The following is a 62963-nucleotide window of genomic DNA, read 5'->3' as shown; positions in this document are numbered from 1 at the left end:
GAAGTGAATCAACCTGGCTGGATGAAGTTCAGTGTAATGGAACTGAGTGTATTAGATCAGTGCTCACACAGAGGATTTGGAGTAGAGAACGATGGACATGGTGAAGATGCTGGTGTTGTGTGCTCAAATAAGGTTTTTTTATTTGGCAATACTTGCAGACTTGAAGACTCCCACATTGACTTGGATCTCCCCAAACTCTGTGGTCTCACCTGGAGAAGTCCTTCAGTTCAGATGTACCACACCCAGCCCAAAATGCATCTCTGTAGACTTCAGTTTGTATAAAACTGGGACATCAGTAAAGAATCAAACTGCAGAATCTACAACAACATTTAAACTGACTGTAGATGCCTCACATCAGGGCCAGTACACCTGTGACTACTCCTACAGGGAAAGTGACTCCACATCATCCTGGAGCAACCCCATCAGCATCACCGTGGGTAAGCGACATGTTCTGGATATTTTTTTGCTAGTATCAGACAAAATTTGCAGCTCTGACTTCAGCTATAAACCAATTAATTCTCTTCATTTCATATTTTTCAATAAGAGAGACCATGTTTTTTCTTTTCTAGTGAACCTGCAGCAGCCCAATATCTTCTTCAGTGCTGCTGGTGGACCAGAAGTAACAAGAGGCTACGGCATCTCCATCATCTGCTCCATTGAACCTCAGTATCCAGGAGGTTCCTACCACTTGAAGTTCAGTGGATCCAACATCACCAGAACTCAGTCGGCTGTTAACCACTCAGCCGTCTTCCTGTTTTCTGAGGCAGATTTTGTCCATCAGGGAAACTACAGCTGTGCTTATGAAGTTAACGTGTCTTCACGCACCTTTACCTCCACTACCACTGAGCTGCAGGAAATCACTGTGAAAGGTATAGTAATAAAAACTAGTTCTGTTTTTTGTGTGTTCTGCAGTTTAATGTTTGAAAAGCCTGATGATGATGATTTCTCTCTCAGCATCTCTGGCTCTATACATTGGTGTTGGAGTGACAGCAGGACTGCTTCTCATCTTAGTTCCAGTCATCATTTGCTTTGTGAAGACACAGAAAAGACAGAAATCTCAGATGGATAAGACAAAGGATTCACAGTATGAGTTGCAAAAGTCATAAACATTTCACTATATTAGTAAAAGCATCCCTTTGAAGATGGAACTAAATATAATTTTGTTTTATACTACAGCGCTGTTGCAGTCTTACATCTGATTCATTTTTTTAAACTGCAGTTCTGACATTATTGCAGCTACAAATCACAGGTTTATATTTACAAGCTCATTTTTATATGGCATTGTTTCTATAGTAACAGTTTAAACGCTTAAAAAAAAGTGTATTGGTGACATGGTGAAAGTTCTTGCAAGGACATGTTTCTTTAGTATTTCCGTAAGTGCTGACACTTTTTTAAAGTGTCAGCACTTTTTAAAAGTCAGAAGTAAAGTTTCAGTGGTTAACGCCTCAACGATTAAGGCGCTGGTCACAAGGTGGGGTTTAAGCCCCAGCACCACCAAGCTGCCACTGTTGGGCCCCTGAGCAAGGCCCTTAACCCTCCCTGCTCCAGTACCATGGCTGACCCTGCACTGTGACCACAGCTTCCTAACAAGAAAAGGATTTCACAGTGCTGTAATGTATATGTGACAAAGGCTTCTTCTAAAGCTATAACTTTTTGAAAAGGGAAAGTCTTCAGGGCAGAGGAATTTGCAGAGAAACACTTTGTGGTTTCTCATGTACACGACAAGAATACCTATGAGAACATTTGGACTGATGTGTTAGACATCATTCTCCACCAAGATCTTCAAAACACCATTTTTGGAATGATGGGGTTCATACCTCCAGTCCAGTTCCAGAGAAGCTGCTCCAGGCAGCTCATCATGGCCTGACACCTTAGTAACAGCCTTTATGTAGCCCCCTCCCCACCTCCCCACCTCCCCACCCCCCTTTGTCACCTCTCTATATGATAGCTACATACTAGATGAATGAAAGTAACAAGAGGAAGTAGATATTTTGACACTGTATACACCCTGTGAATAAGTTTCTCTAATCTATGGACTTATCTGATTAATGTTTTATGCTGAACAGAGAGTGTAAAAGGTCTTTTCAGTGTCCAGCATTAAATTGGGTGTGAAAATGATGGAATGAAGGACACAGTTCAGTTTCCTGTTTATAATTTATAATTTTATACTCACAGGTGTTGCTTTAGCTCACTTTAACTTTATCTCACTTTAACTTACTTTAATAAATGTAGACTAGACAAGTGTTTGTTATAGAGTAGAAGTGATATTTACTGCACATTTTATCTAGTCACTGAAACAGGAAGTGGCCAAAAAATCAACCTCAGATGAATAGAAAAACACCATCCGTCTCGTGAGCTCATGAGTTTCACAGTGAGAAGACAGCAGCAGTGGACCCTCTTACTAACACCAAACTGAACGACACCTCAAGGACCAAGAATTTACTGCTTGGTAATTTCAACAATTGTACCAATTTTAATATACAGTGCCTCCCACTAATATTGGCACCCTTGGTAAATATGAGCAAAGATGACTGTGAAAAATTGTCTTTATTGTTTGACCTTTTGATTTTTTTTCCCCAAAAAATTACTCTGCTCTCATGGATCTCAAATAATTGCAAACACAACACAGGTTTATCCCAAAAAATATCTTTGTTAAATATAGGTGTGCAACAATTATTGGCATCTTTATGAATTCATATGAGAAAATATATTTGAAGTATATTCCCATTGACATGTTTTCTGCAAAGAACAGAAAAGAAATTGAAAGTCTGTTGTCTGGGTTGGAAATTTAGGCACTGAATTGTTCTTATATTCAGTATTTTTATTACTATGTTCAATAACTTTTATTTTTTAATAACTGCTTTTTGAATAAGCACTTTTAACCGTTCTATGAGGGTAGGTTGAGAACATTCTCTAGGCTACTCATCAAAAATAGGGCCTTTGTACATTTGTTTGTTGCAAATTTACAAGCAATGCAGTTGCGATGGTTGCATTTGCTTATCAATTAACAATGAAGTTGCCCATTTGAATTAGCATAATAAGTTTTATAGTTTATAAATTCTTTAAAAAGGGCGCACAGTGGCTTAGTGGTTAGCACATTCGCCTCACACGTCCGGGGTTCGAGTCCCGCCGGGGCCATGTGTGTGCGGAGTTTGCATGTTCTCCCCGTGCTGCGGGGGTTTCCTCCGGATATTCCGGTTTCCTCCCCTAGTCCAAAGACATGCATGGTAGGCTGATTGGCGTGTCTAAAGTGTCTGTGGTGTGTGAGAGTGTATGTGATTGTGCCCTGCGATGGATTGGCACCCTGTCCAGGGTGTACCCCGCCTTGTGCCTGATGCTCCCTGGGATAGGCTCCAGGTTCCCTGTGACCCTGAAAAGGAGTAAGCGGTAGAAGATGGATGGATGGATGGATGAAATTCTTTAAAAACACATTGAATTGATTGTACATTGAGTTCCCTCAATAAAGAGGAAATTGAATAAAATAATGTCTTAGTGTGGATTAGTAATCTGGCCCCTTGGTATAAAAGAGAAAAAGTTCTGGCCCTCGTCATTATCAAAGTTGCCCATCTCTGAATTAGACCAATATAAAAATGCACTTTGAATAAATGACACGGTTGTTTCACTTTTTTCAGTGCAGCTTGGATGTGGCAAAGCCATCAGTGCTGCTCGTAATGCCCGCTTTGGTCAGGGAAGTGAATCAACCTGGCTGGATGAAGTTCAGTGTAATGGAACTGAGTGTATTAGATCAGTGCTCACACAGAGGATTTGGAGTAGAGAATGATGGACATGGTGAAGATGCTGGTGTTGTGTGCTCAAATAAGGTTTTTTTTTATTTGGCAATACTTGCAGACTTGAAGACTCCCACATTGACTTGGATCTCCCCAAACTCTATGGTCTCACCTGGAGAAGTCCTTCAGTTCAGATGTACCGCACCCAGCCCAAAATGCATCTCTGTAGACTTCAGTTTGTATAAAACTGGGACATCAGTAAAGAATCAAACTGCAGAATCTACAACAACATTTAAACTGACTGTAGATGCCACACATCAGGGCCAGTACACCTGTGACTACTCCTACAGGGAAAGTGCCTCCACATCATCCTGGAGCAACTCCATCAGCATCACCGTGGGTAAGCGACATGTTCTGGATATTTTTTTGCTAGTACCAGACAAAATTTGCAGCTCTGACTTCAGCTATAAACCAATTAATTCTCTTCATTTCATCTTTTTCAATAAGAGAGACCATGTTTGTTGTTTTCTAGTGAACCTGCAGCAGCCCAATATCTTCTTCACTGCTGCTGGTGGACCAGAAGTAACAAGAGGCTACGGCTTCTCCATCATCTGCTCCACTGAACCTCAGTATCCAGGAGGTTCCTTCCACTTGAAGTTCAGTGGATCCAACATCACCAGAACTCAGTCGGCTGTTAACCACTCAGCCGTCTTCCTGTTTTCTGAGGCAGATTTTGTCCATCAGGGAAACTACAGCTGTGCTTATGAAGTTAACGTGTCTTCACGCACCTTTACCTCCACTACCACTGAGCTGCTGGAAATCACTGTGAAAGGTATAGTAATAAAAACTAGTTCTGTTTTTTGTGTGTTCTGCAGTTTAATGTTTGAAAAGCCTGATGATGATGATTTCTCTCTCAGTATCTCTGGCTCTATACATTGGTGTTGGAGTGACAGCAGGACTGCTTCTCATCTTAGTTCCAGTCATCATTTGCTTTGTGAAGACACAGAAAAGACAAATGTCAGATGGATAAGAAGAAGGATTCACAGCGTGAGTTGAAAAAGTCATAAACATTTCACTATATTAGTAAAAGCATCCCTTTGAAGATGGAACTAAATATAATTTTGTTTTATACTACAGCGCTGTTGCAGTCTTACACCTGATACATTTTTTTAAACTGCAGTTCTGACATTAGTGCAGCTACAAATCACAGGTTTATATTTAAAAGCTCATTTTTATATGGCATTGTTTCTATAGTAACAATTTAAACGTTTAAAAAAAAAGTGTATTGGTGACATGGTGAAAGTTTTTGCAAGGACATGTTTCTTTAGTATTTCTGTAAGTGCTGACACTTTTAAAGTGTCAGCACTTTTTAAAAGTCAGAAGTAAAGTGGCAGTGGTTAACGCCTCAACGGTTAAGGCGCCGGTCAGAAGGTCAGGGTTTAAGCCCCAGGACCGCCAAGCACCACTGCTGGGCCCCTGAGCAAGGCCATTAACCCTCCCTGCTCCAGGGGCGCCGTACCATGGCTGACCCTGCACTGTGACCACAGCTTCCTAACAAGCTGGGATATGCGAAGGAAAGGATTTCACAGTGCTGTAATGTAAATGTGACAAAGGCTTCTAAAGCTGTCCCTTTTTGAAAAGGGAAAGTCTTCAGGGCAGAGGAGTTTGCAGAGAAACACTTTGTGGCTTCTCACGTACACGACAAGCTGAAATAGTTTTTTGTCTTAACTTCAAGAGAAAGAAAAAAGAGGCTGATGAGGGAACAACTCTTTATAGCTGTTAAGACAAGTGAGAACAGGAACTAACCTCTGTTGCAGACCTTGCACATCAACTAACTATAAATGGATAAAAGGTCAATTTCAAAATGTGTTATGGTCTGATGACACAAAGCTAGAAGTTTTCAGGCATAATTCTAAAAGATATGTTTGGTGCAAAAACAAGACCACTTATTACCCAAAGAACATCAAACCCACGGTGAAGCATGGTTGTGACAGCATCAAGCTATCCAGCTGCATCTCTACAGCTGGGACTGGGGCGCTAGTCAAGACAGAGGGAATCATGGGTATCTCCAAATGCATAGCTATTTTGGCACAAAACACTTCAGGCTTCTGTTAGTCAGCTGAAGATGAAGAAAAGTTTCACCTTCCAGCACGACAAATGACGTTATCATACGTGCACGCTTTGTAGGCGGAGACGGAAGCAAGTGCAGGTAGGCAGATATAATAATAATCCAAAGGGGTAAGGCAAAATCCGTGGTCAATAAACAGGTAGGGTCTTGGGCAATCCGGCAAACAGACAAAACTAGGCAAGGCAGAGAATCGAGGTCGAGAACAAAAACAATGGTCAAAGTCACTTTGGCAAAACACGAAATCTAAGGCTTGGATAACGGCAGAGAACTAGTCAACTGAACGTTTACTTCACAATGTCTGCTTGTATGACAAAGTCCTTAAATACTGCCCATGTGCTGTGTGTGAGATTGCTTGCAGGTTAGTACTCCAGTCAAGGCGAGCATGTGCGTGTGTGGGAAGTGTAGTCCTCAGCGGCCATGTTTGTAGTTAGCGGTGCCTCCTGGAAAACGGAGTTGATGGTTGGCTGTGATATGACAGTATGTATGGTTTGAAGAGGTTGAAAGTTATCAAAGGCTTTGTCCTTCACACTAAATCTTAACTCAGTTAAATACCTATGAGAACATTTGGACTGCTGTGTTAGACACCATTCTCCACCACCTTCTTCAAAACACCACTTTTGGAATGATGGGGTTCATACCTCTACTACAGTTCCAGAGAAGCTGCTCCATGCATCGAATCATGGCCTGACCCCTTAATAGAAGTCTTCATGTTGTCCCCCCCCCCCCCCCCCCTTTGTCACCTCTCTATATGATAGCTACATACTAGATGAACAAAAGTAACAAGAGGAAGTAGATATTTTGACACTGTGTACACCCTGTGAATAAGTTTCTCTAATCTATGGACTTATCTGATTAATGTTTTATGCTGAACAGAGAGTGTAAAAGGTCTTTTCAGTGTCCAGCATTAAATTGGATGTGAAAATGATGGAATGAAGGACACAGATCAGTTTCCTGTTTATAATTTATAATTTTATACTCGTGTTGATTTAGCTCACTTTAACTTTATCTCACTGTAACTTACTTTAATAAATGTAGATTAGACAAGTGTGTGTTATAGAGTAGAAGTGATATTTACTGTACATTTTAACCAGTCACTAAAATGGGAAGTGGCCAAAAAATAAACTCCTCCTCTTCAGATGCATAGAAAAAGACCATCAGTCCCGTGAGCTCATGAGTTTCACTGTGAGAAGACATCAGAAGTGGACACTCTCACTAACACCAAACTGAACGACACCTCAAGGACCAGGATGCTGAGACTTTCTCTCTATTTACTGCTTGGTAAATTCAACAATTTTATCAATACATTTGGCTTGTTCTTAGTATTATTGTATGATTTCCACATTTTATATGTGCGGAGTGTGTGCTTAGTTAAGGTGAGATAATACATATCACAGTTACTATTTGCTTGTTTATGGCTATTTTAAATTTACATTTATTTATGCAAATGAGTTGTATTTATTAAAACAAAAATATGCATATATTAACATACTAAATAAGGTCTAGTCTTTGTATGATGTTAAAATTTAAATATTTATTTTACTGTGAAGACACGCACAAGAAATGCACAAGAAAAAGTGTGTCATTATCATGGTTAAATAGTGATATTCGTAATCTTATGGAAAAAAGAGACCAGGCTTTAAAAACTGCATTAAATTAAATACAGATAACTTCATTTACAAAGGTCTCAGAAACAAAACAGTACAAGAATTAGGGACGTCCAAAGTATCATATTGTACACAATCAATAAAGAATACTAAAGGACAAAGTACAGTCCTATGGAAACAATTAAACAATTTAACAAATAAGACTCAAAAGCAGCAAGCAATCAAAGAGTTACAAATAGATGGAAAAGTAATTGATGATAAAGGTATTCTGGCACATGAGTTTAATTCAACAGTAAAGGGTGTTTACAATTGAGATATTAATTTTATTTAAAAAAAAATAAATAAATACAGCTTCTTGATGATAGCGCCATTAACTCATTTGACAAATTTATCAATCAGAACGTGTTTTCCCAAAACACTGGAAAAAGGCTGTAGTTATACCACTTTTGAAATCAGTGGATCCCAGCCTGATTTCACATTATCGTCCAATATCAATCTTATCATTTATGTCTACGTTTTTAGAGAAGGTTATAGCTGAACAATTAATAAACTATCTAGAGAGTAATAACCTCCTTCATCAACATCAATGTGGTTTTAGACCATAGCATTCCACAGAAATTTGAAGAAATTGTCTATTTCTTGGAAAAGGCCAGGCCTTCTTTGGACCAGCTACATGTGATGGGAGCCGTGTTCGTTAACCCAAAAGGAATTTGATACAGTTAACCACAATTTTCTTTTATCTAAATTAAGTGCAATTAATTTTAGTAAACGTTCAACTGAGTGGTTTACCTCGTATTTAAATTTAAGAGATCAGTGTGTAAAAATGGAGGATACAAAATCATTGTTTATGAGAAACAAAATGGGCTTACCTCAGGGTTCAATCTTAGGCCCGTTGCTTTTTTTTATTTAAATGATTTGCCATGATGTTGTCCAGATGTTGAATGTCAGTGTTATGCTGATGATACAATAATTTATACAGCTGCTAAGTCACCCGCCAAGGTTGTTGCAATTTTAAATGAACAAATGGAAAGGATATTACATCTTACTTTAAATGCTAAGAAAAGTTTCATGTGCTTTTCCAATAGAAAGCAAAAAAATAAATAAAAATAAGGGTTCATAATGAAGAAATAGAGGAGGTAGATGAGTTGAATTTTGAAATTATATATATATATATATATATATATATATATATATATATATATATATATATATATATATATATATATATTTTTTTTTTTTTTTTCAAAAATGGTAAGGGATTAACCTAAATTGTTTTAAACTTAATAGACAGTATATCACAATTGAGACAGCTCATCTTTTTATGCATGCGATGATCTTGTCCTACATTTCGTACTGTATTACAGTTTGGACTCAAGTCATTTCTTAACTAAAAAAACTTTATTGTATAAATTGGGCTCTAAAATTAATGGATGAAAAGCCAAATCGATGGGAACATCGTCATATATATATATATATCTATATCTATATATATATATAATATATATATATATATATATATATATATATATATATATATATATATATATATATATATATATATACCTGGAATATGTTAGTTTTCATATATTAAAAATTGATTAAATTCTTTCACAATAAGACACCATATGTTCTATGTAAACTGATAAAGAGACAGGATGATACAGGTAGAATCTTGATTACCATAGAACTACACAAGGGCAAAGAGCCATATCCTTAATATAGGTACAGGTTAATTAGGGATGTATTTGTATGTATGTATAAAAGATATGCCACATTAGCTAAAAGCTTTATTCTATAATAAGCAGCTTAAAAAAAATTATTTCTTTATGTAAAAAAAAAAAAAAGCGTTTCTAGGGACTCGAAATGCAAATTTGCTTATGCTATACTCTCTATTTGCAATACATATTTTTCCAGCTTTCAACTGGAATCATGTTTTTTGTACTGTCCCTAGTCAAATAAACTAATAAATAAATAAATAAATAAATAAATAAATAAATAAAAACATTCTCCAGAAAAAGACATTTACGGTGCATGATTGCTTAACCTTACATGAATCATGTTTACATAAACATTTACATAAAATGTAACAAAATTACAGTACAATAATGATCAACATTTTGGGAAATGTTGAAGTAATATCTTTCTAAAGAGGAATAGGAATTAACATTTCATGAACTTAAAAACTGAGAGTTCTCAATTCTGAAACTGAGATCCTGAATCTAGAAAAAATGATTTAGCAAAAAATGGTTTCATAAATATGATGGAGTTTCCACTCTAGCTGGTGTGGGATAGAGGGAATATACTGTATATGGTCGTTATTATTATGATCATAATTGAATTTTTTATAGTATTAGATGCTCTTGAATAAAAAATGTGACACAATTTGTCATTTACACCTGTAGTGTCTTGCCTTCAGTATATACAGTACATGTCTGTATACAGTAAATATGTCTGTATTTTTAATTGTTCACAAATTTCTATATATAAATGAAACTTTGATTTTTATTTCAATATTTTTCACAATATGTTTTGTCACATAGTTTTGACAATGACTTTCAGTGAACTGTTTTACTTCTTGTTTGAGGAATTGCTGACCAATAAAATGCAGTCAGAATTTAAGTGAAACTTACAAAAGTTGACTATTTTCCAGTAACAGCACTGCCCAAGTTCATTTCCTCTTATGCCTCAGTAATTATCCCTCAATGACAATATTTTAAATGTATTGAAGTGTAAGCCTTCATCTTTAAAAAAAAAAAAAAAAAAAGTCAATTTACAGTTACAATTGATGTTGTAGAACATCTGTGAAACTTTGTTTTATTAGCCTTACTTTCTGTCAAGTGTTTGCCATATACATCGCCCTCCACTAATATTGGCACCCTTGGTAAATATGAGCAAAGATGGCTGTGTAAAATTGTCTTTATTGTTTAACCCTTTGATATATTGTTAAAAATTGGTTAAATATAGGTGTGCAAAAATTATTGGCACACCTATGAGTTCATATGAGAGAAATGACTTCGATGACTTCCTGTTTCACAAGGGTATAAATATGAGGTAACACATAGTCCAAAGTCATAGGCCTTAGTCATTCATAACAATGGGTAAGACCAAGGAATGTATCTCTGATGTGCGGCAAAACGTTGTTGAGCTTCACAAAATGGGAAGTGTCTATAAGAAAATAGCACAAGCACTGAAAATGCCCATTTCCACCATCAGGGCAATAATTAAGAAGTTCCAGTCAACTGGAAATGTTATGAATCAACCGGGAATTGCACGTGTGTCTATATCGTCTCAACGCACTGTGAAGAGGACGGTTCGAGTGGACAAAAAATCTCCAAGGATCACAGCTGGAGAACTGCAGAAGTTAGTTGTGTCTTGGGGTCAGAAAGTCTCCAAAACTACATCTGAAGTCACCTACATCACCACAAGTTGTTTGGATAGGGTTTCAAGAAAAAAGCCTCTACTCTCATCCAAAAACAAACTCGAGCGTCTTCAGTTTGCCAGACACTACTGGAACTTCAAATGGGATCGGGTTCTATGGTCAGATGAAACCAAAATAGAGCTTTTTTGGTAATAAACACCAGAGGTGGTTTTGGCGCACACAGAGAGGTAGCCATATGGAAAAGTACCCCATGCCCACGGTTAAATATGGAGGTGGATCTTTAATGTTTTGGGGCTGTTTTTCTGCCAGAGGACCTGGACATTTTGTTAGGATACATGGCATCATGGACTCTATCAAATATCAACAGATATTAAATGAAAACCTGACTGCCTCTGACAGAAAGCTTCAAATGGGCCGTGGTTGGATCTTACACCAGGACAATGATCCAAAACAAACATCAAAATCAACAAAAAAATGGTTTACTGACCACAAAATCAAAAACCTGCCATGACCATCCCAGTCCCCTGACCTGAACCCCATAGAAAACCTGTGGGGTGAACTGAAAAGGAGAGTCCACCAGCCTGGACCTCAAAGTGTGAAGGATCTGGAGAGATTCTGTATGGAGGACCGGTCTCAGCTCCCTCACCATGTGTTCTCCAACCTCATCAGGCATTATAGGAGAAGACTCAGAGCTGTTATCTTGGCAAAGGGAGATAGCACAAAATATTGGCTAAAAGGGTGCCAATAATTGTTACACACCTATATTTAACAAAATTAAAAAAAAAAATTTTATAAAACTATGTTGTGTTTGCAAGTGTTTGATATCCATGAGAGAAAAGTATTTCTCTGAATTTTTTTAACAAAAGATCAAAAGGTTAAACAATAAAGAAAAGTTTTCACAGCCTTCTTTGCTCATATTTACCAAGGGTGTCAATATTAGTGGAGGACACTGTAAGTCCCTGTGAATGAGCTGTTACTATAGAACATGACAATAAAACTAATGCATTAATATAAACCTGAAATATGCAGCTGCGCGGTTGTCAGAGCTGCTGTAGTAGAAAATTAATCAACAGCTTCTGACAAATCAGAATCCAGAATACACGAATGCTGTGGTATAAATAAAATCATACGATGCTCCTGTATTTTTAAGCCCAAAATATCATTAATTGTATCTGTTACTCCATTGCTTTAATCATTTTATTCATTATGTCAATATACCTGTACCATTTACAGACACAAACACATACAAATATAAAAAATAAATAAATCAGTAAATAGTATACAGACTGCAAATTTCCAAACACATTACAGTTTTAAAAACATTGTGTAGCAGAAGCACAAAACTTTTCCTTGAACAAACTCGATCAGACACGAGTGTTTTATTTCTTTTACTAGAAGTGCAAAGGATGAAGTAACACTGGTGTTTCAGTTGTGACCAAATTGCTGGCAAAATATAATCTATTTAAATATCACTGACTTTTATTTATATTTCAGTTTAGTTTATTTAGTTTATTAAGATTATTGCACAAAAGACAGCTTTGAGTTTTTACATCACTGATTTAATAAAATTCTTCTTTATTGTCTCTCCATAGTCAGCGTTCTTAGAGCTTCTCTGTTGGCTGGTAAGTGTATTTTTTTTATTTTAAATTTTTAGATATAAAATTTAAGAAACCTGTTTGGAAAACTGTGTATGTGTGTATCATGTTCTGCACATTTAATTAACACCAATAACATAGACTCCTAAAACTATAAGGAAAAGAAAAGGATTGCTTACAGAAACTATTACATTTTTCAGCTGCATCCACTATTATTAACATTTATTATACAGATGAAATATTTTTAAATGTATATTACGGGTTGCATAGACTAGTTGTTTAGATTAACACATTCACTCAACTAGATGGGCTATGAAAGAAACAGTTAGGCAGATGATAAATTATTATGATAAAAAAAAAAACATCTAAATGAAATATCTCAGACTAGCATCTGTTAAACTAACTGTTTCTGTTAAGATTTTCACCTCTGTTAAGACTCCCTGAGGTGGTCTGATCGGTCCTGTGAGGACATGCTCTGATAGAGGAGCGTTCCCATTGGCTGCAGCCTGTAGGTATTATGGCCAATCAGGAAAATCAACATTGTGCAACCACATGCAGAATATCCGCTGAGTCTAGCCAAAACGAACGTTAGCTTGAAAGTTACTCCCCACTGTGCTCGCTTGGTCTTAATATGCCACGTGCATCACAGGAACGGAAACTGCCGCTCATGCCATTCAGTGAACATGATCTCTGGATTGTAACTGAGAAAAAAAAAGTCTATAATATTTTGTCTCTTCTTTTTTTATTGAAAAAATAAAGAAAACAGTTATTGGTGTCATCTCGTCATCGTCTAGTCTTTTTTTTCCTCATGGTTTTCATTAACGAAATTAACACTAGACATAATACAAGGTTCAAATATGAAAGTAGTCCTATATTATTAATTTTGAGGAAACAAAAAAGTAGGGGGTCAAAGGCGGGTGCTACTTTTCAAGATTTAGAGTCTGTGAATCACACTAAAGGAGAACATGCAACACGTTTCTGAATCTTTTTAGACTCAGGTCTGACTTGTATCCAACGTAGCAGATAGGTTCGTGATTTGTTTCTGATATTTTTTCTTTTTAATTTTTTTAGAATGTATTGTTTATTACATTTCTTCCTCTTCTTTTATTTTTCTGTCATGTATTGTTCAGTGGTTTCTGTCCAGTTTTTTATTACTTCTTTTACTAGATTTTCTCTTTTCACTTTTATTTTTATTTAATGATTTTAATTAATTTTATTCTTTTCCTTATTTTGTTATTAATACCTTTTTTCTTTTTTAAATTAATGAACACTATACGATTTACCCAATGCAAATTATAGAAAGTTATTCAGTCATTATCTAAAAGACATTTCTGAGAAACAAACAGGACTAACAGAAATGAAACCATATCAGTCTAAGTGTTTGGCAAAATTGTAATAAGATTTATTATCATTAAGATTAATTAACATTAACATGTATTTTGCTGTATGTTTTAGATGGCGCTAACATACGACTCGCTGGTGGCAGTCACTCCTGCGCTGGTAGAGTGGAAGTCTATCATAATTACCAGTGGGGAACAGTGTGTGATGATGACTGGGACATAAATGATGCGCAGGTGGTGTGTAGACAGCTTGGATGTGGTAATGCTGTCAGCGCTCATCAAAGTGCCCACTTTTGTCAGGGAAGTGGTCCAATATGGCTGGATAATGTTCAGTGTTCTGGAAGTGAAAGCACCATCACACAGTGTTCTCATAATGGATATGGAGAACACAACTGCGGCCATGGTGAAGATGCTGGAGTTACTTGCTCAGGTACAGAAACACTCATATATTATGACCTTGTCATGCATGTGATTATATTTATATTGCACTGATTAACTTTTATTAGTTAGTAAAAAAAAAAATACATAGGTGTAGCACAGTTATTTAGCTTGCTGTCATTTTGACAGTTAGCTAGATATTATGATGTTTGCTGGATCATTAAAACTACTTGAGGAGTTTGTGTGCATGGGTGAAGCAGCAGCAGCAGCAGCAGCAACAAGACAACCAGGATGCAGTTAGCTTGGGTGTTTACTGATAATCTTTGTGCAGTACAGTCAAGCTGGAGAAAAAGAGACAGAAGATTTATAACTCTCCTATGTTATTGGAGATTAAAGTTGTCTGTGTGTTGGAGCTCTTGATTGGACACAGAACATCAGTATAGCCTTCATCCATGCATTGAGCTGCAAGCAACCTACAGTTCCTTTACTTTTCAGCTGACTTAACCAATGAGAGTGTGAGTACCATGAATGCATGAATACATTACCAGAGAAAAGAATCAGCTCCAACCCACACTACAATATACTAAAGCTAAAATAACGCCCATACTCTTCCTTATCCTTGCCAGCCACTGTACAATAGTATGTAGATAATAAGTATGAAATAAAACACTAGGGGGTGTACTTTTATAGGATTTTTTTTCTTACAATGTTTTGTTTCACTTATAACATGTCAATTTGCCAACAAGTACGTTTTTATTAATTAAAAAACAACACATTATACTGTACATTTGACCTATTTATAGTTACATTTAATGTTGCAGTCCATCCATGAAGTTACTTCCTGTTATCATCTCTGTCAGAGGTATACATACTATGGGGCGTGCCCCCCTTAATGGGGCAGGAAGGATTTGGAGAAAAAGGCTGAACATTTTGGCTAAAGCAATATTATACAGGAACAACAAAGTAGAAATTCTAGCACTTTACAAACTGTTGATGGTATTTATAACTGAACAGTGATTTAAAACGCTGTTTGTTTGCTTTGTTCTCCTGCACTGCAGTCACTCTATCTGGAATATCTGAGCATTACCTTTACAGTAGCCCGTTTGTGAAGGGGTGTAGAAAATACAGTTTTCTTAAAATACATCCTACTAAAAAATTGGTCTAACTAAAAAAAAAAAAAAAACATTAAGACATATATTTCTGCTCACTGCACAAAATACTTTATTTAAAAAAAAATGTTCACACGTGAAAAGTTAAAACTTTTATGACTGAGTCTATAAAATGCTTATTGCACAGAAAAGTCCATAACATTATGATTAGGGATGCACCGAATGTTCGGCAACCGAAATTATTCAGCCGAAAATAGCAAAAAAAAGCATTTTCGGTGTTCGGCCGAATAAGTGAAAAGGCCGAATAAATTTGACCGAACAATGACGTGTTTGATGACGCGACCAAATAGCCTAGCAGCCAGAGTGAGACGCGCGATTGTCACGACCTCGATGAGGGGGTGCGCGCATGCACGAGCTACGTGCACGAGCTACGCGCTCTTCGGATGTTTACTGTGGACAGTAAACGTGCGTGGACGTTTATTTCTGTTCCAGAGTATTCTGTCACGTCGCGAGATGTAAGGGAGTAGAGTACGGAAGCAGATAAAGACGTATTTATTTAAGGGCAGGCAGACAAATCCAAATCGTAATCCAAAAAAACTTAGTCAAGACAGGCAGTGGGTCGGGCGATCGGCAAACAGGCATAAACGGAGCAAAGCAGGAATCAGAGTCACGTCACAGAAAACAGGGTCAAAACACAAAACAAGAAATGTGAATTCGTACCATGGACTGGGATTGGAAAAACCAGTGGGGACTAAATGAACTAATCTATAGTTTAAACTAACTAAATCTATCAAGGAAGATAACATTAACAACGTATCTAACTATACTGTATCTACTATAATACTCCGCGAGGTGTACAGGGACACGAGCGGTATATATCCCCAATATAATCAGCCGTATAGAACCCAATAGAACCATTTTTTTTGCACTCTTGTCAATGCACTTTTTAATGCACTTTTTAATGCACGTTTTTGTTGTAGGCTACAGAGTGTTCCATTCTTTCAGCAGTCAGTTTCAGGCCTAACATCGGCTATTCAAGGGGGGCTCAAAAATGACCACATCAAAATATTTTTATTTTACTCATTTATTTATTTAAAGTTATATTGTGCCTTGTTGGTAGCCTATGCCTGCTGGAATGAAAAAAAAAAATTGTTCATTGTTAAATAAATATTTTGAAATTGTAGTTTTTGTAATTGATTTTTTACTTTGAAAAGCTAGACAAAATAATAAAAAGCACATTTTGACTATTTATTCAGCCTTCAGCTTTCGGCCAAGTTTTTCATCCCTAATTATGATAAATTAAAATTACTTCATAGTAAATGTTTATTAAATCAGATTAAATCATATACATTGGAGGAAATAAGTATTGAGCGCGTCAACATTTTTGTCAGTAAATATATTTCCAATGAGGTTATTCACATGAAATTTTCACCAGACATCAGTATAAACTCAAGAAATCTGGAAATATAAAGAATTCACAACATTAAACTCCATAACTAAATGTGTAAATGTGTAATAAAGTGGAATGACACGGGAAAAAGTATTGAACACGCTAAGAAAAAGCGGCTCTCCAAGGCAAGGTAAGGCAAGGAACCAGATGAAATCCATAAGTAATTACACCCCCTATCTGTACAGATTAATATGAGATTAATGGGTTAGTAAACTGATGGTCTAGAAAAAGGCTTTTCGTTACCAAGGTGTCACACAAGAAACATCTCATGATGGGTAAAAGCACAGAGCTCTCCCAAGACCTTCAGAACCTTATTGTAGTGAAACATATTGATGGAATCTGATACAGACGTATTTCAAAACTTCTGAATCCTCCAGTAAGCACCATTGGGGCCGTTATCCACAAGTGGAAGCAACATCACTCTGTCATCAACCGGCCACGCACAGGAGCTCCTCACAGGATTTCTGACCAGGGAGTCAGAAGAATAGTCAGAAGAGTAGCCCAAGACCCAAGGACTATTCGGAAAGAGCTCCAGAAACACTTGGAGGCAGCAGGTGCCATCGTCACAGAGAAAACAATAGGCAATGCACTCCATTGCTCACGCTCACCCCGCAAGACTCTATTACTAAAGAAAAGGCATGTCGAAGCTCGTTTAAAGTTTGCTACAACTCATTTGGACAAGCCTATGAAATACTGTGAGAGTGTAGTCTGGTCAGACGAGAGCAAAATGGAACTTTTTAGCTGTCATACTATACACCATGTTTGGAGAAGAAATGGCACTGCACATCACCCTAAAAACACTATACCAACAGTGAAGTTTGGAGGTGAAGCATCATGGTGTGGGGCTGTTTTTCATCACATGGTACTGGCAGACTTCATATAACTGAAGGAACGATGAATGGAGCCTTTTACTGGGAGATTCTTGAGAAGAATCTGCTGCCATCCACCAGGATGATGAAGATGAGACGTGGGTGGAGCTTCCAGCAGGACAACGATCCTAAGCATACAGCAAAGGAAACTCTCAACTGGATTCAGAGAAAAAAAATCAAGGTGTTAGAATGGACCAGTCAATCACCTGACTCAAATCCAATTGAATAAGATTTAAAGACAATATGTTTAGAAGAATGGGCCAAAATCACACCTGAATACTGCGGCCCATTAATTTCTTCATACAGGAAGCGTCTTGAAGCTGTTATTACAAACAACGGCTTCTCCACTAAGTATTAAATACATTTCAGTTAGAGTGTTCAGTAGTTTTTTCTCATGTTATTCCACTTTATTACACATAACTTCATTTATGGACTTTAATGTTGTGAATTCTTTATATTTCTGGATTTCTTGAGTTAATACTGATGTCTGGTGGAAATTTCATATGAATAACCTCATAGGAAATATATTTACTGAAAAAAAACACGCATTCAATACTTATTTCCCCCACTGTAAACTCCAAAAAATAACAAAAAGATTATAGATTATATAATATATATATTAATGTACTGTTATGTTTTTTACTGTTTATTACATTTACCACCCTCCACTGTTCTGCTGTATTATAAGACTGGTTTAATTTTATGTAATTTTATTTTACATTTAAGAATTGACAACAATGTATTAAGGGGTTGGGGTACGGGTGCAGGTGGTATTGAGGGGGGTGTGAGTTCTTGGAACACTGAGAAGTGGGGCTCATGGGGAAAACTCTACATTATAGCAGCAATAAACAATCATTTCATCTCCAGCCTTCCTTTTTCTCTCTCTTGAAGTTAATGATACAAAAAAAAAAACCCAGTTGCTTATGTTTATAAAATGGATGTGTGGAGGGTCCACCATATAAGTGCCTGTGTCCACTGTTCTATAGAAATGATAACATTAGCAAAGGAACATTAATATAAAGCTGTGACAGAAAAGTAATCAACAATTTCTGCCCAGTCAGATTTGAAAATTCAGCAGTGCTGTGGTAAAAACCTTAAATAAATTTTAGTCTGATGAGATCTTTCTTCATCCAATACACTGCAATAGATAATTCCAATTATGAGCTGATTATTTTGTGAATGTGAATGTGTGACTGTGCATGTACATGTTTTAATCTTTTCTATGTTCCCTTCTACGTATAAAGTAATTTTTCATTGAGTCCAGTTGAACAGCCATTCTTTCCAGCAAGCCTTGTGTGCCCTGCAATTTTCATCAGTCTTAACTATTTTCAATTAAATAATTTGGAGGAAAACTTGGCAAAGTTTGAATAGTTTGATATCTGATTGTTCAGCTGAGACTCTGTAGTTTGGATATAAAACATATTTTTAGTTGACTGAACAAATGGACAATTCTCAAGGCTTGTTCAAAATTCTAATTTTTCTGCAACCTCAGCTGGTTTTGTTTCTAATATTATTTCTTTTATCGTATTATTTCAACTGATAAACAGAAAAATCAGTCATTAGTAAAATCATTCTGCCTTTTTATATATATAAAAAAATCAGGCCATAATCAGATGAAGCTGGTGAATGGTCTGAGTAACTGTTGTGGTTGAGTGGAGATCCAGCACAATGCCCAGTGAGGAACAGTGTATGATGATTGGGACTTAAAGGATGCAGAGGTGGTGTGTAGAAAACTTGGATGTGGTAAAAATGTCAGTGCTCCACATAATGCCAGCTTTGGTCAGGGAAGTGAACCAACCTGGGTGGATGAAGTAGATCAATCTGGGTGGATGCTAGATCAGTGCTCACACAGAGAATTTGGAGAAGAGAACTGTGGACATTGTGAAGATGCCAGAGTTGTGTGCTCAAATAAGTTAGTTGTTGTTTTTACCGTGGGTTTTTTTTTTTTTTTTTGCAGTACTTGCAGACATGCAGACTCCTACACTGACCCGGATCTCCCCAAACTCTGTGGTCTCACCTGGAGAAGTCCTTCAGTTCAGATGTACCACAACCAGCCCAACATGCATCTCTGTAGACTTCAGATTGTATAAAAATGGAACATTAATAATGACCCAACCTGCAAAGACTACAACAACATTTAATCTGACTGTAGATGCCTCACATTGGGGCCAGTACACCTGTGACTACTTGTACAGGGAAACTGCCTCCACATCACCCAGGAGCAACTCCATTACCATCACTGTGGGTAAGTGCAGAGAGGATGTTATACTGAACAGCATTTAGTCATTAATTAATTATTTATGCTGTTAAAAGAATCGTCAGTGAATACCCATAATTTTTTATATTTTTGAAATTGCTTATTTAACAAGACTAAAGCATGCATTCTGTTAGTTTGTGGTGGGGGGAAGTAGGGAGCCCACATTCTGTAGACATGTCCTCTGCTTAAATGAGCACACCTACACCTGCTAAAGAATCTTTTTAGACTCAGGTCTGACTTGTATCCAACGTAGCAGATAGGTTTGTGATTTGTTTCTGATATTTTTTCTTTTTAATTTTTTTAGAATGTATTGTTTATTACATTTCTTCCTCTTCTTTTATTTTTCTGTCATGTATTGTTCAGTGGTTTCTGTCCAGTTTTTTATTACTTCTTTTACTAGATTTTCTCTTTTCACTTTTATTTTTATTTAATGATTTTAATTAATTTTATTCTTTTCCTTATTTTGTTATTAATACCTTTTTTCTTTTTTAAATTAATAAACACTATACGATTTACCCAATGCAAATTATAGAAAGTTATTCAGTCATTATCTAAAAGACGTCTCTGAGAAACAAACAGGACTAACAGAAATGAAACCATATCAGTCTAAGTGTTTGGCAAAATTGTAATAAGATTTATTATCATTAAGATTAATTAATATTAACATGTATTTTGCTGTATGTTTTAGATGGCACTAACATACGACTCACTGGTGGCAGTCACTCCTGCTCTGGTAGAATGGAAATCTATTATAATAACCAGTGGGGAACAGTGTGTGATGACATCTGGGATATGACACATGCGCAGGTGGTGTGTAGACAGCTTGGATGTGGTAATGCTGTCAGCGCTCATAAAAGTGCCCACTTTTGTCAGGGAAGTGGTCCAATATGGCTGGATGATGTTCAGTGTTCTGGAAGTGAAAGCACCATCACACAGTGTTCTCATAGAGGATTTGGTACACACAACTGCAACCATGGTAAAGATGCTGGAGTTACTTGCTCAGGTACAGAAACACTCTCATATTTTGACCTTGTCATGCATGTGATTATATTTATATTGCACTGATTAACTTTTATTAGTTAGTAAAAAAAAAAAAAATACATAGGTGTAGCACAATTATTTAGCTTGCTGTCATTTTGACAGTTAGCTAGATATTATGATGTTTGCTGGATCATTAAAACTACTTGAGGAGTTTGTGTGCATGGGTGAAGCAGCAGCAGCAGCAGCAGCAACAAGACAACCAGGATGCAGTTAGCTTGGGTGTTTACTGATAATCTTTGTGCAGTACAGTCAAGCTGGAGAAAAAGAGACAGAAGATTTATAACTCTCCTATGTTATTGGAGATTAAAGTTGTCTGTGTGTTGGAGCTCTTGATTGGACACAGACCATTAGTATAGCCTTCATCCATGCATTGAGCTGCAAGCAACCTACAGTTCCTTTACTTTTCAGCTGACTTAACCAATGAGAGTGTGAGTACCATGAATTCATGAATACATTACCAGAGAAAAGAATCAGCTCCAACCCACACTACAATATACTAAAGCTAAAATAACGCCCATACTCTTCCTTATCCTTGCCAGCCACTGTACAATAGTATGTACATAATAAGTAAGAAATAAAACACTAGGGGGTGTACTTTTATAGGATTTTTTTTCTTACAGTGTTTTGTTTCACTTATAACATGTCAATTTGCCAACAAGTACGTTTTTATTAATTAAAAAACAACACATTATACTGTACATTTGACCTATTTATAGTTACATTTAATGTTGCAGTCCATCCATGAAGTTAGTTCCTGTTATCATCTCTGTCAGAGGTATACATACTATGGGGCGTGCCCCTCTTAATGGGGCAGGAAGGATTTGGAGAAAAAGGCTGAACATTTTGGCTAAAGCAATATTATACAGGAACAACAAAGTAGAAATTCTAGCACTTTACAAACTGTTGATGGTATTTATAACTGAACAGTGATTTAAAACGCTGTTTGTTTGCTTTGCTCTCCTGCACTGCAGTCACTCTATCTGGAATATCTGAGCATTACCTTTACAGTAGCCCGTTTGTGAAGGGGTGTAGAAAATACAGTTTTCTTAAAATACATCCTACTAAAAAATTGGTCTAACTAAAAAAAAAAAAAGCATTAAGACATATATTTCTGCTCACTGCACAAAATGCTTTATTTAAAAAAAAAATGTTCACACGTGAAAAGTTAAAACTTTTATGACTGAGTCTATAAAATGCTTATTGCACAGAAAAGTCCATAACATTATGATTAGGGATGCACCGATTGTTCGGCAACCGAAATTATTCGGCCGAAAATAGCAAAAAAAAGCATTTTCGGTGTTCGGCCGAATAAGTGAAAAGGCCAAATAAATTTGACCGAACAATGACGTGTTTGATGACGCGACCAAATAGCCTAGCAGCCAGAGTGAGACGCGCGATTGTCACGACCTCGATGAGGGGGCGCGCGCATGCACGAGCTACGTGCACGAGCTACGCGCTCTTCGGATGTTTACTGTGGACAGTAAACGTGCGTGGACGTTTGTTTCTGTTCCAGAGTATTGTCACGTCGCGAGATGTAAGGGAGTAGAGTACGGAAGCAGGTAAAGACGTATTTATTTAAGGGCAGGCAGACAAATCCAAATCGTAATCCAAAAAAACTTAGTCAAGACAGGCAGTGGGTCGGGCGATCGGCAAACAGGCATAAACGGAGCAAAGCAGGAATCAGAGTCACGTCACAGAAAACAGGGTCAAAACACAAAACAAGAAATGTGAATTAGTACTATGGACTGGGATTGGAAAAACCAGCGGGGACTAAATGAACTAATCTATAGTTTAAACTAACTAAATCTATCAAGGAACATAACATTAACAACGTATCTAACTATACTGTATCTACTATAATACTCCGCGAGGTGTACAGGGACGCGAGCGGTATATATCCCCAATATAATCAGCCGTATAGAACCCAATAGAACCATTTTTTTTGCACTCTTGTCAATGCACTTTTTAATGCACTTTTGAATGCACGTTTTTGTTGTAGGCTACAGAGTGTTCCATTCTTTCAGCAGTCAGTTTCAGGCCTAACATCGGCTATTCAAGGGGGGCTCAAAAATGACCACATCAAAATATTTTTATTTTACTCATTTATTTATTTAAAGTTATATTGTGCCTTGTTGGTAGCCTATGCCTGCTGGAATGAAAAAAAAAATGTTCATTGTTAAATAAATATTTTGAAATTGTAGTTTTTGTAATGATTTTTTACTTTGAAAAGCTAGACAAAATAATAAAAAGCACATTTTGACTATTTAATTTAGGCAATGGTGAAAAAATATATAGAAAAAACGTGAAAAAAAAAAAAAAACGTGTTCGGTATTCGGCCTTCAGCTTTCGGCCAAGTTTTTCATTGTATTTGGTTTCGGCTTCGGCCAAGAATTTTCATTTTGGTGCATCCTTAATTATGATATTACTTCATAGTAAATGTTTATTAAATCAGATTAAATCATATACATTGGAGGAAATAAGTATTGAGCGCATCAACATTTTTGTCAGTAAATATATTTCCAATGAGGTTATTCACGTGAAATTTTCACCAGACATCAGTAGAAACTCAAGAAATCTGGAAATATAAAGAATTCACAACATTAAATTCCATAACTAAATGTGTAAATGTGTAATAAAGTGGAATGACACGGGAAAAAGTATTGAACACGCTAAGAAAAAGCGGCTCTCCAAGGCAAGGTAAGGCAAGGAACCAGATGAAATCCATAAGTAATTACAACCCCTATCTGTACAGATTAATATGAGATTAATGGGTTAGTAAATTGATGGTCTAGAAAAAGGCTTTTCGTTACCAAGGTGTCGCACAAGAAACATCTCATGATGGGTAAAAGCACAGAGCTCTCCCAAGACCTTCAGAACTTTATTGTAGTGAAACATATCGATGGAATCGGATACAGAAGTATTTCAAAACCTCTGCATGCTCCAGTAAGCACCATCGGGGCCGTTATCCACAAGTGGAAGCAACATCACTCTGTCATCAACCGGCCACGCACAGGAGCTCCTCACAGGATTTCTGACCAGGGAGTCAGAAGAGTAGTCAGAAGAGTAGCCCAAGACCCAAGGATTATTCGGAAAGAGCTCCAGAAACACTTGGAGGCAGCAGGTGCCATCGTCACAGAGAAAACAAAAGGCAATGCACTCCACTGCTCACACTCACACCACAAGACTCCATTACTAAAGAAAAGGCACTGCACATCACCCTAAAAACACTATACCAACAGTGAAGTTTGGAGGTGGAAGCATCATGGTGTGGGGCTGTTTTTCATCACATGGTACTGGCAGACTTCATATAACTGAAGGAACGATGAATGGAGCCTTTTACTGGAAGATTCTTGAGAAGAATCTGCTGCCATCCACCAGGATGATGAAGATGAGACGTGGATGGAGCTTCCAGCAGGACAACGATCCAAAGCATACAGCAAAGGAAACTCTCAACTGGTTTCAGAGAAAAAAAATCAAGGTGTTAGAATGGCCCAGTCAATCACCTGACTCGAATCCAATTGAATAAGATTTAAAGGCAATATGTTTTGAAGAGTGGGCCAAAATCACACCTGAATACTGCGACCATTAATTTCTTCATACAGGAAGCATCTTGAAGCTGTTATTACAAACAAAGGCTTCTCCACTAAGTATTAAATACATTTCAGTTAGAGTGTTCAATAGTTTTTTCTCGTGTTATTCCACTTTATTACACATAACTTCATATATGGACTTTAATGTTGTGAATTCTTTATATTTCTGGATTTCTTGAGTTAATACTGATGTCTGGTGGAAATTTCATATGAATAACCTCATAGGAAATATATTTACTGAAAAAAAACATGCATTCAATACTTATTTCCCCCACTGTAAACTCCAAAAAATAACAAAAAGATTATAGATTATATAATATATATATTAATGTACTGTTATGTTTTTTACTGTTTATTACATTTACCACCCTCCACTGTTCTGCTATATTATAAGACTGGTTTAATTTTATGTAATTTTATTTTACATTTAAGAATTGACAACAATGTATTAAGGGGTTGGGGTAGGGGTGCAGGTGGTATTGAGGGGGGTGTGAGTTCTCGGAACACTGAGAAGTGGGGCTCATGGGGAAAAATCCACATTATAGCATTATATCATTTCATCTCCAGCCTTCCTTTTTCTCTCTCTTGAAGTTAATGATACAAAAAAAAAACCCAGTTGCTTATGTTTATAAAATGGATGTGTGGAGGGTCCACCATATAAGTGCCTGTGTCCACTGTTCTATAGAAATGATAACATTAGCAAAGGAACATTAATATAAAGCTGTGACAGAAAAGTAATCAACAATTTCTGCCCAGTCAGATTTGAAAATTCAGCAGTGCTGTGGTAAAAACCTTAAATAAATTTTAGTCTGATGAGATCTTTCTTCATCTAATACACTGCAATAGATAATTCCAATTATGAGCTGATTATTTTGTGAATGTGAATGTCTGACTGTGCATGTACATGTTTTAATCTTTTCTATGTTCCTTTCTACGTATAAAGTAATTTTTCATTGAGTCCAGTTGAACAGCCATTCTTTCCAGCAAGCCTTGTGTGCCCTGCAATTTTCATCAATCTTAACTATTTTCAATTAAATAATTTGGAGGAAAACTTGGCAAAGTTTGAATAGTTTGATATTTGATTGTTCAGCTGAGACTCTGTAGTTTGGATATAAAACATATTTTTAGTTGACTGAACAAATGGACAATTCTCAAGGCTTGTTCAAAATTCTAATTTTTCTGCAACCTCAGCTGGTTTTGTTTCTAATATTATTTCTTTTATCATATTATTTCAACTGATAAACAGAAAAATCAGTCATTAGTAAAATCATTCTGCCTTTTTATATATAAAAAAATCAGGCCATAATCAGATGAAGCTGGAGAATGGTCTGAGTAACTGTTGTGGTTGAGTGGAGATCCAGAACAATGCCCAGTGAGGAACAGTGTATGATGATTGGGACTTAAAGGATGCAGAGGTGGTGTGTAGAAAACTTGGATGTGGTAAAAATGTCAGTGCTCCACATAATGCCAGCTTTGGTCAGAGAAGTGAACCAACCTGGGTGGATGAAGTAGATCAATCTGGGTGGATGCTAGATCAGTGCTCACACAGAGAATTTGGAGAAGAGAACTGTGGACATTGTGAAGATGCCAGAGTTGTGTGCTCAAATAAGTTAGTTGTTGTTTTTACTGTGGGTTTTTTTTTTTTTTGCAGTACTTGCAGACATGCAGACTCCTACACTGACCCGGATCTCCCCAAACTCTGTGGTCTCACCTGGAGAAGTCCTTCAGTTCAGATGTACCACAACCAGCCCAACATGCATCTCTGTAGACTTCAGATTGTATAAAAATGGAACATTAATAATGACCCAACCTGCAAAGACTACAACAACATTTAATCTGATTGTAGATGCCTCACATCGGGGCCAGTACACCTGTGACTACTTGTACAGGGAAACTGCCTCCACATCACCCAGGAGCAACTCCATTACCATCACCGTGGGTAAGTGCAGAGAGGATGTTATACTGAACAGCATTTAGTCATTAATTAATTATTTATGCTGTTAAAAGAATCGTCAGTGAATACCCATAATTTTTTATATTTTTGAAATTGCTTATTTAACAAGACTAAAGCATGCATTCTGTTAGTTTGTGGTGGGGGGAAGTAGGGAGCCCACATTCTGTAGACATGTCCTCTGCTTAAATGAGCACACCTACACCTGCTAGAGGTGTGTAAGTGCAGTTCCAATCATATTCCAATTATACTGAACAGTGTTGTGTAAATAATTAATGATTATCTTTAATTTGTATATTATTTAAATGTATTTATTAACAGACAAGCACAGAGGTCTGGAACCTTTTCATCTGGCAGAGCCATAAAAGCCAAAAAAAAAGAGTAATTTTCTTTAAACAGCCAGAGGAAAGTCAACATATATATATTTTTAATGTTTTCATATGTTTTCTGCTTATTGTAGTTATAATAAAATAAAGAGAGAAAAATAAAGCTGCAAGCAGCAATGGCGGATTCCTCCTCAATATTGCGGACCATTTCAAAATGTACATGGTAGATAAATGTATCCCACAGATACGACATTTCAACGCATTTGGCTCAGTGACAGATTTTAAGTTAATTTTTTTAGTTTTCCACAAATGATCATTGTAGAGAAGATTCAGGAGTCAGTAAGGGTTTTGGAGAATTACTTTGTGCTGATACAATGCTATTTATACATTATTTAGAATTTATTCCTGCTGCTATAACATTGATTTACTCTGTGCTGCTATAACATTAATCTAAATGAAGTCTATTTTGGGCCAATCCAAGACAAACAGCGCCATCTGACGGACGATAAAGATATTGTTAAATATAATATAAAAGATATTACCAAAGATAATATTCCTTTTAATGTAATTCTTCTTGGAGATATGAGATTGCCATCGCACATGGTAACATACTGTAGTGTCCTCTTTGTGTGTGGCACAGATCAAGTCCATAGGTTAATGTTCCACTGATTTATGGACACAAGAAATATGTGCAACAATTGTCAATGCACCAATATGTAAATAGTTCTGCCAATTTTTATTTGATTCGTTATTGTTTATTGCCCTATAGAAAGACATGTATCCCACACACATGTACCACAGTTCAAGTCAATCGGACCTACAGTTCACGAGGAGAAGATTTTTGTAGTTGTGGACAAATTTTCAATGTACTGGAAAATCTATCATGGCAGACTTTATGGGTCCCGATGGCATTTTTTGTTCGCCATGAAAAATAAGGCATTTATACCAATTTTCAGACAATTTGGGGAAATTATGGGGAAAATCACATAGAATTTGGGTATGGCCTGTAGCACCACCTGTGGACTAATGTGGTGTGGTAGTTATTCGTGGACTGTAGTATCAATGTGCAAATATCAAAACTTTTTACCATTCAGATCTTGAGTTATTGGGCACTTTAGGGAGATAATAACAACAATATTATTATTATTATTATTATTTATAATAATAATAATAATAATAATAATAATAATAATAATAATAATGATAAATATATCTGCAGGCAGCAATTCTGGGGTCAAGACAATTATCGGCAGCATGAGCAGCAAAAGAAGCTTTGTGACATGTTTTTGTTAGAGTCCGATGAACAGTGTATGAGGAGTTAGAAAATGTAAACTTTCAATGATATTAAAAAAACATTTATTTTAAAAATAACTAAAAATAGCCACTTAGAAATTTGTCCAGTATGTGCTGCTGTTCTGAAACTGCTCAGGTAGTATCTGGACATGATGGTTATCATGTGGGAAAGCGTTCAAGACTTTTAAGTGAAAATATCCATTTTTCCTATCTCCTGACCAGTACGGGGCAGTGTACCAAAACTCTGCACATAACCTCAGGACCTAATGCTGATGACACGTTCCATGTTTTGTCACAATCCCTCAAAGCGTTGTGGAGATACAGCCTCAAGTTAAATTTTGTGTGTTCATCAAATTCGTTGAAGGACCATTCGAAAACGGTATGGTTTATCAAAATTCTGTGAATAAAATTTTGTCGTGCATGCATCTAGTTGATGCAGGCCAATTTTCGTGCAAATCGGACAAACAGCCTAGGAGGAGTTTAAAAAAATTAGGTTTTTCTGAAAATTCAAAATAGCGGAAAAATTTTCATGACGGAAAATTATGTCATAGGGTGCAATCGAATCGTCTTGAGCCAAGGGATCAGAGGAAAAAAGAATTTTGTTTAAAAAAGTTAAAACATAAACATGAGTGCAAATTTGGACAATTGGTGGCGCTCGAGGGATTGAGTGAAAGACTCCAAATTTGCTGTAGTAACACATCATGTCCTCTATCTGTGTGCCAAATTAATGCTTTTTGCGAGCATTACTCAAACGACCGACATTCAGTCTCACTGAAGATAATAAGGGTGATGGCACAGTTCACAGGTGACACGACACCATTGCCATGTCATCTGATCACAGCAGGCTTATAAAGCTTCAGATGCCGGTCACACACGAGGGCGCTTCACACAGTGTGGAGCTCACACAACATTGACTTCCCTTTGAAAGGGAACCTCGTTACAAATATACTTCTGACTGCTTCAAAGCAATAACATTGGAAACTCCTGCCATTATGAACATCAACAATTATAAGATACCCTTTGTTAAATGTAATGTTGGAATATGTGCCATACACAGCCCTGCGTAACTTTATCACCTTTGATTTTCCTTAAGTGGATTTGAGGGCTTTTTATTGCTAGTACAAGACAATATTTGCAGCTTTGACTTCAGCTATAAAACAAATTCGTTCTCTTCATTTCACCATTTTCAATAAGAGAGACCCTGCTTGTTGTTTTCTAGTGAACCTGCAGCAGCCCAATATCTCCTTTAGTGCTGCTGGTGGACCAGAAGTGACAAGGGGCTACAGCTTCTCCATCATCTGCTCCACTGAACCTCAGTATCCAGGAGGTTCCTTCCACTTGAATTTCAGTGGATCCAACATCACCAGCACTCAGTCGGCTGTCAACCACTCAGCCGTCTTCCTGTTTCCTGAGGCAGATTTTGTCCATCAGGGAATCTACAGCTGTACTTATGAAGTTAACGTGTCTTCACTTATCTTTACCTCCGCTACCACTGAGCAGCTGGAAATCACTGTGAAAAGTATAGCAAAATGAACTAGTTCTTTTATTTTCTGTTCGGCAATTTAATGGGTAAAATATTGTTGTTGTTGATGATGATGATGATGATGATGATTTCTCTCGCAGCATTTCTGGCTCCTTATATTGGTATTGGAGTGACAGCAGGACTGCTTTTCATCTTAGTTCCAATCATCATTTGCTTTGTGAATACACAAAAAAGACGAAAATATCAAACGGATAAGAAGAAGAATACACCACGTGAGTTGCTGTAGTTATTAATTAACTATAATTATTAAACACCCCTTTAATAACAAATCTGAAAACAAAACTGTTTACATAGTATGGAGTGAAACTATATATACAGTATCTCACAAAAGTGAGTACACCCCTCACATTTTTGTAAATATTTGATTATATCTTTTCATGTGACATCACTGAGGAAATGACACTTTGCTACAATGTAAAGTAGTGAGTGTACAGCTTGTGTAACAGTGTAAATTTGCTGAATAGACGTATGAGTGCTGCCAGCATTGCTGCAGAGGTTGAAGGGGTGGGGGGTGAGCCTGTCAGTGCTCAGACCATACACCGCACACTGCATCAAATTGGTCAGCATGGCTGTCGTCCCAGAAGGAAGCCTCTTCTAAAGATGATGCACAAAAAAGCCCGCAAACAGTTTGCTGAAGACAAGCAGACTAAGGACATGGATTATGAGACCAAGATAATCTTATTTGGTTCAGATGGTGTCAAGCGTGTGTGGCAGCAACTAGGTGAGGAGTACAAAGACAAGTGTGTATTGCCTACAGTCAAGCATGGTGGTGGGAGTGGCATGGTCTGGGGCTGCATGAGTGCTGCCGGCACTGGCGAGCTACAGTTCATTGAGGGAATCATGAATGCCAACATGAACTGTAACATACTGAAGCAGAGCATGATCAGTATGCAGTATTCCAGCATGATAACGACCCCAAACACACTTCCAAGATGACCACTGCCTTGCTAAAGAAGCTGAGGGTGAAGGTGATGGACTGGCCAAGCATGTCTCCAGACCTAAACCCTATTGAGCATCTGTGGGGCAGTTCAGACATTAATGACTGTGTGTTGAGTTATTTTGAGGGGACAGCAAATTTACACTGTTACACAAGCTGCACACTCACTACTTTACATTGTAGCAGAGTGTCATTTCTTCAGTGTTGTCACATGAAAAGATATCATCAAATATTTACCAAAATGTGAGGGGTGTTCTCATTTTTGTGAGATACTGTGTGTGTGTGTGTGTGTGTGTGTGTGTGTGTATATATATATATATATATATATATATATATATATATATATATATATATATATATATATATATATATACACACACACACACACAGACTAGACTACACTAGACTAGACTATACTAGACTCCACAAGACCTCTGAAGGTGTGCTGTGGTATCTGGCACCAACAGAGTAGCAGCCGATCCTTTAAGTCCTGTAAGTTGTGAGGTGGGGCCTCCATGGACCGGACTTGTTTGTCAAGCACTTCCCACAGATGCTTGATTGGATTTAGATTTGGGGAAATTGGAGGCCAAGTCAACACCTTGAACTCTTTGTCATGTTCCTCAAACCATTCCTGAACTATTTCTGCAGCGTTGCAGGATGCGTTATGCTGCTGAAAGAGACCACTGGTTTGTACTTGGTCTGCAACAGCACAAACAGTGCAAAGTAACATCCACTCAAATGTCAGGACCCAAAGTTTCTCAGGAGAACATTGCCCAGAGCTTCACACTGCCTCTGCCGGCTTGCCTTCTTCCCATAGTGCATCCTGGTGCTATCTCATCCCCAGGTAAGTGACACACCTGATCATCCATATGATGTAAAAAAATAAAAAAAAAACGTGATTTATCAAACCAGGCCACCTTCTTCCATTCCATCATTCATGGTCCAGTTCTCATCCTCACGTGCCCATTGTAGGCACTTTTGGTGGTGGACAGGGGTCAGCAGTGTGTCTGACACCTTTCTGTCATAGCCAGCATTAACATTTTCAACAATTTGACCTACAGTAGCTCTTCTGTGGGATCAGACAAGATGGGCTAGTGTCCACTCCCCGTGTGCATCAGTGAGCCTCGGGCACCCATGAGCCTGTCACCAGTTTACTGGTTATCCTTCCTTGGACCACTTTTGGTAGGTACTAATCAGTGAGGAACATGACAAAGAGCTAAAGGTGAAGACCTGGCCTCTGATTGAGCATATGTGGATTTGCTGGACAAATAAGTCCCATCCATGGAGGCCCCACCTTGCAACCTACTTAAAGGACGTAAAGGATCAGCTGCTAACATCTTGGTGCCAGTGCAGTAACTCATTGACAATTATATGAATCTAAGCCAATCAGTCGGATTCAATTACTTAGTCTTCTTATGCGTAAATTTACACACACATACAGGAGCAGGAGTAGGATATGAAAGCTTTTCTGTATTTATGTCTTTCATGAATATAATTTTTTTGTGTAAATTCGGATACATAAAATTTATGCATAAATCCGTTTGTATCCAGCTTGATAAATAACGGCCATTATTTCTATAGTAACAACATCAGTGATTGTATGGCAGATGCGCTATATAAATAGATTTTTTTCAATGTGTCGTGGTTGAAATGATGTTCTGTAAAGAGATGTTTCTTTAGCATTTATGGGAGAAATCTCCAGTGTCAGTGCTTTGCAACAGTCAGAGATAAAACTTGTCAAGTTTTCTGACGAGGGTAAGTCTTCAGGATAGAGGAGTTTGCTGAGAAACATTTGACAGTTTCTTAGTAACTGCTATAAGTTTCTTAGTAATAGCTGCTATAGCATGAGTGATGAGAAAAATTATCTTGTTTTGCAGACCTAACAACTATGACATATTCTTTAATTAATCAAAAATTGTAATTATTGGCAAATTGCTGAGGCATAAGAGGAATAAAAACATTTTAGATGCAACTTCAGTCATTCATTACCTTCCTTTAATGACATGACACAGCATTTTATACATTACTTGTATTATTCTTGTTGAACCTGAATATACCTTGATAGACGAATATGCTGAAAACTTGTATTTTTGACACAATAACTTTACAGGTGCCAAAAACACATATCAGCGCCCCCAAGGAGCGAATGAGTCAGATGATGAAGCTATTTATGAAAACACAGAAACTATTTTCCAGCAGAAGGACGATTCAGACAAGTCTGATAATGACTACGTTTATGGTAATGCTGATGAACAAACAAATGCTGTGGACAATGACTATGAAGATGATGAAGTTTATGCAAACTGTGTAGATTAGTGTTGAGAACTTAATAATTATCAGTATGTACAGTCCCCAAACAATCACATGATTCAATTGGATATATAATATTACTTCTTAGTTGTTTTAAATAACGCCGATTATAGAATCAGTTTGTATTCGTCTGTTTAGTGTGTTCAGATCCGATAATAAAACTTTTTATTTCACTTTCTTAATACAAATAGGTATATTCTTGTTTTCATTTTGAATTATTGTTAATATTAAATATCGAAATGCATCAAGAGTTTAATGATCCATGAGTGTTTTCCATAAACTGATGACTAATGCAGAAATCAGAAAATAATGAATGGGACAACTGAAATATCATTTTTAATTCTAATATCACTCATAAACTTCCAAAACAATCATGTATATTCTATTCATATTTTTTAGATTAGATTAAACTCACTTTGTCTATTTTTTTCTTAACATTGTTATACATTTTTTAAAATTGGATTTAATTTGAGTTTCAGATTATGGGAATTAATTTAGTGTATTTTGAATGTATTTGATTCATTTACTGTATTTACTCTCTTATCTCTTATATATCCAGCCTTATGAGTAGCAGTTTGGGATTTGGTGTATTTTGGACCTAAACTGGACAAATTATTCTGCAAATACTTATTGGTGATAAAAAAAAAATAAATGAAAAAATAAAAAATAAAAAAACTTTTTTTAAAACTATTTGTAAATTGAGTTAATAAAATTAATGTTAAAGTCTTTGATTGATATGTAAAGTTTCTTTTTACCAACCAGGGTGTGTGTGTGTGTGTGTGTTTTTCTTAATCAATCATCTGCACTTTTCTTACCACCTTACACTTGGTCGACTCCCATACAGGTTGTCTCCAATAGTGCCTTATTCTGCATGTAGAAGAAGGGTAGAACCTCCCTCCCTGAGAGTACAGCCAATTTCACTCTTTTAGCTACAGTGGTGCCTAAACCCAGATTGAAGGAGGTCTCAGACACCAACATGGAAGCCTCCCCACTCATGCTCCATCAAACTCTACATTAACTGCTTCTTAACCTGTGCAACAAACAACAAATTTACTTTGAAACTCTTGCTCAGGAGTTGGCCGAGACACAGTGTGCACTCCAGATGCTCACCAAAGCCCAGCTTGTGTCCCAGCATAGAGGAAGGATGGCGTAAGTGTCAAGAGGTGGTCTTGCAATGTATTGATGACTCCAGTTGTTTCACCTCACTTTGGACAGCCACCCCTTTGCCTACCGCATCTGAAGGATTCCTGTTGTCATTTGGTGACAGGTGAAGAATCACTTGGTGGCAGTTCCTAGTCCAGATTTCTCTCTTTCTCACTCTCTCTCCTTTCCCTTCTCCTTCCCTGGTTCCAGCTCCACAGTACTGAGGTGCCAGGGCCCTGAAACTGACACACTGGACCAAGTTTTCACACAGTTTACCTCTCTAACATCTCCCCATGATCTGTCTCTCCTCACAGGGGGAACATTCTGTTACTACCATATCTGGGGCAAAATCCAGGGCAGCTTTGTTGGCACTGTGAGGAAAAGACCATTTCCAGATTCAGTGTTCCTTCATGGAGGTGGGAATGCTGATCCATATCCCTGACATGCCTCAGGCCTCGGTGGACTCAGGATATTGGTAGCTCAGTGGTTAAGACTTTGGACTTCTGCTTGGAAGGTTGTGAGTTCAAAGCCCCACTAAACTGCCACTGCTAGGTCCTTAGTCAAAGGCCCTCAACTGCTCACTTGTTTAAAACGAGATAACTGTAAGACAGCCATGTGACAAATCTAAATGTAATGTAATCAGACCTCAATCCACTGAACATGAGGCATTGGGAAATGCACAATTTGTGAAGGTGGGGTGTGCATGGCCCGAAATGATTAAATTCCTAGGGCAAAACACATAGTATGGGTCCCAGCCTCACCCGTGCACTTATTTTGGAACCAAATTGGCTGGAGTTTAAGAAAATGTTCAAACTTATGATAACATTCAATATGGCAAATGGTGACAAATTGTGGTATTAATCTTCTTGATATCTAATCGATCAGGAGAGGGCTACAAAAGAGTTTCCAAAACATTTGCTGTAACATCTGGGTCACACATGCAACCCTGTTCCCTGAGAAGGGAACGAGATGTTGCGTTTAGCATACCACTATGGGAGTGCCCTTGCACGCGATCGGCATCTGAAGCTTGTGTAAAATCTTGCCTATTTATAGGCCTGCCGTGATCAGGTGACATGGCAATTGAGCGCATCACGTGATATATATGGCACCTGTGAACCGCGCCATCAGCCTCTGTTATCTTCAGCGAAGACACAATTCTCAGACCTACCCTGGTATGACAAAGCTACACAATGTCTTGTTCCATTCTCAAGGAACAGGGTTACATGCCTAACCCAGATGCTCCCTTTCAAAGGGAACTCCATGTTGCGTTTAGCATAACACTATGGGAACAAGAATACCCATTCCGTCATACTGAGTGTATGACCTGTTCAAAAACACCCAAGCCCGAGGGTCACTGCAAGTGATATTCATTCCGCCCGGGGTGGAATGAATATCCAGGTTGTAATATTGAATGAATGTGTGTGGCATAGACCACCCTGCAGCAGCACACACATCCTGTAAGTATACCCCGTTGGACAAAGCCTTCGAGGAGGCAACCCCCCTAGTGGAATGAGCCCTTATGCCCAGAGGCGTAGCGAGCCCGCGCGCCTCATAAGCGATAGAGATTGCTTCCACTATCCAATTAGAGATGCGCTGCTTTGATCCAGAATCACCTCTACTGTCACCGCCAGGCAGACCAGCATTTGCTCCTTCTTACACCACTGGCCGGAGAGGTGGATGTAAGTACAGAGAGCCCTTACTGGACATAGCAGGTGCATTCTCTCTTGTTCCGGTGTGAGGAACAGAGGAGGGCAGAAAGCCTGCAACACCACAGGCTGGACAGCAGATGTAGGCACTTTAGGAATATAATCTGACCTAGGATATAGGAAGGCCTTGGCTAATCCAGGGGTAAAGTCAAGGTAGGAAGGGGCAACAGAGAGAGCTTGTAGATCTCCTACTGACTTGAGAGATGTCAGGGCCAGCAGAAGAGCTACCTTTAGAGTCAGATTCTCCTCAGAGGCTGACGCTAAAGGCACAAATGGGGCACCTGACAGACCTTCCAGGAGCACAGGAAGGTATGCGTGGCCTGCAGATGGGCCTCAGCCACCTGACACCATGCATAAACCTTGAAGTTAGAGGATGTTGCCCCACAGAGGCTCCATCAACAAGGGCGTGGCTGGCTGAAATGGCGGCCATGTAAACCCAGATTGTAGAAGGAGCCCACCTCGCTGAGAAACATCCTTGTAAGAACTCCAGGACTGTAGCAGGTCACTGGGTCTAGCTGGCGTTCCTCACACCACAAGACAAAAAGCCACCACTTGAGTGCATAGAATTTCCTCGTGGATGGTGCTCTAGGGTTCAACATGGTCTCTACAACCTCAGTTGTGAGACCAGAATCTATGAGCTGGTGCCCCTCCATGGTTCATAGGGTGATAAATCAGCCCTCCGGCTTGAGACAGTAGATCCCTGAAGATGGGAATCTCCCAATGAGTGCCGTCTAGCAGGGATATTATCTCTATGAACCATATTTGAGCTGGCCAATAAGGTGCTATTAGCAGCAGATGAAGGCTGTCTTGGCGAACTCTTGCTAGAACTTGTGGGAGCAGAGCGATCGGGGGAAAAGTGTACAAATGTTACCATGGCCACATGTGCACCATGGCGTCCAGCCCTAATTGTGCAGGAGGAGTGAGGGGGAACCACAGCCGGCAGTGTGTTGTCTCCTCGGAGGCGAACACATGCAGTCCCGCTTGGCGAAACCTCCACCATATGGATTCCACCACTTGTGGATGAAGCCACCAATCCCTGGGACTCAGCACCTGCCTCAACAGGATGTCTGCTCCCCACATTCCAGTTGCCAAGAATGTACATTGCACTCACTGCCAAAACTTTCCCTTTGCCCAGAGAAGAATTAGTTGTGCCTGCCTGAACAGGGGGCATGGACATAATCCTCCCTGGTGGTCAATATATGAGACCACCACTGTGTTGTCTGTAAACACATGGTGACTGCTCAATTGATCCTGGCTGCTGCTCCAATAGTCTCCCATAGAGACTGGAGGGGATGCCAAGATCCAGCTTTATCTTGCTCAATGTTGATAGGATTGACCCATTGATAGGATTGACCCTACACATGTTTGGGATAGAAACGCCCTCATCGAAGTAGAATCCTTATAACCCCTAGAAAAGTTGTCCACTGCACTGGAGAAAGCATACTTTTCTGAGGTTCAACCTGAGCCCAAAGCTCTTTATGTGGGCGAGAACAACATCTTGATGTTGAACTGCCAGTTTCCTGGATCGTGCTAGAATTAACCAGTCATCCAGGTAATTTAGAACTTGGATGCCCTGGAGTCACAATGGAGCCAGAATGACATACATGCACTTTGTGAAGATGCGAGGGGATAAAGATAGCCCAAAGGGAAGAACCCGATCTTGGCTATGTGGAAGTACCTGGAGGAAACCCCCGCAGCCCGGGGAGAACATGCAAACTCCGCACACACATGGCCCCGGCGGGACTCAAACCCTGGACCCTGGAGGTGTGAGGCGAACGTGCTGCAACAGGACCATTTATAGCAATATCACTTCTGTGGTCAGGTTCATGCTTTAACTTTAAAGAGTCTTTATCTTCTCTAAAAGTGTCATGAAATTTCCAGAGCCTGAACACGGTTTCCTAAAAGCCATGTTCTTATCACTGAGGCATATTTACATTTTTGCTTTGTATATTTGATTAATTTAACTCTTCAACGTTCATTTCTTACAAAGTGGTAGGAGTGTATTACTTGGGTAGAGATACAGATTGGTGACAAATTAAAGAAAAAAGACAATGACTCTGTTACACAATGGGGGGGGGGGCATTTATTTTTGCTGGCATGTATTGGCTCCACTTTTATTTTTTCTAGAGCGATGCATCATTGCAAATAAGTACTGCAATTTTTATGACTGATCACATTTATCCTTTTATACAGTGAAACATTTCTATCCTGATGGGCATGTTCTCTTCCAGGATGACTCCATCCCCATCCAGGGCTCACTGAATGTTTTGATGAGTTCAATGCAATTCAATTCATTATTATTTGAATAGCTCAACTTTCAACAATGGACATTGCCACAAAAAAGCTTTACAGAAATATATATACAGTATCATGGCCCTGTGTTTGCGGAGTTGGAATGCTCTCCCCACTCAGATCTCTTGGAGAATCAAAATCCTCTCCGCAACAGTGCACATGTTTGTTCTCCCCTTTTTGTGCAAGTTCCTTTTGCTTTCAACCTTGTCGGATGGCCGGAGTTATAAAGCCGACTGAACCGCACGTACGCATGAAGACAAACTGCTCAGAATGAAGCCTTTCAGAAAGGCATTCATTTCTCTCAGATAAATTTGATTTTGATTTATTTAAAAGTTTGTGTTTTTAATTTCTAATAAAAATTTTATGAGACTGATTTCCTAATGAGACGGATTTAACAAGACTGACGACTTTATGAGATTGATTATTTAAATTTACACTGAAGGACTATATTGCTGGTATGTACATTGAATTTGTAGCACTTCCAGTGACCCATTTCCTCTGGAGGTATGAAGTGTTTTGATGATGGTGGTGGAGAATCTCCCACAGGTGTTCAACTGTACTGAGATCTGATAACTAAGAAGGCCATAGCATATGATTTATGTCATTTCTGTCCTCATAAAAAGAATTCAGTAAATCCTGGATGAGGCAGGAATTATCCAGGAAGAGATCACGCCCGTCATGTTCCATCAGAGGACAAAGGTGACTAGTCAGTAGAACTTGCAGTTTTGATTTGCAGTCACACATTGCTCTAAGAGGGCAGGTGGAGCCAAACCATGTAAGCAAAACTAAATTTAAAAAATCCCACAAAAGTGTAACAGAACCATTATTTTTCTTCAGGTACCAAAAAAAAATTCTCATGACACTCTTAGAGAAAGACACGACAGGGCTATTGAGTTTTGTACTGGGGCAGGGTGGAGCTACAGGGCAGGTAAGGCAAATAATTGCTTGGGTTCCTGTGAACTGAGGAAGCTCCGAACAACTAATTCCTTAATTCCACAGACATATAAAATGTCAAAATGCAGGAACGTCTCCAGAACCTTTGATAGCCAGTGTACATCAACATTTCAAAAATATCTCAGCAGTGCTTGATTTTAAAAGCAGAGGTTATCTTTTAGCCTATGTTATAATTGTAAGGCCAAGGGTGTACTTACTTTTTCCACACTTTTTCTTTCATCACATCTGTTGACATTTCTGTTGAATAAATGACTGAAAAGCTAATTTTCCTTGTGGTTTTGTTCAAGAATATCAACTTTATTAATAGGCACAGTTTGTAATCAAATGTTTGCTCATCCAAATACGTCAAAGAAGGCAACAATTTCCATGGGGCGTACTTATTTATTTCCGTATATCTGTACATGCGTACATGCATACATATAGCACATACATACTATACCATATGTATTGAGCAATAGTAACAAAAGTAAACACTGCCCAGATTCCATACTTGATCATTTAGATGACTACTAAACTAGTGAGTAAAAACAATAAAGTGATGCAATATGATGCAGGCACATAGCTACAATATAATAGTATTTTTATAGACTGAATGTGATTTTGAAATCCATGTAACTTGCAATTAAAAAAAGAGCCACATGTAATTAAAATAAGAGCATATTATCAATGGAAAATCCACTGTCCACTTTCCTTCTGGTGGAAAATGGTTTCTGTGATTTCACAGTAAGGTTTTGCACTTGTCTTGTCCTTTTCTTGAAGACTCTTACTTGTGTTTCTGGAATCTGTAAAATGATTGTGTGAAAATGCTAGAGTTGTGGGGTATTTTTAATCCCATTAGGTTAAAATATTAATTTAACAGCTCAGTGTTGAGTTTACAACTGCAATTTCAAATCTTTTTTCAATTGAATTACTTTCTGGACTCGGCCGGACTCGACTCTGGATCTGCCATTAAGGACTTGGAGTTAAGTCCAACTCGGCCCCTTTTGGACTCGATTGGTTAAGGACTTGGTCTTGACTTGAACTCGACAAAGGTGGATTCGGACCCAACACTAAAAGATACACACAAAATGATTTGAGGTTATTTCCATATCAATGCATATTCAATTCTGCAAGAATAAAACAAGCAAGAAAAAAAACCCCACTTTCCTGTGTTTAATTCTTTTTATACCACAGCAATTTGCTAATAATTTTTCTTTATTAATTACAGAATGACACATCATACATTTTATCCATTTATAGTTAGCTTTAAAGTTGTGGAATGTCTGTTAAACAAGTTATTTCTTGCTATCACTTGTTGTACATCAGTCCCTTTTTTCTCAAAAAGTGTGAACTCTGTCCTAAAGACCGTGTCAGAAATTGTAAACTTACAGCTTAACCCTTGACTGTTACAGTGTTGACAATGAAGATCCTTCCATTAATGTTAAACATCTCGTCAGCTTTTATTATTTGATTAGATTATTACTCCGTTAACAAGCAGAAATGCTAGAAAGAAGCATGAAGGACGTGGGAATATCTAAATGTAGGGCTAGAGCACAGCAGCACTCTAATCAGCACGATGCAAGTGGCCCTGGTGAAAAGTTGGGGTAGACCTTTCTTGCGAATAAAAGACCTATCTTCTAGCGGTTGACTACTTCTAAAGGTGGATTGAAGTGGAAAATGTTCATGTCTCCATAGCCTAGGAGGTAATGAAAATAAAATAATAAAAAGGCATGTTTAAAGAATCGATTGGGATTATGCCTTTTTAAAGATTTGGCTCAGGCAGCTTTGTGGAGGGAGGAATGTGTTTTTAGGGTCCTGGAAACTTTATGTTGAGAGGGAGGACAACTTTATGTTGTGGCTCATCAATCGATTTTGTTTGCCCAGTTTTAGTTGATCTATATTCTAGGACTTTTAGCCACGAGTACATTTCAAACAGAAATTGGAGAAAGGACTGGCATTTCCTGACCATCTACGTATTGAATTAAAGCAAGTCTTACCTTCATTCGTGTCACTCACACTGCATTGTATTACATTTATTGTCTGTGAGGTTCATCTTCTTTTGACATGCTCCGTGTTGTCGATAAAAAGCAACACCTTGAGCAGGCTACTGTGCTTGCAGATAATGGCCCCAATGGTGCTTACTGGAAGATTCAGAAGTTTTAAAATATGTCTGTAATTGATTCCAACAATATGTTTCGCAACAATAAGGTTGTGAAGGTCTTGGGAGAGCTCTTTGCTTTTACCCATCATGAGATGTTTCTTGTGTGACACCTTCTTAGCGAAAAGCCTTTTTACAGACCATCAATTTACGAACCCAGCTGATATTAATCTGCACAGATAGGAGTTATAATTACTTTCTAACTTCTTATGGATTTCAGCTGGTTCCTTGCCTTACCTTGCCTTGGAGAACGGCTTTTTCATAGCGTGTTCAATACTGTTTATGGATACTTTATTTATGGACTTTATTTATGTTGTGAATTCTTTATATTTGTGGATTTCTTGAGTTAATACTGATGACCTGTGAAAATTTCATGTGAATAACCTCATTGGAAATATACTTACTGAAAAAAATGTTGATGCATTCAATACTTATATAAATACAAGGTATTTATTTATAATAGGAAAGAGATACTTATTCATGCGCGGTAGTTTTCTATAAGGGGATGTTTAATGTACATTTATAGAAGGAATCTCCAGTGTCAGCACGTTGTAATTATTTTCTATAGCTGCTACAAACTTGTTTCATGGACATTCCAATAAATAAAACTCTGAACACATCACGTATCATCCTTTAATATTTATAAAAATCAATAAAATGTATTTATTATATAAATTGTTGGTATATTGCTGCGGTATAAGAGGAAAAAAACACTTATGGATGTATTATTATAGGCAAGTGAATTAATTTAATTTACCACCTCCTGCTTGATTATTTCCCTATAACAGCATGACACCAAAATTTTCGTTCTCCTATTCAGCGATCACTGAGTAACAGTGTGCATGCATTAGTCTTGTTAATACAATTTAAATAACATGTATATTATGGGTAAACAATGACAATTATTTGAAGGACATTAACAATTAATTAGTGACATAACACTGTTAAGTATAATCCTCTCTGCACATACCTACAGTGATGTTAATGGAGTTGCTCTTGGATGATGTGGAGTTACTTTCCCTATAGGAGTAGTCACAGGTGTACTGGCCCTGATGTGAGGCATCTACAGTCAGATTAAATGTTGTTGTAGATTCTGCAGTTTGCTTCTCTATTGATGTTCCAGTTTTATACAAACTGAAGTCTACAGAGATGCATGTTGGGCTGGGTGTGGAACATCTGAACTGAAGGACTTCTCCAGGTGAGACCACAGAGTTTGGGGAGATCTGAGTCAATGTAGGACTCTGCATGTCTAGTAATAAAGAAATATATTTAATAATTTTGTAAATGTGTTTACGTTAAACAGGGTATTGTAACAAAAAAAATTAACAACAACATAAGCCTACTTGAGCACACGACTCCAGCATCTTCTTCATGTCCACAGTTCTCTACTCCAAATCCTCTGTGTGAGCACTGATCTAAAGCACTCTCAGTTCCAGTACACTGAACATCATCCAGCCAGGTTGGTTCACCTCCCTGACCAAAGCGGGCATTAGGAGGAGCACTGACTGCTTTACCACATCCAAGCTGTCTACACACCACCTCTGCATCCTTTAAGTCCCAATAATCATCACACACTGTTCCCCAACGGCCATTGTGCTGGATCGCCACTCGACCACAACAGTTACTCGGACCATTCACCAGTCTGACCTGATTACGACCTGATTTATTACATAAAAAGAGAGAAGGTTTTACTAATGATTGATTTTTGTGTCCATCAGTTTGATCATGAGATATAAAGGGAAATAATATTAGGAACAAAACCAGTTGTGAAAAATTTTAACTATATTTTCAATCTGTGTATGCTGAATAATATTGAATTTGTTCAGTGTAGTAAATAACCAATTTAAATATCCAAACTATATTCAAAACAGTGTCTCAACTGAACAATGAAAAAATGTAGTGTGTCTCATTTTTTCCCCTCAAAATGATTGCATCCAATATAAAATTTTTAAGCTTAATAAGTGCAGGCCAGACCAGACTTCATGGAAAAAATGGAAGTTCAACTTGACTTAATAAAAAAAAAAAATTAACAACATGACTTAAATTCATATGTAGAACATTAGAAAGGATTAAAACATGTATGTACATTCACAGTGAGACATTTACATTCATGAAATAAACAGCTAATAATCTGAATAATCTATTATAATCCATTGGATTAAAGAGCAGATCATCAGAGAAGACTAACATTTATTTAAGATTTATAAAATAGATTACATTTAAACACTTAATCCTATACCCGCACGCCCCCAAGTGTTTACTATCATTTAGTATCTAACGTGTTTGGCATGCATAACACTTAAAATATTTTAGTTCTCGTATATAATCTATCTAGCTGCTAAAATGACAGCCAGCCAACTTCAACATTGTGGAATTTGTAGCTGTTGTTACTCTGTTCTGAAGATCTGTATCCACTTAAGTTGATTGACATTTACTAAAATGACTAAGGTGTCAGCAAAATAATTCATTTTAAAAAATTGTCAAACTAATAAATGTTATTCAATACAATATAAATATAATTACATTGATGACAAGGTCATAATATAAGAGTGTTTCTGTACCTGAGCAAGTAACATCAGCATCTTCACCATGGCTGCAATTGTGTATACCAAATCCATTATGAGAGCACTGTGTGATGGTGCTTTCACTTCCAGAACACCGAACATCATCCAGCCATATTGGATCACTTCCACGACCAAAGTGGGCACTTTGATGAGCACTGACAGCCTTAACACATCCAAGCTGTCTACACACCACCTGCGCATCATTTATGTCCCAGTCATCATCACACACTGTTCCCCACTGGTTATTATAATAGATATAATTTGTAACACATATATACAAAATTGCTGTTATTGTCACTGCTGCTGCCACTGGTGTGGACAAGATGGGAACGCTGAGAAATAGAAGGGTATAGAAAATGTCATTTCATACCAATACTTTAGATTTTGGCAAAATGTCTTTAAAAAAGACAAATGTGTTGTGTTGCTCCACTTCTCACTATTGGTTTCACTTTTCCACTATTACCTATTACTATTAATATTATAATTAACTCTGGTTAAGTAAATGACCATTCATTTAAAAATCCATGTGGATAATTATTCATATTTGACATTATCAGTTATTCTGACTAATCGTTGCTGCTTTAGACCAAACAGTAGGCTTTTGTTAGACTTAGATTATTGATATGTTTAATTACAACTGTCTTTGAGAGGAAATTCTTTTCCAAGGCAAGGACAAGAATGATATAAATACAGTGTCCTCTGGAATCACTGTCACAATTTATAAAATAAATAAATAAATAAGTTATTATTATTATTATTATTATTATTATTATTATTAATAATAATAATAATAATAATAATAATAATAATAATAATAATAATAATAATAATACAATTATAGTCTTATAAGGTTCAGGGGCACTCATCCTCATGTTCTACACTGCAGTTCAGTGGATAATCCATATTCAAATACACAAGCATAGATATAGTGCTAACTACATTGTGTAGCTTGAGACTGTCACAACAGATGATAAATTAGCATGATTCATGTTTTTCTATATTCAATTCAATTCCATTTTATTTGTATAGCTCTTTTAACAATGGACAGTGTCACGAAGCAGCTTTATGGAAATATATCAGTTCTGGATATAAATTTTTATTTATAAATTTAAATCCCTGATGAGCAAGCCAGAGGAGACGGTGGCAAGGAAAAACTCCCTGAGAAGACATGAGGAAGAATCTTTGAGAGGAACCAAACTCAAAAGGGAACGCATCCTAATCTGGGTGACACCGATTATTATTATCATATTCTGCCTACCTGCACTTGCTTCTGTCTCTGCCGACAAAGCATGACAGTCACTTATTCTTTAATCACAGGAGAAACAACACCACAGCTCTGTTTATGACACTGTTTATTTGTAAAACACCCATCTGAGCACTGTAATTTCATATTTGGATCAAATCTATTCACGCATAAAACTGTACACCTGTACCAACATGACAGATCAGGGTTCTTCAAATCTCGAGGTCCACTGTCCTGCAGAAATTAGCTCCAACCCTAATCAAACACACCTGAGCAAGCTAGCCAAGGTCTTCAGGATTACTAGAAAATTACAGGCAGGTAGGTTTGGAGGTTGGAGCTAAACTCTTCAGATTTGAAGAACCCTGTGATAGATCAGGCTTCACTGTAGCCATTATCAAATGTAGTAAAGTTTTTGACCTCATTGACATGCATAAGCTATTGTATATCAGTCATAAACATAATTACTGTAAAATACTGATAATCTTTTATTATCTGTTATGCTTATATTACATATGTTCATTTGTCAAAATGCACGAATAAAGTAGGCTTTTCCCCAGATTTATACTAGCCTTAAGTCTGGAACCAGTGGAATCTCAAACTCACAGTTTTGTTACAACAGAATGCTACTATAGAGGACATATTTCTGCGTGTCATGTCACAGCAAACCAGTGAATACATTTCCCATCCTGCACAGTGGCCTTCAAACATGGCCGCCATGGACTACACTTCCCACACACACATGTTCACCTTCTCCGGAACACTATGCAGACACACCTGGTCCCAATCACACTCACAATCACACCACGCTGTATAAGAGACTGCTCATTCACAAAGATTTTGCAAAGTAATACGCACAGTTGCATTGTCTCTGTCATTTCCAAGCCTTGATAGCGTGTTGTTTATTCCGGTTTTGACCTAGTTCTCGTTACTCGTATTTGCTTCTTGCCTTGCCTCGTTTATGGCTGTATGTTGAATGCTTGACCCCTTACCTGTTATTTCGACCATGCTATTGTCTCACGTTTAGGATTTATCTGCCTGCCTCTCTTCAATAAATCTCTTATCCGTGATTGCATCTGTCCTAAACCATTTATGTGGATTTCGTGACACTGTGAAAATTTCAGATTCATATATGGTCCCCCACCAGAGATATTCAACCCCGAAATGAGGGGAATTTAAAAAACATCACTTTTTTGCCCACATTTAAAAAAATAAAATAAAATAAGAGAAGTCTCAAACATGAAATGTTCTGCATGAACACTATACTTACCTACATGCCCCCTAAAAAATTTAGATTGAGATTCGAACTCTTCCCATTATAAATTGACCCTAAATGTGGAACGTGAGCAATGTGCTCATATATATATATATATATATATATATATATATATATATACATATATATATATACATATACACACACACACACACACACACATATACATACTGTGTGTGTGTATATATATATTATATATATGCACACTTTTTCCCTTATAGAAAACTACCGCGCATGAATAAGTATCTCTTTCCTATTATAAATAAATACCTTGTATTTATATAAGTATTGAATGCGTCAACATTTTTTTCAGTAAATATATTTCCAATGAGGTTATTCACGTGAAATTTTCACAGGTCATCAGTATTAACTCAAGAAATCCACAAATATAAAGAATTCGCAACATAAATAAAGTCCATAAATAAAGTATCCATAAACAGTATTGAACACGCTATGAAAAAGACGTTCTCCAACGTCAGCTGGGTTCGTAAATTGATGGTCTGTAAAAAGGCTTTTCGCTAAGAAGGTGTCACACAAGAAACATCTCATGATGGGTAAAAGCAAAGAGCTCTCCCAAGACCTTTGCAACCTTATTGTTGCGAAACATATTGTTGGAATCAATTACAGACATATTTTAAAACTTCTGAATCTTCCAGTAAGCACCATTGGGGCCATTATCTGCAAGCACAGTAGCCTGCTCAAGGTGTTGCTTTTTATCGACAACACGGAGCATGTCAAAAGAAGATGAACCTCACTGACAATAAATGTAATACAATGCAGTGTGAGTGACACGAATGAAGGTAAGACTTGCTTTAATTCAATACGTAGATGGTCAGGAAATGCCAGTCCCTTCTCCAATTTCTGTTTGAAATGTACTCGTGGCTAAAAGTCCTAGAATATAGATCAACTAAAACTGGGCAAACAAAATCGATTGATGAGCCACAACATAAAGTTGTCCTCCCTCTCAACATAAAGTTTCCAGGACCCTAAAAACACATTCCTCCCTCCACAAAGCTGCCTGAGCCAAATCTTTAAAAAGGCATAATCCCAATCGATTTTTAAACATGCCTTTTTATTATTTTATTTTCATTACCTCCTAGGCTATGGAGACATGAACATTTTCCACTTCAATCCACCTTTAGAAGTAGTCAACTGCCAGAAGATAGGTCTTTTATTCGCAAGAAAGGTCTACCCCAACTTTTCACCAGGGCCACTTGCATCGTGCTGATTAGAGTGCTGCTGTGCTCTAGCCCTACATTTAGATATTCCCACGTCCTTCATGCTTCTTTCTAGCATTTCTGCTTGTTAACGGAGTAATAATCTAATCAAATAATAAAAGCTGACGAGATGTTTAACATTAATGGAAGGATCTTCATTGTCAACACTGTAACAGTCAAGGGTTAAGCTGTAAGTTTACAATTTCTGACACAGTCTTTAGGACAGAGTTCACACTTTTTGAGAAAAAAGGGACTGATGTACAACAAGTGATAGCAAGAAATAACTTGTTTAACAGACATTCCACAACTTTAAAGCTAACTATAAATGGATAAAATGTATGGTGTGTCATTCTGTAATTAATAAAGAAAAATGATTAGCAAATTGCTGTGGTATAAAAAGAATTAAACACAGGAAAGCGGGGTTTTTTTTTTCTTGCTTGTTTTATTCTTGCAGAATTGAATATGCATTGATATGGAAATAACCTCGCATCTTTTTGTGTGTATCTTTTAGTGTTGTGTCCGAATCCACCTTTGTCGAGTTCAAGTCATGACCAAGTCCTTAACCAATCGAGTCCAAAAGGGGCCGAGTTGGACTTAAGTCCAAGTCCTTAATGGCAGATCCAGAGTCGAGTCCGGCCGAGTCCAGAAAGTAATTCAATTGAAAAAAGATTTGAAATTGCAGTTGTAAACTCAACACTGAGCTGTTAAATTAACATTTTAACCTAACGGGATTAAAAGTACCCCACAACTCTAGCATTTTCACACAATCATTTTACAGATTCCAGAAACACAAGTAAGAGTCTTCAAGAAAAGAACAAGACAAGTGCAACACCTTACTGTGAAATCACAGAAACCATTTTCCACCAGAAGGAAAGTGGACAGTGGATTTTCCATTGATAATATGCTCTTATTTTAATTACATGTGGCTCTTTTTTAAATTGCAAGTTACATGGATTTCAAAATCACATTCAGTCTTTAAAAATACTATTATATTGTAGCTATGTGCCTGCATCATATTGCATCACTTTATTGTTTTTACTCACTAGTTTAGTAGTCATCTAAATGATCAACTATGGAATCTGGGCAGTGTTTACTTTTGTTAGTATTGCTCAATACATATGGTATAGTATGTATGTGCTATATGTATGCATGTACGCATGTACAGATATATGGAAATAAATAAGTACGCCCCATGGAAATTGTTGCCTTCTTTGACGTATTTGGATGAGCAAACATTTGATTACAAACTGTGCCTATTAATAAAGTTGATATTCTTGAACAAAACCACAAGGAAAATTAGCTTTTCAGTCATTTATTCAACAGAAATATCAACAGATGTGATGAAAGAAAAAGTGTGGAAAAAGTAAGTACACCCTTGGCCTTACAATTATAACATAGGCTAAAAGATAACCTCTGCTTTTAAAATCAAGCACTGCTGAGATATTTTTGAAATGTTGATGTACACTGGCTATCAAAGGTTCTGGAGACGTTCCTGCATTTTGACATTTTATATGTCTGTGGAATTAAGGAATTAGTTGTTCGGAGCTCCCTCAGTTCACAGGAACCCAAGCAATTATTTGCCTTACCTGCCCTGTAGCTCCACCCTGCCCCAGTACAAAACTCAATAGCCCTGTCGTGTCTTTCTCTAAGAGTGTCATGAGAATTTTTTTTTGGTACCTGAAGAAAAATAATGGTTCTGTTACACTTTTGTGGGATTTTTTAAATTTAGTTTTCCTTACATGGTTTGGCTCCACCTGCCCTCTTAGAGCAATGTGTGACTGCAAATCAAAACTGCAAGTTCTACTGACTAGTCACCTTTGTCCTCTGATGGAACATGACGGGCGTGATCTCTTCCTGGATAATTCCTGCCTCATCCAGGATTTACTGAATTCTTTTTATGAGGACAGAAATGACATAAATCATATGCTATGGCCTTCTTAGTTATCAGATCTCAGTACAGTTGAACACCTGTGGGAGATTCTCCACCACCATATTCAAAACACTTCATACCTCCAGAGGAAATGGGTCACTGGAAGTGCTACAAATTCAATGTACATACCAGCAATATAGTCCTTCAGTGTAAATTTAAATAATCAATCTCATAAAGTTGTCAGTCTTGTTAAATCCGTCTCGTTAGGAAATCAGTCTCATAAAATTTTTATTAGAAATTAAAAACACAAACTTTTAAATAAATCAAAATCAAATTTATCTGAGAGAAATGAATGCCTTCCTGAAAGGCTTCATTCTGAGCAGTTTGTCTTCGTGCATACGTGCGGTTCAGTCGGTTTTATAACTCCGGCCATCCGACAAGGTTGAAAGCAAAAGGAACTTGCACAAAAAGGGGAGAACAAACATGTGCACTGTTGCGGAGAGGATTTTGATTCTCCAAGAGATCTGAGTGGGGAGAGCATTCCAACTCCGCAAACACAGGGCCATGATACTGTATATATATTTCTGTAAAGCTTTTTTGCGGCAATGTCCATTGTTGAAAGTTGAGCTATTCAAATAATAATGAATCGAATTGCATTGAACTCATCAAAACATTCAGTGAGCCCTGGATGGGGATGGAGTCATCCTGGAAGAGAACATGCCCATCAGGATAGAAATGTTTCACTGTATAAAAGGATAAATGTGATCAGTCATAAAAATTGCAGTACTTATTTGCAATGATGCATCGCTCTAGAAAAAATAAAAGTGGAACCAATACATGCCAGCAAAAATAAATGCCCCCCCCCCCCATTGTGTAACAGAGTCATTGTCTTTTTTCTTTAATTTGTCACCAATCTGTATCTCTACCCAAGTAATACACTCCTACCACTTTGTAAGAAATGAACGTTGAAGAGTTAAATTAATCAAATATACAAAACAAAAATGTAAATATGCCTCAGTGTTAAGAACATGGTTTTTAGGAAACCGTGTTCAGGCTCTGGAAATTTTATGACACAGAAGTGATATTGCTATAAATGGTCCTGTTGCAGCACGTTCGCCTCACACCTCTAGGGTCCAGGGTTTGAGTCCCGCCGGGGCCATGTATGTGCGGAGTTTGCATGTTCTCCCCCTGCTGCGGGGGTTTCCTCCGGGTACTTCCACATAGCCAAGATCGGGTTCTTCGCTTTGGGATATCTTTATCCCCTCGCATCTTCACAAAGTGCATGTATGTCATTCTGGCTCCACTGTGACTCCAGGGCATCGATGCTCTAAATTACCTGGATGACTGGTTAATTCTAGCACGATCCAGGAAATTGGCAGTTCAACATCAAGATGTTGTTCTCGCCCACATAAAGAGCTTTGGGCTCAGGTTGAACCTCAGAAAAGTATGCTTTCTCCAATGCAGTGGACAACTTTTCTAGGGGTTATAAGGATTCTACTATGATGAGGGCGTTTCTATCCCCAACATGTGTAGGGTCAATCCTATCAACATTGAGCAAGATAAAGCAGCCAGCATCAATTGAGCAGTCACCATGTGTTTACAGACAACACAGTGGTGGTCTCATATATTGACCACCAGGGAGGATTATGTCCACGCCCCCTGTTCAGGCAGGCACAACTAATTCTTCTCTGGGCAAAGGGAAAGTTTTGGCAGTGAGTGCAATGTACATTCTTGGCAACTGGAATGTGGGGGGAAGACATCCTGTTGAGGCAGGCGCTGAGGCACAGGGATTGGTGGCTTCATCCACAAGTGGCGGAATCCATATGGTGGAGGTTTCGCCAAGCGGGACTGCATGTGTTCGCCTCCGAGGAGACAACACACTGCCGGCTGTGGTTCCCCCTCACTCCTCCTGCACAATTACGGCTGGACGCCATGGTGCACATGTGGCCATGGTCACATTTGTACGCTTTTCCCCCGATCGCTCTGCTCCCACAAGTTCTAGCAAGAGTTCGCCAAGACATCCTTCGTCTGCTGCTAATAGCACCTTATTGGCCAGCTCAAATATGGTTCACAGAGATTATATCCCTGCTAGACAGCACTCATTGGGAGATTCCCATCTTCAGGGATCTACTGTCTCAAGCCGGAGGGCTGATTTATCACCCTATGAACTATGGAGGGGCACCAGCTCATAGATTCTGGTCTCACAACTGAGGTTGTAGAGACCATGTTGAACCCTAGAGCACCATCCACGAGGAAATTCTATGCACTCAAGTGGTGGCTTTTTGGCTTGTGGTGTGAGGAACGCCAGCTAGACCCAGTGAACTGCGCAATAGCTACAGTCCTGGAGTTCTTACAAGGATGTTTCTCAGCGAGGTGGGCTCCTACTACAATCTGGGTTTACATGGCCGCCATTTCAGCCAGCCACGCCCTTGTTGATGGAGCCTCTGTGGGGCAACATCCTCTAACTTCAAGGTTTATGCATGGTGTCAGGTGGCTGAGGCCCATCTGCAGGCCACGCATACCTTCCTGGGACCTTTCTGTGCTCCTGGAAGGTCTGTCAGGTGCCCCATTTGTGCCTTTAGCGTCAGCCTCTGAGGAGAATCTGACTCTAAAGGTAGCTCTTCTGCTGGCCCTGACATCTCTCAAGTGAGTAGGAGATCTACAAGCTCTCTCTGTTGCCCCTTCCTACCTTGACTTTACCCCTGGATTAGCCAAGGCCTTCCTGTATCCTAGGTCAGATTATATTCCTAAAGTGCCTACATCTGCTGTCCAGCCTGTGGTGTCGCAGGCTTTCTGCCCTCCTCTGTTCCTCACACCGGAACAAGAGAGAATGCACCTGCTATGTCCAGTAAGGGCTCTCTGTACTTACATCCACCGCTCCGGCCAGTGGTGTAAGAAGGAGCAAATGCTGGTCTGCTTGGCGGTGACAGTAGAGGTGATTCTGGATCAAAGCAGCGCATCTCTAATTGGATAGTGGAAGCAATCTCTATCACTTATGAGGCGCGCGGGCTCATGCTAAACCCAACATGGAGTTCCCTTTGAAAGGGAACATCTGGGTTAGGCATGTAACCCTGTTCCTTGAGAAAGGAACAAGACATTGTGTAGCTTTGTCATACCAGGGTAGGTCTGAGAATTGTGTCTTCGCTGAAGATAATAGAGGCTGATGGCGCGGTTCACAGGTGCCATATATATCACGTGACGCGCTCAATTGCCACATCACCTGATCACGGCAGGCCTATAAATAGGCAAGATTTTACACAAGCTTCAGATGCTGATCGCGCGCAAGGGCACTCCCATAGTGGTATGCTAAACGCAACATCTCGTTCCCTTCTCAGGGAACAGGGTTGCATGCGTAACCCAGATGTTACATCAAATGTTTTGGAAACTCTTTTGTAGCCCTCTCCTGATCGATACCTTTTGATAGCAAGATCCCGTAAACTTTCAGCAGTCAGATGAAACTAATTAGATATCAAGAAGATTAATACCACAATTCGTCACCATTTGCCATATTGAATGTTATCATAAGTTTTAACATTTTCTTAAACTCCAGCCAATTTGGTTCCAAAATAAGTGCATGGGTGAGGCTGGGATCCATACTATGTGTTTTGCCCTAGGAATTTAATCATTATGGGCCATGCACACCCACCCCACCTTCACAAATTGTGCATTTCCCAATGCCTCATGTTCGGTGGATTGAGGTCTGATTACATTACATTTGTCATGTGGCAGTCTTACAGTTATCTCATTTTAAACAAGTGAGCAGTTGAGGGTTAAGGGCCTTTGACTAAGGACCTAGCAGTGGCAGCTTAGTGGTGCTTTGAATTCACAACCTTCCAAGCAGAAGTCCAATGTCTTAACCACTGAGCTACCAATATACTGATTCCACTGAGGCCTGAGGCATGTCAGGGATTTTGGATCAGCATTCCCACCTCCATGAAGGAACACTGATCCTGGAAATGGTCTTTTCCTCACAGTGCCAACAAAGCTGCCCTGGATTCTGCCCCAGATATGGTAGTAACAGAATGTTCCCCCTGTGAGGAGAGACAGATCATGGGGAGATGTTAGAGAGGTAAATTGTGTGAAAACTTGGTCCAGTGTGTCGGTTTCAGGGCCCTGGCACCTCAGTACTGTGGAGCTGGAACCAGGGAAGGAGAAGGGAGAGGAGAGCGCGAGAAAGAGAGAAACCTGGACTAGGAACTGCCACCAAGTGATTCTCCGCCTGTCAGCAAATGACAACAGGACTCCTTCAGATGCAGTACATAGGCAAAGGGGTGGCCGACCAAAGTGAGATGAAACAACTGGAGTCATCAATACACTGCAGGACCACCTCTTGACACTTATGCCATCCTTCCTCTATGCTGGGACACAAGCTGGGCTTTGGTGAGCCTCAAATGTGGGATGTAGATGTGGTGGGGTGCAGCAGCATCTGGAGTGCACGCTGTGTCTCGGCCAACTCCTGAGCAAGGGCTTCAAAGTATATTTGTTGTTTGTTGCACAGGTTAAGAAGCACTTAATGTAGAGTTTGATGGAGCATGAGTGGGGAGGCTTCCATGTTGGTGTCTGAGACCTCCTTCAATCTGGGTTTAGGCACCACTGTAGCCAAAAGAGCGAAATTGGCTGTACTCTCAGGGAGGGAGGTTCTACCCTTCTTCTACATGCAGAATAAGGCACTATTGGAGACAACCTGTATGGGAGTCGACCAAGTGTAAGGTGGTAAGAAAAGTGAAGATGATTGATTAAGAAAAACACACACACACACACACCCTGGTTGGTAAAAAGAAACTTTACATATCAATCAAAGACGTTAACATTAATTTTATTAACTCAATTTACAAATAGTAAAAAAAATAAATAAATAAAATAATTTTTTTTTTTTTTTTTTATCACCAATAAGTATTTGCAGAATAATTTGTCCAGTTTAGGTCCAAAATACCCCAAATCCCTAACTGCTATTCATAAGGCTGGATATATAAGAGATAAGAGAGTAAATACAGTAAATGAATCAAATACATTCAAAATTCACTAAATTAATTCCCATAATCTGAAACTCAAATTAAATCCAATTTTAAAAAATAAATAACAATGTTAAGAAAAAAATAGACAAAGTGAGTTTAATCTAATCTAAAAAATATGAATAGAATATACATGATTGTTTTGGAAGTTTATGAGTGATATTAGAATTAAAAATGATATTTCAGTTGTCCCATTCATTATTTTCTGATTTCTGCATTAGTCATCAGTTTATGGAAAACACTCATGGATCATTTAACTCTTGATGCATTTCAATATTTAATATTAACAATAATTCAAAATGAAAACAAGAATATACCTATTTGTATTAAGAAAGTGAAATAAAAAGTTTTATTATCGGATCTGAACACACTAAACAGACGAATACAAACTGATTCTATAATCGGCGTTATTTAAAACAACTAAGAAGTAATATTATATATCCAATTGAATCATGTGATTGTTTGGGGACTGTACATACTGATAATTATTAAGTTCTCAACACTAATCTACACAGTTTGCATAAATTTCATCATCTTCATAGTCATTGTCCACAGCACTTGTTTGTTCATCAGCATTACCATAAACGTAGTCATTATCAGACTTGTCTGAATCGTCCTTCTGCTGGAAAATAGTTTCTGTGTTTTCATAAATAGCTTCATCATCTGACTCATTCGCTCCTTGGGGGCGCTGATATGTGTTTTTGGCACCTGTAAAGTTATTGTGTCAAAAATACAAGTTTTCAGCATATTCGTCTATCAAGGTATATTCAGGTTCAACAAGAATAATACAAGTAATGTATAAAATGCTGTGTCATGTCATTAAAGGAAGGTAATGAATGACTGAAGTTGCATCTAAACTGTTTTTATTCCTCTTATGCCTCAGCAATTTGCCAATAATTACAATTTTTGATTAATTAAAGAATATGTCATAGTTGTTAGGTCTGCAAAACAAGATAATTTTTCTCATCACTCATGCTATAGCAGCTATTACTAAGAAACTTATAGCAGTTACTAAGAAACTGTCAAATGTTTCTCAGCAAACTCCTCTATCCTGAAGACTTACCCTCGTCAGAAAACTTGACAAGTTTTATCTCTGACTGTTGCAAAGCACTGACACTGGAGATTTCTCCCATAAATGCTAAAGAAACATCTCTTTACAGAACATCATTTCAACCACGACACATTGAAAAAAAATCTATTTATATAGCGCATCTGCCATACAATCACTGATGTTGTTACTATAGAAATAATGGACGTTATTTATCAAGCTGGATACAAACGGATTTATGCATAAATTTTATGTATCTGAATTTACACAAAAAATTATATTCATGAAAGCCATAAATGCAGAAAAGCTTTCATATCCTACTCCTGCTCCTGTATGTGTGTGTAAATTTACGCATAAGAAGACTAAGTAATTGAAACCTCGACTGATTGGCTTAGATTCATATAATTGTCAATGAGTTACTGCACTGGCACGAAGACGTTAGCAGCTGATCCTTTACGTCCTTTAAGTAGGTTGCAAGGTGGGGCCTCCATGGATGGGACTTATTTGTCCAGCAAATCCCACATATGCTCAATCAGAGGCCAGGTCTTCACCTTTAGCTCTTTGTCATGTTCCTCACTGATTAGTACCTACCAAAAGTGGTCCAAGGAAGGATAACCAGTAAACTGGTGACAGGGTCATGGGTGCCCGAGGCTCACTGATGCACACGGGGAGTGGACACTAGCCCATCTTGTCTGATCCCACAGAAGAGCTACTGTAAGTCAAATTGCTGAAAATGTTAATGCTGGCTATGACAGAAAGGTGTCAGAACACACTGCTGACCCCTGTCCACCACCAAAAGTGCCTACAATGGGCACGTGAGGATGAGAACTGGACCATGAATGATGGAATGGAAGAAGGTGGTCTGGTTTGATAAATCACGTTTTTTTTTTTACATCATATGGATGACCAGGTGTGTCACTTACCTGGGGATGAGATAGCACCAGGATGCACTATGGGAAGAAGGCAAGCCGGCAGAGGCAGTGTGATGCTCTGGGCAATGTTCTCCTGAGAAACCTTGGGTCCTGACATTTGAGTGGATGTTACTTTGCACTGTTTGTGCTGTTGCAGACCAAGTACAAACCAGTGGTCTCTTTCAGCAGCATAACGCATCCTGCAACACTGCAGAAATAGTTCAGGAATGGTTTGAGGAACATGACAAAGAGTTCAAGGTGTTGACTTGGCCTCCAATTTCCCCAGATCTAAATCCAATCAAGCATCTGTGGGAAGTGCTTGACAAACAAGTCCGGTCCATGGAGGCCCCACCTCACAACTTACAGGACTTAAAGGATCGGCTGCTACTCTGTTGGTGCCAGATACCACAGCACACCTTCAGAGGTCTTGTGGAGTCTAGTGTAGTCTAGTCTAGTGTAGTCTAGTATAGTGTGTGTGTGTGTGTGTGTGTGTATATATATATATATATATATATATATATATATTATATATATATACATACACACACACACACACACACACACACACACACACACACACACACACACACAGTATCTCACAAAAGTGAGAACACGCCTCACATTTTTGTAAATATTTGATTATATCTTTTCATGTGACAACACTGAAGAAATGACACTCTGCTACAATGTAAAGTAGTGAGTGTACAGCTTGTGTAACAGTGTAAATTTGCTGTCCCCTCAAAATAACTCAACACACAGTCATTAATGTCTGAACCACCCCACAGATGCTCAATAGGGTTTAGGTCTGGAGACATGCTTGGCCAGTCCATCACCTTCACCCTCAGCTTCTTTAGCAAGGCAGTGGTCATCTTGGAAGTGTGTTTGGGGTCGTTATCATGCTGGAATACTGCATACTGATCATGTTCTGCTTCAGTATGTTACAGTTCATGTTGGCATTCATGATTCCCTCAATGAACTGTAGCTCGCCAGTGCCGGCAGCACTCATGCAGCCCCAGACCATGCCACTCCCACCACCATGCTTGACTGTAGGCAATACACACTTGTCTTTGTACTCCTCACCTAGTTGCTGCCACACACGCTTGACACCATCTGAACCAAATAAGATTATCTTGGTCTCATAATCCATGTCCTTAGTCTGCTTGTCTTCAGCAAACTGTTTGCGGACTTTCTTGTGCATCATCTTTAGAAGAGGCTTCCTTCTGGGACGACAGCCATGCAGACCAATTTGATGCAGTGTACGGTGTATGGTCTGAGCACTGACAGGCTCACCCACCACTCCTTCAACCTCTGCAGCAATGCTGGCAGCACTCATACATCTGTTCATTGAGGGAATCATGAATGCCAACATGTACTGTGACATACTGAAGCAGAGCATGATCAGTATGCAGTATTCCAGCATGATAACGACCCCAAACACACCTCCAAGACAACCAATGCCTTGCTAAAGAAGCTGAGGGTGAAGGTGATGGACTGGCCAAGCATGTCTCCAGACCTAAACCCTATTGAGCATCTGTGGGGCGGTTCAGACATTAATGACTGTGTGTTGAGTTATTTTGAGGGGACAGCAAATTTAAACTGTTACACAAGCTGTACACTCACTACTTTACATTGTAGCAAAGTGTCATTTCTTCAGTGTTGTCACATGAAAAGATATCATCAAATATTTACAAAAATGTGAGGGGTGTACTCACTTTTGTGAGATACTGTATATATAGTTTTTCACTCCATACTATGTAAACAGTTTTGTTTTCAGATTTGTTATTAAAGGGGTGTTTAATAATTATAGTTAATTAATAACTACAGCAACTCACGTGGTGTGTTCTTCTTCTTATCCGTTTGATATTTTCGTCTTTTTTGTGTATTCACAAAGCAAATGATGATTGGAACTAAGATGAGAAGTAGTCCTGCTGTCACTCCAATACCAATATAAGGAGCCAGATATGCTGAGTGAGAAATCATCATCATCATCAACAACAACAACAACAATATTTTACCCATTAAACTGCCGAACAGAAAATAAAAGAACTAGTTCATTTTGCTATACTTTTCACAGTGATTTCCAGCTGCTCAGTGGTAGCGGAGGTAAAGTTGCGTGAAGACACGTTAACTTCATAAGTACAGCTGTAGTTTCCCTGATGGACAAAATCTGCCTCAGGAAACAGGAAGACGGCTGAGTGGTTGACAGCCGACTGAGTGCTGGTGATGTTGGATCCACTGAAATTCAAGTGGAAGGAACCTCCTGGATACTGAGGTTCAGTGGAGCAGATGATGGAGAAGCTGTAGCCCCTTGTCACTTCTGGTCCACCAGCAGCACTAAAGGAGATATTGGGCTGCTGCAGGTTCACTAGAAAACAAGCAGAGTCTCTCTTATTGAAAATGGTGAAATGAAGAGAACGAATTTGTTTTATAGCTGAAGTCAAAGCTGCAAATATTGTCTTGTACTAGCAATAAAAAGCCCTCAAATCCACTTAAGGAAAATCAAAGGTGATAAAGTTACGCAGGGCTGTGTATGGCACATATTCCAACATTACATTTAACAAAGAGTATCTTATAATTGTTGATGTTCATAATGGCAGAAGTTTCCAATGTTATTGCTTTGAAGCAGTCAGAAGTATATTTGTAACGAGGTTCCCTTTCAAAGGGAAGTCAATGTTGCGTGAGCTCCACACTGTGTGAAGCGCCCTCGTGTGTGACCGGCATCTGAAGCTTTATAAGCCTGCTGTGATCAGATGACATGGCAATGGTGTCGTGTCACCTGTGAACTGTGCCATCACCCTTATTATCTTCAGTGAGACTGAATGTCGGTCGTTTGAGTAATGCTCGCAAAAAGCATTAATTTGGCACACAGATAGAGGACATGATGTGTTACTACAGCAAATTTGGAGTCTTTCACTCAATCCCTCGAGCGCCACCAATTGTCCAAATTTGCACTCATGTTTATGTTAATAACTTTTTTAAACAAAATTCTTTTTTCCTCTGATCCCTTGGCTCAAGACGATTCGATTGCACCCTATGACATAATTTTCCGTCATGAAAATTTTTCCGCTATTTTGAATTTTCAGAAAAACCTAATTTTTTTAAACTCCTCCTAGGCTGTTTGTCCGATTTGCACGAAAATTGGCCTGCATCAACTAGATGCATGCACGACAAAATTTTATTCACAGAATTTTCATAAACCATATCGTTTTCGAATGGTCCTTCAACGAATTTGATGAACACACAAAATTTAACTTGAGGCTGTATCTCCACAACGCTTTGAGGGATTGTGACAAAACATGGAACGTGTCATCAGCATTAGGTCCTGAGGTTATGTGCAGAGTTTTGGTACACTGCCCCGTACTGGTCAGGAGATAGGAAAAATGGATATTTTCACTTAAAAGTCTTGAACGCTTTCCCACATGATAACCATCATGTCCAGATACTACCTGAGCAGTTTCAGAACAGCAGCACATACTGGACAAATTTCTAAGTGGCTGTTTTTAGTTATTTTTAAAATAAATGTTTTTTTAATATCATTGAAAGTTTACATTTTCTAACTCCTCATACACTGTTCATCGGACTCTAACAAAAACATGTCACAAAGCTTCTTTTGCTGCTCATGCTGCCGATAATTGTCTTGACCCCAGAATTGCTGCCTGCAGATATATTTATTATTATTATTATTATTATTATTATTATTATTATTATTATTAATATTGTTGTTATTATCTCCTTAAAGTGCACAATAACTCAAGATGTGAATGGTAAAAAGTTTTGATATTTGCACATTGATACTACAGTCCACGAATAACTACCACACCACATTAGTCCACAGGTGGTGCTACAGGCCATACCCAAATTCTATGTGATTTTCCCCATAATTTCCCCAAATTGTCTGAAAATTGGTATAAATGCCTTATTTTTCATGGCGAACAAAAAATGCCATCGGGACCCATAAAGTCTGCCATGATAGATTTTCCAGTACATTGAAAATTTGTCCACAACTACAAAAATCTTCTCCTCGTGAACTGTAGGTCCGATTGACTTGAACTGTGGTACATGTGTGTGGGATACATGTCTTTCTATAGGGCAATAAACAATAACGAATCAAATAAAAATTGGCAGAACTATTTACATATTGGTGCATTGACAATTGTTGCACATATTTCTTGTGTCCATAAATCAGTGGAACATTAACCTATGGACTTGATCTGTGCCACACACAAAGAGGACACTACAGTATGTTACCATGTGCGATGGCAATCTCATATCTCCAAGAAGAATTACATTAAAAGGAATATTATCTTTGGTAATATCTTTTATATTATATTTAACAATATCTTTATCGTCCGTCAGATGGCGCTGTTTGTCTTGGATTGGCCCAAAATAGACTTCATTTAGATTAATGTTATAGCAGCACAGAGTAAATCAATGTTATAGCAGCAGGAATAAATTCTAAATAATGTATAAATAGCATTGTATCAGCACAAAGTAATTCTCCAAAACCCTTACTGACTCCTGAATCTTCTCTACAATGATCATTTGTGGAAAACTAAAAAAATTAACTTAAAATCTGTCATTGAGCCAAATGCGTTGAAATGTTGTATCTGTGGGATACATTTATCTACCATGTACATTTTGAAATGGTCCGCAATATTGAGGAGGAATCCGCCATTGCTGCTTGCAGCTTTATTTTTCTCTCTTTATTTTATTATAACTACAATAAGCAGAAAACATATAAAAACATTAAAAATATATATGTTGACTTTCCTCTGGCTGTTTAAAGAAAATAACTCTTTTTTGGCTTTTATGGCTCTGCCAGATGAAAAGGTTCCAGACCTCTGTGCTTGTCTGTTAATAAATACATTTAAATAATATACAAATTAAAGACAATAATTAATTATTTACACAACACTGTTCAGTATAATTGGAATATGATTGGAACTGCACTTACACACCTCTAGCAGGTGTAGGTGTGCTCATTTAAGCAGAGGACATGAATACAGAATGTGGGCTCCCTACTTCCCCCCACATCACCTCCCCCCACCACAAACTAACAGAATGCATGCTTTAGTCTTGTTAAATAAGCAATTTCAAAAATATAAAAAATTATGGGTATTCACCGACGATTCTTTTAACAGCATAAATAATTAATTAATGACTAAATGCTGTTCAGTATAACATCCTCTCTGCACTTACCCACAGTGATGGTAATGGAGTTGCTCCTGGGTGATGTGGAGGCAGTTTCCCTGTACGAGTAGTCACAGGTGTACTGGCCCCGATGTGAGGCATCTACAATCAGATTAAATGTTGTTGTAGTCTTTGCAGGTTGGGTCATTATTAATGTTCCATTTTTATACAATCTGAAGTCTACAGAGATGCATGTTGGGCTGGTTGTGGTACATCTGAACTGAAGGACTTCTCCAGGTAAGACCGCAGAGTTTGGGGAGATCCGGGTCAGTGTAGGAGTCTGCATGTCTGCAAGTACTGCAAAAAAAAAAAAAAATCCCACGGTAAAAACAACAACTAACTTATTTGAGCACACAACTCCGGCATCTTCACAATGTCCACAGTTCTCTTCTCCAAATTCTCTGTGTGAGCACTGATCTAGCATCCACCCAGATTGATCTACTTCATCCACCCAGGTTGGTTCACTTCCCTGACCAAAGCTGGCATTATGTGGAGCACTGACATTTTTACCACATCCAAGTTTTCTACACACCACCTCTGCATCCTTTAAGTCCCAATCATCATACACTGTTCCTCACTGGGCATTGTGCTGGATCTCCACTCAACCACAACAGTTACTCAGACCATTCACCAGCTTCATCTGATTATGGCCTGATTTTTTTTATATATAAAAAGGCAGAATGATTTTACTAATGACTGATTTTTCTGTTTATCAGTTGAAATAATATGATAAAAGGAATAATATTAGAAACAAAACCAGCTGAGGTTGCAGAAAAATTACAATTTTGAACAAGCCTTGAGAATTGTCCATTTGTTCAGTCAACTAAAAATATGTTTTATATCCAAACTACAGAGTCTCAGCTGAACAATCAAATATCAAACTATTCAAACTTTGCCAAGTTTTCCTCCAAATTATTTAATTGAAAATAGTTAAGACTGATGAAAAGTGCAGGGCACACAAGGCCTGCTGGAAAGAATGGCTGTTCAACTGGACTCAATGAAAAATTACTTTATACGTAGAAGGGAACATAGAAAAGATTAAAACATGTACATGCACAGTCACACATTCACATTCACAAAATAATCAGCTCATAATTGGAATTATCTATTGCAGTGTATTGGATGAAGAAAGATCTCATCAGACTAAAATTTATTTAAGGTTTTTACCACAGCACTGCTGAATTTTCAAATCTGACTGGGCAGAAATTGTTGATTACTTTCCTGTCACAGCTTTATATTAATGTTCCTTTGCTAATGTTATCATTTCTATAGAACAGTGGACACAGGCACTTATATGGTGGACCCTCCACACATCCATTTTATAAACATAGGCAACTGAGTTTTTTGTATCATTAACTTCAAGAGAGAGAAAAAGGAAGGCTGGAGATGAAATGATTGTTTATTGCTGCTATTATGTAGAGTTTTCCCCATGAGCCCCACTTCTCAGTGTTCCGAGAACTCACACCCCCCTCAATACCACCTGCACCCCTACCCCAACCCCTTAATACATTGTTGTCAATTCTTAAATGTAAAATAAAATTACATAAAATTAAACCAGTCTTATAATATAGCAGA

At 38.2% G+C, this 62963-nt stretch overlaps 2 protein-coding genes and 1 long non-coding RNA gene across 3 annotated transcripts; 2 read left to right on the top strand and 1 right to left on the bottom strand.

Annotated features, from left to right (window-relative positions):
* The first annotated feature begins 3563 nt into the window (after positions 1-3563).
* Positions 3564-5443, top strand: LOC128617789 (uncharacterized). The gene is made up of 3 exons (XM_053640935.1): positions 3564-4128; positions 4261-4560; positions 5370-5443. The coding sequence occupies exons 1-3, from the start codon at positions 3606-3608 to the stop codon at positions 5441-5443; spliced, it is 897 nt and encodes a 298-aa protein (XP_053496910.1). The 5' UTR covers positions 3564-3605.
* Positions 5444-7036: 1593 nt separating this feature from the next.
* LOC128603532 (uncharacterized) lies at positions 7037-33617 on the top strand. The gene is made up of 7 exons (XM_053618038.1): positions 7037-7134; positions 12432-12461; positions 13890-14204; positions 19538-19825; positions 29258-29557; positions 29662-29793; positions 32629-33617. The coding sequence occupies exons 1-7, from the start codon at positions 7104-7106 to the stop codon at positions 32832-32834; spliced, it is 1302 nt and encodes a 433-aa protein (XP_053474013.1). The 5' UTR covers positions 7037-7103; the 3' UTR covers positions 32835-33617.
* A 5330-nt stretch (positions 33618-38947) lies between these two features.
* On the bottom strand, positions 38948-42716 carry LOC128603607 (uncharacterized). The gene is made up of 3 exons (XR_008385036.1): positions 42404-42716; positions 42031-42309; positions 38948-39972 (listed from the first exon to the last, which is right to left on the bottom strand). It is a non-coding gene; the product is annotated as an uncharacterized LOC128603607 (long non-coding RNA).
* Between the last annotated feature and the right edge of the window lie 20247 nt (positions 42717-62963).

Source organism: Ictalurus furcatus, chromosome 2 (assembly GCF_023375685.1).
Source record: "Ictalurus furcatus strain D&B chromosome 2, Billie_1.0, whole genome shotgun sequence".
Taxonomy (NCBI): domain Eukaryota; kingdom Metazoa; phylum Chordata; class Actinopteri; order Siluriformes; family Ictaluridae; genus Ictalurus; species Ictalurus furcatus.
Note: the sequence above shows the minus strand (reverse complement) of the source record. Positions and strands in the feature narration are given on the sequence as shown.

Bases quoted from the DNA above. Each gene is read 5' to 3' on its own strand.
- LOC128617789 (XM_053640935.1), top strand. From the start codon at position 3,606: ATGACACGGTTGTTTCACTTTTTTCAGTGCAGCTTGGATGTGGCAAAG. The intron at 4,129-4,260 runs GTAAGCGACATG...GTTGTTTTCTAG, and splicing joins CTCCATCAGCATCACCGTGG to TGAACCTGCAGCAGCCCAAT. The intron at 4,561-5,369 runs GTATAGTAATAA...CTTTTTGAAAAG, and splicing joins GCTGGAAATCACTGTGAAAG to GGAAAGTCTTCAGGGCAGAG.
- LOC128603532 (XM_053618038.1), top strand. From the start codon at position 7,104: ATGCTGAGACTTTCTCTCTATTTACTGCTTG. The intron at 7,135-12,431 runs GTAAATTCAACA...GTCTCTCCATAG, and splicing joins TTCTCTCTATTTACTGCTTG to TCAGCGTTCTTAGAGCTTCT. The intron at 14,205-19,537 runs GTACAGAAACAC...TTTTTTTTGCAG, and splicing joins TGCTGGAGTTACTTGCTCAG to TACTTGCAGACATGCAGACT.